General features: G+C 34.7%; 6 protein-coding genes and 2 long non-coding RNA genes across 13 annotated transcripts in view; all 8 read left to right on the top strand.

Moving 5' to 3' along the window:
* LOC18048681 (cysteine synthase) overlaps positions 1-5,619 on the top strand; it is a 7,035-nt gene extending 1,416 nt beyond the window's left edge. Inside the window, exons 4-10 of the mRNA XM_006442101.2 lie at positions 300-563; positions 1,259-1,396; positions 1,650-1,701; positions 1,826-1,905; positions 2,737-2,796; positions 4,105-4,185; positions 5,207-5,619. Of these exons, the coding sequence (XP_006442164.1) occupies positions 300-563; positions 1,259-1,396; positions 1,650-1,701; positions 1,826-1,905; positions 2,737-2,796; positions 4,105-4,185; positions 5,207-5,299 (768 nt within the window). The 3' untranslated portion in view covers positions 5,300-5,619. The remainder of the gene's footprint in view (positions 1-299; positions 564-1,258; positions 1,397-1,649; positions 1,702-1,825; positions 1,906-2,736; positions 2,797-4,104; positions 4,186-5,206) is intronic.
* Positions 5,620-11,877: 6,258 nt separating this feature from the next.
* LOC18048680 ((+)-neomenthol dehydrogenase) lies at positions 11,878-16,454 on the top strand. Its single transcript, XM_006442098.2, has 4 exons — positions 11,878-11,989; positions 12,255-12,513; positions 14,538-14,720; positions 15,969-16,454. The coding sequence occupies exons 1-4, from the start codon at positions 11,916-11,918 to the stop codon at positions 16,359-16,361; spliced, it is 909 nt and encodes a 302-aa protein (XP_006442161.1). The 5' UTR covers positions 11,878-11,915; the 3' UTR covers positions 16,362-16,454.
* Positions 16,455-19,534: 3,080 nt separating this feature from the next.
* Positions 19,535-21,147, top strand: LOC18048679. Its single transcript, XM_006442097.2, has 2 exons — positions 19,535-19,673; positions 20,790-21,147. Exon 2 carries the CDS (start codon positions 20,834-20,836, stop codon positions 21,014-21,016), a length of 183 nt encoding a protein of 60 aa, XP_006442160.1. The 5' UTR covers positions 19,535-19,673; positions 20,790-20,833; the 3' UTR covers positions 21,017-21,147.
* Positions 21,148-27,420: 6,273 nt separating this feature from the next.
* LOC18048677 (disease resistance-like protein DSC1) lies at positions 27,421-47,192 on the top strand. 6 transcript variants are annotated; one of them, XM_024188321.1, is made up of 10 exons: positions 27,421-28,347; positions 28,433-29,522; positions 30,038-30,056; positions 30,204-30,349; positions 30,484-31,254; positions 31,329-31,991; positions 32,171-32,816; positions 32,981-33,204; positions 33,321-33,456; positions 47,044-47,192. In XM_024188321.1, exons 1-6 carry the CDS (start codon positions 27,869-27,871, stop codon positions 31,953-31,955), a joined length of 3,132 nt encoding a protein of 1,043 aa, XP_024044089.1. In that variant the 5' UTR covers positions 27,421-27,868; the 3' UTR covers positions 31,956-31,991; positions 32,171-32,816; positions 32,981-33,204; positions 33,321-33,456; positions 47,044-47,192. The 6 variants fall into 6 exon arrangements, with proteins under 6 accessions (XP_024044089.1, XP_024044087.1, XP_024044086.1 ...); XM_024188319.1 differs by having other exon boundaries at positions 30,038-30,349; positions 32,987-33,204; XM_024188318.1 differs by having other exon boundaries at positions 30,038-30,349.
* LOC18048675 (mitogen-activated protein kinase kinase 9) lies at positions 44,255-58,039 on the top strand. The gene is made up of 3 exons (XM_024187292.1): positions 44,255-44,667; positions 55,763-55,822; positions 56,730-58,039. The coding sequence occupies exons 1-3, from the start codon at positions 44,255-44,257 to the stop codon at positions 57,715-57,717; spliced, it is 1,461 nt and encodes a 486-aa protein (XP_024043060.1). The 3' UTR covers positions 57,718-58,039.
* LOC112100119 lies at positions 47,923-49,718 on the top strand. The gene is made up of 2 exons (XR_002906435.1): positions 47,923-48,955; positions 49,057-49,718. It is a non-coding gene; the product is annotated as an uncharacterized LOC112100119 (long non-coding RNA).
* On the top strand, positions 51,415-51,842 carry LOC112100118. Its single transcript, XR_002906434.1, has 2 exons — positions 51,415-51,448; positions 51,555-51,842. It is a non-coding gene; the product is annotated as an uncharacterized LOC112100118 (long non-coding RNA).
* Positions 58,040-63,236: 5,197 nt separating the features above from the next.
* LOC18048674 (disease resistance-like protein DSC1) lies at positions 63,237-68,928 on the top strand. Its single transcript, XM_024187291.1, has 7 exons — positions 63,237-63,721; positions 63,858-64,395; positions 64,864-64,888; positions 65,833-66,401; positions 66,559-66,870; positions 66,989-68,218; positions 68,296-68,928. The coding sequence occupies exons 1-7, from the start codon at positions 63,237-63,239 to the stop codon at positions 68,926-68,928; spliced, it is 3,792 nt and encodes a 1,263-aa protein (XP_024043059.1).
* The last annotated feature ends 2,008 nt before the right edge of the window (positions 68,929-70,936 follow it).

The raw sequence follows: 70,936 nt of genomic DNA, 5'->3' as shown, positions 1-70,936 counted from the left end.
TAAGCCTTCTGCTTTTTGACATTTATTTATTTTGGATAAATTAGGGCCTCTTCCTGTTTGTTCGCTGCACTAAAATTCGACTCAGAGGCATTCGAAGTAGTTACTAACTGGATATTTGAACTAGTAAAATGGTAATTAGAAGTGTTTTTTTCCCCCTTAAGCATGAGATAAAACAGGCAATCACTGTTTCAGTTATAATCCCATCTGGAAAAAGCATATGTTTACCGTTGCTTTTGTATAGTTTTGGCTCCCTCTCTCTCTCTCCTTACTTTTTATTTTTTATTTTTTGTCTGTTCTAGAGTATTCTTGTAGAGCCCACTAGTGGAAACACTGGAATTGGCCTTGCTTTCATAGCTGCTTCGAAAGGATATAAGCTCATTTTGACTATGCCAGCCTCAATGAGCTTGGAAAGGAGAGTTCTTCTGAAAGCATTTGGAGCTGAGCTTGTATTAACTGATTCAGCAAAAGGCATGAAGGGGGCTGTCCAGAAAGCTGAAGAAATTTTGAATAGCACACCTAATGCATATATGCTTCAGCAATTTGACAATCCTGCTAACCCTAAGGTCTGCGGTTACGCTTCCTACTTATATCTAGTTTCAGCATAGACTTGTCTTAGGAGGTAAAGAATGAAAAAAGTTGTCTTGAAAAGGATAGGCCATGATGGTCCACATAGATGGTAAAACAGTGGCTCGCATCTTCTTTCATGAAAACTGTAGTCCCATTAGATAGTGCAGTATGTGACTTTTTTATACCATGATATTGTACATCATTGCAAGTAAAATAGAAAAAAGAAAGCAATAACACGGCTTGCATATTGAAAAAAGTGTATATAAGGGCAACCAGCTTATGAGATATGCCCAGAATGCTGTTGGAAATGGAACATATACATTCCCTGAATGACCTAATGATTCCTTTTATGCTTATTATTCGCCTTGTTATATTATTTTTGGACATGGGATGCATCAATTTAACAAATTAGCACGATGGTACCTGCTATCAGGCAAGAAACCTCATCTCTTAATTTGATGCTACTCGGTTACTGATTGAATACAATAAAAATTGCTTGGACCACGGGTAAGGATCACTTTCGATAGTTTCCAGCTTTCCATTTATCAATTTAGTATATCACAACATATCATTCATCTTCTGGAATAAGTCTTTGTTCAAGAGATCCTATTTTAGGTTAAGAAATTGTATCATCAAATAAACTGGAAACTATGAGTATATCTGGAGCTGAAATAAGTATTTCCATTTGCAGATACACTATGAGACAACTGGTCCAGAAATCTGGGAGGATACTAGAGGCAAGGTTGATATATTTATTGGAGGAATTGGAACTGGTGGAACTATATCGGGAGCTGGTCGATATCTTAAAGAGAAAAACCCTAATATTAAGGTAATCATCTTTGTATTATTTATTTCCAAACGTTATCTGGCATATGTCCCATATCCGCCACCAAGTCTTTGTCTAACCTGCCAATCTGAAAGTGTCTTAAAATTGGTAGCATGGACAGAAAAGTGAATTTCAAAGTGTGCTACCATTTGACTGTTCTACCTGACGCTAAGTGCTTTTGATTTCTTAAAAAGCTGTTTGTCTCTTTCCTAGTTTTACTGTTTTAGAGTTCTCTTTTAACTTAAATGATTATCAGGTTATTGGCGTAGAGCCTTCAGAAAGCAATATACTTTCAGGTGGAAAGCCTGGTAAGATGAGAAATTAGTTTCTAGTCTTAAGGTTGTTTCAGTATAACTTATTCATCTAAAAAGAAAAATTTTGTTTTGATATGTAATAACTTGTGTTTTAAATGCTTTTACCATAAAAACTCAGGTCCGCACAAGATTCAAGGGATTGGAGCAGGTTTTGTACCCAGGAATTTGGATGAGGGTGTGCTTGATGAAGTCATTGAGGTTAATTCTTATTTGCTCTTTTGCTTGTTTCACTGTTTACTTCTTTGCAAGTTTTTAAATCTTCTTATTTCACAGAGCTTCTTAATTGGAGAGAGTAGTCAAACCCTTTTTCTCTTTGTTTGGCAGTTGCCTGTGTCTTGATTTTGGTAACTTGGAATTTGTTATTTAGGCATCTGTGTGCAATTATAACCATGAATCATTGTACAGTACTTTTTGCAATTATCATATGGGATTGCTTGTCAGCTCAAAAGGTTGATTGGAATTCATTTAGCCTCGAGAACTGACTTAAACATGGATGGACATATGGGATGCATGGTCGACATGGATAATTTCTAATGCTACCCAACCTACAGAAGTTATCAAAACTAGAACTTATTATATTTCAGTGCACCTCAATTGACCTGTTTCTTTTCCTAGTCTCTCCCCATCTTTGTGTTCATTAGCTTTGGCTGATTGTTTCTGCATTGAACACCAGTGTCTTTTGGACTATTTCCAGCTGACCTACATGTGTTCTTGCACCTCTAGTTCCTTGATGCACTAGGAAACTGCTTAAATATGAATGTAAATAATTTTTCTTACACAAAGATGTGCTCTTAAACAAATTTGCTTCAAATGACTTTTGGCCTTATATTTGGTGTAAAGCTCTATATGTGCATTTTGTGGGCCAAATGCATGTACCAGCTGTGCAAGGCAGTGGCCATCCCTCTTTATGCCTTCATATTAATTCATCTCGTGCTATGCTTTTTGTTTTCAAATTATTTGTTTAGATTCCATATGAGATGCTAGTAGAGTCTGACACATCTCACGTGTTCCTGTTTGTGAATTTGGCAGGTATCTAGTGATGAAGCTGTTGAAATTGCAAAGCAGTTAGCACTCCAGGAAGGCTTGCTGGTTAGTGCTTCTTATTAGCCTTGGATTTTAACTTTTGAAGTGAAAGGAGAAACTGAATCTGGGTACTGACCAACTTCTACATGCACATGATCTAGCACAGCATAGCTGGAAATAAGTTTGTGCTTAAGTAGAGACAGAGAGCTAAATCCCCCAATGGCTTGGGTTGAATAGTAAACAATCGTTGGATTCAACCAACAGTCCAGGGTCTCAAACTCCCTGGGAGCCAGCCACCTGGTGACCTGGATACTAAATGTCTCATGTGTTTTGTGACTGCATCAAGGTTGTAGAGTTTAGCAGTAGTCAGTTTAGTACTTGGTGAACATAGAAAGGTTTGCGGAATTTTATGGGTATCAGGAAAAAAAAGTGATGCACATTTGGCAATCAGATTGGTTAATCTAATCCATCTATAGGATTTGCATGTGCCCCTTCGCTTGTTTTGAGGACTGCACTTTGATTGTAATGTGAAATCATGTGGATGTGTTAGATCTGTTAAATTGTCATGTGTATCAAATCATTTTCATTCACTTTAATGAATGCTAAATAATTCATGATGAAGAAATTAATCGATTACTAAAGTTGAGTGTTATTGAACTAAAAGTAAAGAGGTGTAAATGAAAACTCATGTCTTAATTGTAAATTAACTATTGAGTTGTGTCCCACATTTGCTAGTAAAGGGAAGATACTCGAGTTTATAAGTAGGATAGATTACTCCACTCAATACGCTAGTTTTTTGTGTTGAATACCTAGAAATCTTAGGTCAAGGTCTCCCCAACAATTAGTATCAGAACTTGACCCTATTAGCCAGAATGTGGTTGTGATACCACTCAAGTGTGTCGAACGAAAGGACCGGAGTCCAGCGGCGGTTTCGTCTGAGGTGGAGATTGTTGAGTTGTGTCCCACATCAGCTAGTAAAAGGAAGATACTTGAGTTTATAAGTAGGACAGTCACTTCACTCAATACTCAATAGACTAGTCTTTTGGTTGATACCTAGAAATCCTAGGCCAAGCAGGCCCGCCCCCCCCCCCCCCACACATTAACATTGAATCACTAGCTGCATAAAGAGAGAAGAAAAATAAAAGTTTTCTTAGTTGAGGAAGTGGTGGTTCTTCCAATGAAGTTAGGAACCATTTACACTTTTTCCCCTTTCCTTCCCTTTTTAATCTTTGAGATTCAATCCGTGATTTGAGTGGCTGGACCTGCAGATAGCTGCAGCATGGTTTAAATACTCTTCCTCATCCATCTCTATCTCAATCTTTCCTTTTAGCATCATTTTTCTATCTAATGATTCGAAAAGTGATTTCATATCAGGTTGGCATATCTTCTGGGGCGGCAGCTGCTGCAGCAATGGAGGTTGGGAAGAGACCTGAGAATGCTGGAAAGCTTATTGCAGTAAGTCATGTTGCTTTCATAGAATCTCATGTCGAGTTGATCAATTTTGGAATGAGCTGCAATCTGGTACCAAAAAGTTTCAAAATGAAAAAACAAATTTTCAATACTTTAAAATTAGATTAAAACTAAACCATGTGAGATTTGATAAGCAATGTTGCATGCCACTAAAGGGAATGAATGTTTGTAGGTGGGCTTATACTTGTGTTATCATCTGGGATAAATTTTAGTTCTATATACAGAAAATTCCTAAATTCAAACATGATTATATTTTGGGGACCATCTTTTTTGTCGTCGTTTCTTTGAAGAGAAACATGGGATTAAGTTTCGTAAATCTGGTAAAGCATCAAGTTGAATTGCATTCAGTGAACTTGAATGCTCCTATTATTAGTTCAATTGAAAAGTGAGTTGTTAACTTGAGGGTGCCGTATGACCATTTTGCCCAATTTACTCCATTTTATTTCTGACCCAGCAAAGCCTTCTTGTCTTTCAAGTGCATGCCTGCGTGGCAAAGGCAGGACTAAATTGCACAATTAACCAATTTGCTTTATCAAGTAATTAAACAAATCCATTCAAGTTACAGATTTCATGTTTTCATAAGATTGGTCTAAAGGAGAACAAGTCTCTGGCTGCTACCCATATGGTCAGCATTATTTATTAGTATGGTTAGGTGATGTTGCAATGCAGCTGTCAGCTTATGGTCAGTGTCTATGAGAACTAGCTTTCTAGGGAGAGAGAAATATTTTATAGATTAGGACCACTTGACCAAACTACATTGTTGGGTGAGTTCCGGAGGCCTTTTTCCCCATCATGAATGCTTTCTTCAACCTTTTAGCTTCTGGAACCTGAAAAGCTCTGTAGTCTGGTCAGAATTCTCTACGCTTTTCTTATAATTGTATTATAGTTTTAAATATGTCTTGCTTCCTTCGACTCTATATTTATCTCTGTGTGAACTGAGTAATGTACTATAAAATAATAATCTAACGGTTGTTTCTCATTTTAATGACAATTTGAATGGCTGTAGGTTGTGTTTCCGAGCTTTGGAGAACGATACCTCTCATCCGTTCTTTTCCAGTCAATCCGAGAAGAATGTGAGAACATGCAGCCTGTGCCGTGAAATTCAACTCTTCGAGATTTATTGAAAATGCAAAGCTTATTTTTCTGTCTTCCATAGACATTGGCATACATTTTGCTTTTGTTTTAGTCAGTATCTTCTGTTTTTGTGTACATCCACTTGTAGGATCCTAATTATAGTTATGTCCATTCATGACTGTTAAGTCCTTTTTTAAGAATGAAAATCCTGTTATTTGTGGAATTCATCTTAGGGGTGGAATTTGTGATTATATTTCTCTTCTGTAATTGATGTGCTTTAGCTTAATTTTAAAATGTAGGACATGGGAAGTGATTAGTAAACACCGACTTTTATTTGGCAGTTAATGTTTGGCTTATTTACTCTAATTTGGCAATTAATGCATTGCCTTGTTGCGCTGCATGATCATAAAAATAGTTCACAACTAATGTAGGCCTCAATTTTCATTAAAATAATTGACCTTATTTTTAATTCGTCCTTGACAAATAATAACCTCAAGCCGAAAGGAAAGCTAATTGAGGGGAGAAAAAAAGTAGGCAATGGGGCTTTGTCCTCTTTATAGGTATCACATCCGCCGCACTCTTCCCACTAGAAAAATTATATGAGGGAACAAAAAATTGAAAATGATATTAAAGGGACAATTATGATAGAAAAAACAAATTTGAAATCATATTAAAGGTAACTATTGTGCCACGCTTTGAGCTTAATTTGCGGAGTTAGGCTATTGAACAATTTTAAGAAGTTAATTTATTTATAATACATTTATTTTATTGTAACAAAATTTTCAATCTTTTAATATTACAAAGTGAAACTTTTTTAGTACTAGTTAAGTGTTCTATTCATGTCGTAGTTATGCGTTCGCTGGATATTGTTCGGTTCTTTATTAACAAAAGAATTTTCTTTTAATGTGAAATTAAAGTTCATTTATTTTTTATTTTTTAAATTATCATCTGGTAGTAATCATGCAAGGGCTTATGAATGACTTCTTTTTATAAAAAAATATTATACCTCTATATATTTAAACTTTAAAGAAAATTCAAATTTCAAACTTATGAAAAAATGGGTTGTTAAACATTTTTATTTTTTTAACTTATATTATCTAAAATATTTTTTATTTTAAAAATTTATCTTCGTAATATTTGTCATAATAAAATCTTTAACAAAATTTATTGAGAAAATCATACAGTTTTCATTAAAAGTTGTGACCCACGTGAATCAAACATTACATTGTTTTTTTTTCTTTTTTTTAGTTTAATGCTTTACTTATCAAAACTTTGTTAATGTAAGATTGGTCCCCTGATCTATCCTACAATCTTAAGCTAGCTTTTAAGAAAAAAAAAGTGGAGAAGAACAAAGCATAATAAGTGCTTAGCTTTTGAATAAAATGAACTAGTTAAAGTCAAAAGGTTTGTTAGTTCGTGCCCACAGCCTAATTATGATTGCAGTCGATGCTGGCTTTTAAAGCATGACAAAAGCTCTTCATTGTACGTGGATTCCAAGCATGCAAACTGCAAAGCATAAACAGTGTGCCGCCTTAATAGGATGAAGTTAGTGTGCCATGCTGTTTACCATATATATATATATATATATATACATATATACATAGTGGTTTTCTAGTAAGTGATTTTAAAGTTCGGGAAAATCCGGAAAAGCTTTAAAACCACACGACTTTAAAGACTTACAGTTTTAAGTCTTTAAAACCATACAGTTTTAAAGATTTTCCGCACTTTTCTGCATTTTAAAATTCTTGACTGAAACATTTATATATATATATATATATATATATATATATATATATAGACAGGTGAGATCAGCAGTCTTTAAAAATGCCCTTAATTTTATATTTATTAATATTTATTGAATGAAAATAAATGAATGAATGGTTGAGATTTATTAAAATTAGATATTTAAGAAATTTTATTTGCTTTCTCTTCATATGGATCCTACCTAAATATCTCTTTCTTATATTTTCTTTCTTTATTAGCACATGTTCTCTCTCTTTTTTAAAAAAAATTTTTTATGTCAAAATTTTATTTTAAATAATGTATCATTCATTAAGTTGTTGATAATTATTTACAAAATTCGAATGGATTAATTATATTATCTCACCAACCAATTGATGAATGTCACATCATTTAAGATAATTTTTCAAAATAATCATTTTTTTTTTTAACAACAACCTATAATATACAATCGATACAAATCTCTTTATTCTCTCCGAATTCGTCTCACAAAATGTGAGTATGTGTGAAAGCATAGAAGATTTGGTGTATTGTCATGCTTTTTATAATTATTCTGTGAATATCATTCTATGCAAATTGGAATCTTCTACTAAGCCAACTGGTTGCTTCAATCTTCCTCGTCAATGACCTTGGTGCCCAATCGCTTTGACAAACATACTCCCGTAACAGGAAAGCAAATCTAGTAGTAGATTAAATTCCATACTCGTATAGCAGGAAGCAAACCGAAACAATGAAGAAAAATAAATAGCATTAATGGTACAAAAACATGAAAACATACTAAATCTTTTAATGCTTTTCAGACATATCTGTGAGAACAAATAAATTAAAATATTTCTTTGCTTCTTGTGAGAAATCCACCGAATAAACTTTTGAGGAAGAATTAACTACTTGTTTAATCTTCCTGTTGCGGATTTCTTGCTAGTTAGTGAATAGGCTTTGGATAGAATTTCTATAGGTTGGAGTTAATTACTTTGGACGAATTTGGAGGAAGAGATTGACAAACAAAAAGTAGTGATTGAAAAATCGAGGAGAGAGGGAGGGAGAGCACGTGAAAAGCTAAAGGAAAAATGGAAGGACATTGCTTGTGGTAGGTTCAACACGGAGTTAGAAAAAAAATTATTTTAGGAGACTGCTGATCCACCCTATAGATATGTGTGTGTGTATGCGTGTCTGTATAAATGTTTCAAACATGAATATAAATGTTCATGTTTCAAACATGAATTTTAAAGTGTGAGAAAAGTCTGAAAAAATTTAAAAAACGTGGGATTTAAGAAGCTTAAAACATGGGGTTAAAGGAAAAATGAAAAGATAATGCTTGTGGTAGGTTCCACATGGAGCGAAAATTTTTTGTTTAATATTTAATTTTGATAAATATGATCTTTTCATTTATCTTCAATCTAATAAATGATAATGAGTGTAAAATTAAATATATTTTAGGAGATTGCTGATCCATCCTATATGTGTGTGTGTATAAATGTTCCAATTTAGACTTTTAAAGTGTAGGGAAAGTTCAGAAAAATTTTAAAATCGCAAGGCTTAAGAGGCTTAAAACTATATATCTTTCTTTAGGTGCAAGCACCTTCATTTTATTTCATGCGAACACATTATTAAGTCATATGATTTAATAAAATCAATATTTAGTTCACTATTAAACTATGTCATTTAATAAAGTCATTGTCTAATTAACTACAAAGTCATATGGCTAAATAACGCGGCCGTACAAAAAAAGCAAGAGGGCACCCTCACCTGAGTGTGTGTAATAATAATTCTCTAGTTAGAGCATCCCTATTTTAACAAAATGAGGATATCATTAACAAAAAAAAATAAATTTTTTAATACACTAATGAATAAAAAAATATAGTCTCTAATGTATTGGAATTTGTATTTTTTTGTATTCTACTGTGCATCCTCACTTTTTCACTAGAGAAAGATTCTATATACTCTCTCTGTCTTTATATATATATATAATTATTCCCCAATGAGAGCATCTTGGACTTTGTTAAAGTTTGGGAAAACTATTAAGTTATATAGTTTAATAGTATAAGGACATTATGTTATTAAATTATACAACTTAATAGATGTTTTGGACTTTAATAAAGTCCAGGATCCTAGACCAATACATATATATGAATTTGGGGTTTTACAATGTTAAAAGCTATTGAAAAATTATTTTGCAATATTGTAAAAGTTTTTTATAATGATACAAAACATTGAATCTACATTTTAAAACATGTAAAAATATGCGCTAGATAAAAAGATCTCTTATTTTATAAAAACACATATTTCAGTATGCTATATGATAAAATAATTTACATAAGAATTTATATTTTTCTTATCTCTTAGTTTATCCCTTCCTAAATATATATATATATATATATATATATAGACACACACACTTATGAGGTGAGGATGTCTGCAAGAAACTTTGTGCAAACGGGAACTTTTATGGTCTTTTAAAATTACATATTCGTATGAAAATTTGTGCAAACATTTGTACATGAGAATTATATAATATTTTATAAGTAAATTAGCGAGAAACTGTTATGTGTCAATATTATTTAACTAAAACATATACATGTAAAGAAGCCAAAAGTAGAATTCATGAAATTTGGCTCGTAAAAATAAAAAAAGAAGAAATTTAAACAAGAAAGAACACTCTACTTGCAATATAGCGCTCATATTTTAGCCATTATCGTCCATGGAGACACCATGTCCATGGCGGTAGAAACAATGTCTATAAATTCTATAATACATCAGAGATAATATATCAATATATAAATGATGTTATGACATATATATATTTATTTTGAAAAGTCATCTCGTAAATGGTGGTTACATTAAATTTAATTAAACATGTCATACATGCATCAATTAATTATATTAACTCTTATGTATTGTAGAAATTTTCCCCTTAAATACAAGAAATTTACTTGCTACTTTAAAAGACAATAGAAACGACACCATGGAGCACCGTTTTTGTCGCCATAGTGTCTTAATGGGGGCCGTTATTTGTTTTTTCTGTAATATAATATGTTATTCTTATTTTGGTGGAGATTTTTTTTTTTAAATGTTTAGCATCGTATGCTGATATTAAAGTCAATCCATACCAGTAAGGTTCAAACTCCAAAACTTTTATTTCAACTCAAGATATTTTACTAATTGAATTAATATATTTGACACTCGTTATTTTACAGGGGATATTTACAAGGATCAAGTTACGGTACAACTGTGGTACCGTGCTATAGTTGCATTCAGCCATTGGATGCACTTGGTTTGATAGGGTTCACTGGCATTCAACCACTGGATGCAACTGTGGCACGATACCACAGTTGCATCACGGGTTTCCCCTATTTACAAATACAAATTCCAAATGGGCGATATTTTTAATGAACTTGCCATACACGCTTTTTTGTGGAAATGTTTTATTTTATATAGCCTTTAGAGAAGATATAAACTATTATACGTCTATATATATATATATATATATATATATATATATATATATATATATATATACACACACAACTTATTAATAATAAGTAAAACCTATCTCCACACTTCTAATTATATTTATGTGGGAGTCCGTTAGTTTTTAGCTATTGAAATTAATATATATTATTTTTGGTAATTTTACACTTTTGGCAGCATAATTTTATAGTATTATTCTTATTTTCAAATACACTTTTATTTATATTTATTATAGATTAAATAAATCATATTAATAAAAATAAAAATTAAAAAATTAAAAACTAAAAGAAGAAAATATATATTTAAGTGTGAATAAAAAATTAATAATAAAATATTCTTCATATATTTTTTGTTATTTTTTAAATATCTTTCTTATAATAAATATATATTTTTTATCTCGAGATAAATTATTAAATAAATGACTCAATTATCTTTATTTTTCTTTAAATATTTTGTACCAGAAATTTTTTAGATATTATAAAAAAAATAAAAAAATAAATAGTATATATTTATTTGAGGCGAATAAAAAAATAGGCAATCTCCGTTTCCAGTCAGACCTACTGAAAAAAGAATCTTTGCGCCGGGCCTGCACACTGGCTGCTCCAAAATTAAGGCTTACGACATTAAAATAAAATAATCGTGGGGTAGGCTTCTCCTCCGCACAGCCCACGCCAACGGCTTAAATTATTTGGTTACGAACTGCGGGTTCCCTTATTTAATGTCACACACTGTTCAGTGTTCACACCTGCTTCACTCTTTCTGCGTACAATAATTATCAAATGTGCTCATAACATGAAAATCCCTAATCTTTTGCATTTTCTCAAATAATAGCATAGACTCTCCATTTGCATAACGTAGGTATCAACCCAGTAACCCCAGAGAGGGTAGAGATTAAGATTTGCTTCTAATCTGAATTTTTCCTAAATAAAAATTCACGCGTTAATTAATAGTTAATAAATTTAAAATATAAAAAAATTAAATTTTATTCATATATTATTATTAAATGAAACATAATATAAAATTATTAAAAGTTCAGAAGTGCTTAAATTAAGCGAGGATCTTAATGCAATGGGTAGACCTTGCTAAAAAATAACTAAAGCACCTTTTAGAGTTAATTTGCACAATCATCAACAAAATCTCATCCTATTGGGTAAATTTAATATTTTAAATAAGAATTTAGTTTTTTTTTTCAATTCAAATAAACAAATTATGTCCTCATTTAAGAAATATGAAAACTTAGAGATCTTACTACAATTGTGATATAGAAACCTTGCAAGTCGTCGCAGACTTTCAATTAGCACTCATTGTCGTATGTCCCACGTATGAAAATTTATTTAATGTCATACTCTTACCTATCTCGATATAAATAAAATCTCTCACTTCTCATTTGCCCAGAGTTGCACCTTCATCCTCTTCTTCTTCGTTCAGCAACAATGAAATCACAAGAACCAGATCCCAATTATTTCTCCTCTTCCTCTTCCTCTTCTTCCCTCGTGTCCTCAACAAAGTACTTTATTTCAATCATATAAAAGCACTTTCATATCTACTCATAGTGTTTGATTGAAATAAATAAAAACAATTTCTAAATTCAAAAACTAATTAAGAAGTTTTGTGTTTTTCTTTAAAACCCATCTTGGAATAATATATATATATATATATAAGCATCATATACAAAAATATCTTATAAGTTCTATATGGGGGGGGGGTGTTTTTTCTTGTGTTCTTTTATTTAATTTGTCAACTTTTTTTTTTTTTTTGATGTTTGAATGCAGATGGTGGTCTAAAGAAACGATAGCAATAGTGACAGGAGCAAACAAGGGGATTGGATTTGCTTTGGTGAAGAGACTTGCAGAACTGGGGCTGACTGTTATTTTAACAGCTAGGGATGTGGAAAGAGGACAAAGAGCTGTGGAATCACTTTCTGAGAAAGGACTTCCTGTTAACTTCTTTCAGTTGGATGTGTCTGATCCTTCTTCAATCGAAGCCTTTGTTTCATGGTTCAAAAGCAATTTTGCAGCGTTGGATATTCTTGTAAGTAGTAGAATATTTAATTCCTTCTTTTTTTCTTTCTTGGCACTATCTATGATAATTATTGTTGTTTGATATTAAGAATATTTGTGATAATAATTATTTTTTATGTTATCATATAGCATCTCTATTTTTTCCTCACACACTCACATATATATAATCACATATTTTAATACATTAGAAGCTGTATTTTTTTTTATCTAATAGTGTATTGAAATTTATTTTTTTTTGTCTAATAGTAATATCCTCACTTTGTTAAAATGAGAATATCCTTATTAAAAAATTATTCTATAGAGTCCTTCTCTAATAAAAACTTCTCGCCTTAATAAAATGAGGATGACACTAAAATACAAAAAGTAAAAATTCGATATGTTAAAGACCGTGTTTTTTTGTATATTAACATATTGAAATTTGTATTATTTTATCTATTAATGACATCCTCACTTTGTTAAATAAAAAATCCTCATTAAAGAATTATTCTAGGATAATTAATTAAAATTAAGAACTGCCCCAGGGACCAAGTGCAGGTCAATTGACTTTTAACCTCTTTGTTATTAACCTGCCATTTGAATTTGAATTTTAAAAAAATATAAGAATAAAAATTTTATTTGGTTCCATCCTCTACCTCTTAAAATGAAAATTAAAACCTCAAAATTTGAATGGTAAATGAACAAATCAATTGTAATTGTGTTAATGGAATGCAAATAAAATTTAGTGGAAATTTTCGAATGGCTAAACTTGAATTCAGTGGCCTTTATTATTGTTAATATAAAATGAAGCCACGGATGTAGGATTTTACTGTTAAAAATTCTTTTGAAAGATTGAAAGAATCTCTCACATTTTATTCAAATCTTCGGGATCTTAGTCAAATACGATCTAGGGAAAGTTTATCTGTGAAATAATTTTGTTTAGGATCTAATTAGACTTATCAATGTAAAAAATAAATAATAAAATAATAAAAATTAAATGGATTAATATAAAAATTTCATTTAATTATAAATTACATTAAATATAATTTAGGGATAATTTGTATTTATTTATTCCAAAACCAAAACTTAAGTGATTTGCTGCTCATTCAACAACACTTTATTCGAGGAGGAAGGAAAATTAAATAATGCGTCGTCTTTTTGTGAACTAATAAGTGGTGTCTTTGAGTTTGGGGTAATGCGGGGACCAACATTTAAGTCTTATTTTATTTTGCTTACTTGTGTTTGATTGTAACGTATATGGTGGGGACTAGTTAGTTATGATAGACTTTGTTACACTATTACAAATTCTGACTTTGAACGCCCGAATTTTGAATATATTCATTTATTAAATATCAAATATTAATTTTTTTCTCTAATAATATGCTTTTTTTTATTGGAATATGGGTGTCCAAAATTATTGTAATGGTGCATGTAGCCCCACCGTTTAATTTATCTATTCTTTATTTTTTGAAATTTTTATCTAATTCTTAATGTATGTTATCTAGATGACTATTTCTACGCTTATAAAATAATGATAAAAATATTTTATATTTCATTATGATACTGAGTGACGATAATTAAAACATGTAATTATTTAACACATTTAATTTATAAATGTCACGTTATTTGAAATACATCCTCTATATGATTGTATCATAACTTCGTAAGTAGAGTATCGTAATACCTAAATAGTTTTATGTTTACAAATTTTGGATATAAAATTTATATCTCAGACTATTATTTTATTCATTCATATTGGTGCTACATAATTATCGCATAAATCACGGTATAAAATTCGACTATTGCCTACCCAGCTAGAGTCGTTATTAATGCCTAATCATTTAAAATATAATATTTGTATCTCAATTTGGCACACCCAAAATTATTATTATGATAATTATGGATTGAAATTAGTGATATTATCATATTTTGAACAAAACTAACATTATTTTTTCTCTGCTGGCGCTTATATATTCTTCATTTTTTTTGGGTGGGTATTATTATACTAATTAATTGATTTTATGTTGCTTACCAATTTGTTTTACACTTGAATTGTAGGTGAATAATGCGGGAGTATCATTCAATGACATATACAAAAACACAGTGGAGCATGCAGAGACTGTGATCAGAACAAATTTTTACGGAGCCAAGTTGCTGACCGAATCCCTTCTGCCATTGTTTCGTCGCTCGCCATCTAAAAGCCGAATACTTAACATTAGCTCCAGACTTGGCACATTAAGTGTAAGTAATTTATTTTATATACAGTGATGAACTTCCAATTAAGGATTCTTATGATACTAAATTTAGGATAAAGTAAAAGTTTAAAAAAAATTATTTTAAAATATTATAGGATAAAATATATTGCAATAGAGTTTTTTTTTTTTTTTTTGGTCTTTTAGCTCTATATATATAATTGTCTTAATTGAGAATTCTAGAGTTTGTTAAAATTCAGGAAAGTTATTAAGTTGTATGATTTAATAATGCAATAATCAGAAAATTTATTAAGCCATTTGGTTTAATATTGTAATGGCATTATAAAATTAAATCATATGATTTAATAACTTTTCTGAATTTTATTAAAGTTCAGGATTCTAAATCAGAATATTTAGCCATTTTAATTATAAAATGTAATAATAAGTATATATCTTTAGAAAAAAAAAAGATAGTGACACTCCATAATTTTGTGAAATAATCACAGAACTGCTTTGTTCTTAGAAATAGTCGCACCGATCACTTTTGGGATATAATTAGCTTTTAATATTTTTTAGAAATCCTGGAGCATACGTGATTATTTTTTACCACAAAAGGGAGCACTATGCATTTCAAAAAGAAGTATGTGTAACCATTTCTAAAAATAAAAAGGTCTTCATCACTATTTTACCAAGCTATGAATTGTTACTATCTATGTATAAGATTATAAATAGATTAAAAGGGATCTTGAATTTCATGTTTTCAATATCTATGAATATAATGAAAAATACACTTGTTTTCAACACTTTTTTTTTTCTTTTAAGAATTTGTTAACCAAAAATCTTGAAAAATAATTAAAATATTTTTTATGTTGTTTTAATTAATGTTTTCAATTCCATATCTCAAATAACCACGAGTTGCTAGAACCATCCTCTTATAATCGGGAGGGTAGTGGCTAGAGCCCCCACAAAGCATTGTTGAGGCTTATTAATTCTTTCCTCAATTATGGAAAATAATTGAATGAAAGCAGTGTCATCCCTTTCGAAATTGAGTAAAAACATTTTTATGAGTTGTAATTTGAGTACTAGTTTCATGTAATTCAAAAAAAAATCCGTACTTCAAATACATAATTTAATCTTTTTTCTTTGATTTTTAAAATCTTAAAATAAATAAAATCAATGCTTGATGAAAATGTTGTCAAAGTGACAAATACACGTTTCTAAAAAAACTATCAAAATGATGGAAATTTCAAAATCTCATCATCATAACATGAATGTACCTTTGTATACATGCCTGCAGAAGGTGAGAAACCCTAATATAAAATCAATCCTAGAAGACGAAGAACTGTCTGAAGAACAAATCGAACGTTTCGTCGGATTATTTCTCCAAAGTGTGAAAAATGGTACGTGGAAGAGCCAAGGCTGGCCAGAAATTTGGACAGACTATGCAGTATCAAAGCTTGCACTGAATGCATACACTATGGTTTTAGCCAAAAGATATGAAGGAGAAGGAATCAGTGTCAACAGTTACTGCCCCGGCTTCACTCAGACGTCGATGACTCAAGGGCAAGGCTCTCACACGGCTGATGAAGCTGCCGATGTTGGTGCCAGGCTCCTCTTGCTTCATCCTCAACAGCTGCCCACTGCTAAATTTTATATAGGGCTGGATCCTTTTGTTAAGTCTAATTTGTAGGAAAAGTAACGCGAGAGTTCATTTTTAGAAAGGGATCCTCGATTGCTTTTCTTTAATTTCATCAAATCGATCCAGAAAGAGATTTTATTTTTATCTACTATTGTGGAAGAATAGAATACCTATCATGAACTAATACGCCTAAATTCTGATTACGGATAGCTTCGCCCACCTCTATCCTCAATTAGTACAATTATTTTCTTTTTCCTACTACAAGGGTGCCAAGCTGCTTGTAAATTTTTCACTCTCATTTTGTTGTTAAAAGGTAAATGTGATATTATAATATTGATTAGTTTTTAAGTTGTACTGGCGTTCGATTTTTATGAGGTATCAATTTTGTGCACGAACAGAATAGGTTAAGTTTACACTTTTAATTAAGGTCAAGAATAAAGTGAGGCATTAAAATTTTATAAGAGGCCGAGGTGACAAAAAAAGTTTTTGAGAATGACAAAGATGTTTCATCTCCTCCTTTTGAATATGTTAATAAAAGTAATTACAACCCATACATCACTTAAGCAGTTGGATATTCATTTTTTAAATGAGTATTTTTAATGATTTAAAATTAATGCTGAACCAACAGAAATATTTATAATATAGTATTGTATTATTGATTGATTATTTAAACCACCTCATAAAGTCATGATATGTGTCCATTGATTATTTAATAACGAGTGCGTGAAATAGGGAGTCATGAATTTCCAATTCGTCTCATTGTTATATTTTATCTTTTCATTATAAGAAGTTATCTCGTAATGATATTAAATTGACTTTAACTGGTACCTACGCATATACATGCAAACGTGTAGACTCCAAAAAATATTCAATTGCTTGATGATAGCCATGGCCAAAAGCAAAAATGATTAAAGCCAAAAATGTGATGAGGTGAGCTCAACTTTCCTTTCTTTTTTTTTTTTTTTTTTTGGTTTTTTCAAAAAGCAAAACAAAAAATATGCATATATTTTTATTACATGGAAAGTGAAAAGAGACAAGAGAGTAGAGATGGGCAAACATTATTGGCTCGGCATATATTCCAAGCAAAGGAGGCGGCCTAATTTTGTTTTATAAAGTATTTGGAAGAACATCATTCAATGTATTCATATTTCATAGTCCATTGTGCTTCCCATGAATTGTGAAAAAAGCGAAAAATTCCTATGCACTGCAGTGGAGGCACTCAGAAAAAAGAAGAAGAAGAAGAATAAGAAGCTAAGAGACTAATTTTGCGTTATAATCTGTAGACTCTTTTGGCACATGTCTTTTTGGAACATGGGAGTGTTTGATTTCTTTTAAAAATTTTTAATTAGCAGATCAAATGAGATTATTATCTTGGGCAATTGAATTTCAACTAGTTAATGTATCTAGAAGTTATTTGAAAGAACATCATTCAATGTATTCATATTTCATCGTCCCTCGTGCTTCCCCATGAATTGTGAAAAAGTGAAAAATTCCCGTGCACTACAGGGGAGGCACTCAGAAAAAAGGAGACTACAGCGGAGGCACTCAGTAAAAAGGAGAAGAATAAGAAACTAAGGTTACGTTTGGAAGTTAGGATTAAGTATGAGATTAGATTAAGTATGAGATTAATTATTTTATCTTATATTTGGTTACTTTGCTTGGATTGGATTAGGGAGGACTAAATTTTAATTTAGTTATTAAATCATGAGATTAACAATCTTAATTTATAAGTGGGTTTAGATGGGATTAGAATAAGAGAAAAAAATTTATTCATATTTCTTTCATATATAACACTATTTTTTTATTTGTAACCTAAATTTAATTTATTTATTCATTATTTCCTTGAATTTTTTTATAGTCTAATTAAATTGGTATTTTTATTGCAATAAAATTAACTATTTAATAATTTGTTACAATAATTGATTGTATTAAATTTAATAATCACTAATGTAATATTAAAAATAATCATGGAAATTAACAATACAAGTAAATAATTAATTTTATATATACATTATTTGCTAACTTTTTGATAAAATAAAATATACCTAAAATATCAAATAAAAGTTAATTAAATAGTAAATATTGTTATTAATTTACATTTGTTTAATATAATTATGACTACCCAATAACTAATTTAATACATATTCAATGCTCTTGTTAATTACCTTGAAATTAATTTTAATTATTACTCTTAAGTATTCATATTTTTTTTTTGTATTTAAATATGATTTAACATTGTCCTATCCGATATTATACCAAACATAGTACAATATATAATATAATCCAGCTTAATCCAATCCAACTTAATCCAGTCCAGTCCTAATAATTAGTCCAATCTAATCTTGCGTGCTAAACGTAACCTAAGAGGCTAATTTTGCCTAATAATATGTCGGCTCTTTTGGCACATGTCTTTTTGGAACATGTGAGTATTTGATTTTTTTATTTAATTTTATTTTCTAAATATGTTTAATCTTTATAAACTGACCAATTATGTTAGTTTTGCATTGGCAGATCAAATGAGAGTACATCTTGGACAATTGAATTTCAACTGGTTAATGTATCTAGAAGTTATTTTCTAATACCTTGCGTGGCTTGCAATGGTAACCAATTTAGCCGCACGCTGTTTTGAATATTTCTTCCTTGTTTATGCATTGTATATGAGGCTGCTGGCAAATGCATTATGAGATCAAATTCTACCGCGATTTATTAGTTTAATGAATAACGATTGCTTCAATCTTCATAAAACACTAATTGATTAAAATTACGAAAAAAGGAAAAATAATATAATAGAGTTAATCAAATTTTAAACTTTTTTTTATAATTAAAAATTTTTCATTAGGTAATTTATTTTTTTTCATTGTCTAAAAATTGTTTTGAACTTGTTAGAAAATAATTATACCATAAATTAAGATGTGAAGATGGGGGTTCATAATTGGATGTAAAGATTTTAATTCAGTTAAATTAATAATTGTCCTTTAATGGTGATTTTCAGTAATAATAGAACTATCGTCACAAAAAATGGGGTTGATAAAGATTTTAAAGGGGTGTCGAAAGCATTACTCTTTTTCGAATTCCTTTTTGATGGCTATCGAGAGCATGCTCATATTGGACATGGACAGTTTAAAACGCACATTGTAATGGGCTTAAACAAACACTAAAATGGGCCTAAGGGAATCTGAAGAAAGGATGACCCGACAAGTTCTGTTAATGTGTCCACGCTCGTCACCAAACGCTTGAAACCCCAAGCAACCTGGCAAATTTGCGAACATTATTGATAGCTTCTCTTTCTTCAGAGGTGCTTGGGGTTTTAAGGGTTTTGACTTTCGAGGAATCACTCTGTTCAATTTCACATCTTAGTTGAAGGTTTGTTTCTATTATCTTTTCTTTAATATATACACCCTTCGATTGGGTTTTTATTTGATTTTTGTGCTATGCTCTGTTGTTCAGCTTTGAGTTGATTAATTTTTCAATACCCGAATATTTGCTTTTACTTGTGTTCTTCATTTTCTTATGGGTGTTTTCCAATACCCTGTTGGATTTGTTTCATTTTGATGGAGATATCAAGTGGGCTGCCTTTTAGTGTTTTAGTTCATCTGTTTTCTTGAATTATTTCTCTTCTTATCAGTGTAATCGGTACCCTTGTCAGGTAATCCTAGATTTAATTACATACTGATTGTCTATTTGATTCTGTTATTCTTTTAGTATGGTGAAAGTATAATGGTGGAGATAGGCATGATGAAAGAACAATATTGAAGAATAATTTATGTCAAATATGAGATTTTTGTGCCACTTGTTTCTGAAATCAGTTTCCGTGAATACCCCTGTTATTCCATCCAAAGATTTCAATTTTGACATTTGGTCCTTTATTAGCATTCTTACACTGCTGTTGATCTTGGCCAAATATTCTTTTGTTATCAACTTCGTGCGGTGTATTCCTAATTTTTGTAAGAGTGATGCTTTTGCTGTTTTTCTTAGCCAGATCTAATGCCCCGTTATACTCTGTCAGGGCATATATGACTCTTATTCATATTGTGATTTGTTCCTTGCCCCTGAGACTTGCATGTATTAGTTTTTTTTTAATCTCTTATTAGTATTAGTGATTAAACTGTTATCACGTCATCCCTTTATCCTTTGGCATGGTATGCGTTATTTGAAGGAATAGTTTTTTTCCTTCCCAATTCTTACTTTAGAATTTATAGTCTGCGCATAGAGTTATTGTAACCGTAACTCTAATACCAATTCTGATGCATATTTGTTCATTGGAGTTCTGAGCTCATATAATATTATGTTCTTAGAGATTGGCACCCTGCATGTTTGTCTATGGGCAGTTCTTCACTCGGAACTTTTCTAAACGGAATTATATGCAGAGCAAAAGTTTTAGGTGGCAAAATGTATCTGACTTGCTCCCTGGTATCTTTTGCTATTTATATCTTTTAGAAGTTAGACTAACTCGATGACCGTCTTATATTCATTGTGCAGCTTTGAACGTATAACTACACAGGCAGAGGTTTATTGCTTGCGAGATGGCTGGGCTTGCAGGATTTAATACCCTTGCTCCAAGGACCAAGAATCTGGTTGTTGCTGGGGGCTTGACAGCATTTGTCTTTGGAGTTTATTACTACACTATGAGAGCCGTTGGAGGCACGGATGAACTGCAGGCAGCTATAGATAAGTTTGAAGAGCAGAAAAACAAGCAAGATTCTTGAAGCAAGCAAGCTATTGGATGCTTTTTCTTATGTTTATGAGCGTGAAATTATAATAAAAGAAGTTGAAGGTTTAAGTTTATGTAAGTTATTGCCGTGTTCTTCAATCTAATTTGGCCTGGCTCTTCTAAGTATCTCGGTATGCATTTGTTGTGCATCTTCATCAGTATGAGAACCGAAAAAATAACTACATAATTTCCTCACCAAATTTGTTATGTTAGTGAAATTGTTGCCACTTTATCGGCTGATTCATAGGATTCTTTGAAGTTAGAACCCATTAATTTGATACCCAAAAAATCTGAAAAATAAATCTTTTCTAAGGATCATTTGGATACAATTAATTACCATTTTAGTCTTAGCAAGTAAGATTGCATGTTTGCCCGGGCTTATTTAATTGTCAACGGGACTTTTTAATCCTACAAGTTCTTTCACAATTTTTAACATTACGTGGATGTGTTTTGAGTTGAGTTTTTAAGGATTAAATAAATTATTTTATTTTTAGTAGTAAAAGTTTAAATTTTGGGTTTTGGAGAGCAGAGGTTTGAAAATTTTCAAAAATGTTAATTTTTTATAATATCTTTAACTTATTTCACAATCTTATTTAGTTCTTTTAATAACATAATTTTAAAAAACTTACCTGATCAAATAATTTTATAAATTCTTATAAAAATTTTTATTAACAATCAAACAACAAGTATATATTTTTTAATAAAACTCCTACTTTAAAAACACTATTTGAATAAACTTTATTTGGAAAATTATGCCAAACAGAATCTTGATTTAAAAACTGTCCTAAAATTACACAATCATGTTTGATGAATATAATTGCTACTTAAAAAAAAAACTTAATTTGTCAACCTTGAAAGGTTTAGTACCAAAGAGAAAGACCAAGGAAACTAATCCATGGGAAAAGGAAATGGTGGATTAAGTTCAGAGTGACTCTCATAAGTAAAATATTTAGGACATGTTTGGTACACCAGATGGGATTAGATAGGATGAGATTATTGTGAGTATGCTAGGGTATTTCAAAATAACATATCTCACACAGTTGAATTTAAACCAAATTACAGGAGTTCAAATTTAAACTTTAGGGAGGAAGTTATGGTAGACTGGTAGTTATGAAACTAACGTAAAAAGGAATTAAAAGTACTTAAAAGAGAATTAAATTAAATGGTGGCCATTTGAAGAGTTATTTGGAATAGACACCATTAATCTATAAATATAAGTCCACAGATTTTTCTCTAGTTCTTCCTTATCCCAAATATTACCACACAAATTATCATATTTTATATTTAATTATCTGCTATTGCAAATTTTTGTATTGAATGTGCACTCCTACAACAACTATAGTCATTATATATAGGGGATTATTTGTAATTAACCTATTTGCACCAAAATATTAATTTGAGGGGCAGAAATAGTCTTAAGAATAGTGCGTAGCATGCCTTGACTTTTACTTATTTTATTCATAGCCATATTCTATATTCTACAACATATTATTTATTATCTTAATTTTACAACAATCTTAAGACTATTCCTTATGGATACTATAACTGATGCCACACTGAAGGCTGCCGCTAAAGCCTTACTTAACAAATCAAAAATTGAACCTTTTGGTGGGAATTTTTTCAAGCGATGGCATGATTGAATCTATAACACGTTGGATGTAATGAATCTTGCTGAATTTCTCACGAAGCTTCTACCAGATTCTGATTCTGAAAATTATGAGGTATTACTTCAAAATTAGATTAAAGAAAATAAGGTTTGGTAAAGTACCATTCTTAACACTCTTTCAAATGGATTATATGATGTTTATTCACAACACAAGTTTGCATATGAAATTTGGGCTCAATTGAAGAAAAAATATATCATAGAAGATGGTGGAGCTCAGAAGTATGTAACTGCTAATTTTTTAGGTTTTAAGATGACGGAAGATAAGGAAGTGACTTCTCAAATTCATGGCTTCCACATGCTTATTAATGATTTGAAAAATGAAAATATTAATCTTCTCCCGAATCTTTTGTGGTTGGTTGCTTAATTGAAAAATTGCCTAACTCATGGAAATATTATAAGAAAAATAATTAAGCACCAAAGAAAGGGGTAAAAGCTCGTTTAGTCCCTATATTTTGAAGTTAGTGCCCGTTTAGTCCATATATTTTTAAAAATACCTCAAACCATCCCTACCATTAAATTATTGACACTTTTGCCATTATCTTTTGTTCCTTTTAACTTATTTTTATAATATTGCCCTATTATAATAATTTTTTAGACATTATTAAAAAGAAAAAAATAACCCTATTATAATAATTTTTTTAGACATTATTAAAAAGAAAAAAATAAATTACCAGTTTAACACCAAAAAATAAAATAAAATATATTAATTTTTGTGGAACACACTCTTGAGTTAAAATATTAATTTTTCTAAAAAAATTGATAATGTAATTTTTTACGATATTAATTTTTTAGACATACGTGAGCTTTCACAAAAATTAATATATACCTTTTTTGTTTTTATTTTATTTTTGAGTTTAATTTGATAATTTAATTTTTTATTAATATCCACAAAAGAAACATTATTGTAAAAATGTAATATTGTAAAAGCAAGTTAAAAAAAAAAAATGGCATAAGTGTCAATATTTAGTAGCAGGGACGTTTTGAGGTGTTTTTAAAAATACAGGGACTAAATGAACACTAACCTCATAATATAGGGACTAAACAAGCTTTTACCCCCAAAGAAAGCATAAGAATTTGGGGCATGCTATTGTTCATGTCCGAAATGAAGAAAAACGTACCCAAATGGATTAATTGGAGAAAGACAAGGAAATTACTTCTAAGGCTAATTTGATCAAGAATAAGGCTCATCCAAGCAAGAGCTAAAAGCCTAACAGAAAGTTTTTCAAAATTAAAAAGACCACATTCAAGAAAAAAGGCAATTGTTATGTTTGTGGCATATCAGGACATTTTGCTAATGCAGGTACAGAAACGGAGATCACAAGCCTCCTAAGGCCAATTTGGTCAATGGAGAAGAAATTATTACTGCCGTGGTGGTCTCTCTACCAAACACGGTTGCCGCTGAGAGAAAGGAAGAGTGGGTGATAGATTCTGGCGCTACCAAACATATTTGGAGTGACAGAAATTTTTCTATGAGTATGTTCAAGTGAGTGATGGAGAAGAACAAATGTATCATGGTGACTTATACTCTATTCCAATAATGGGAAAAGGGAAAATCCTTCTCAAATTAACTTTTGGAAAAATCCTCACTGAACAATGTCCTTCATTTTCCTAATATTAGATATAATTTAATTTCTGTATTTGTATTTGAGAAGGCTGGTGTAAAAGTCTCCTTTAAAGGAGATAAAATTGTAGTGACTAAAAATGGGGTCTTTGTCGGGAAAGGACATTGCTCTAGTGATTTGTTCATAATTAATGTACTTGACACAATTATTAATAATAAAGTCTCTACTTCTACTTGTATAGTTAACTCTGACGATCTATGGCACGGTACTAGGACACATCAATTTTTCTTAAAGAAAATGAAAGATATTGGCTTACTATCTAATATTAATGTATCAAACATTGAAAAATGTGATATACATGTGGAGTCTAAGTACACAAAAAAGGACATGTAAACCAACTCTTAAGAGATTAACTAAATTACTCTGTTTAAACAAACCATGACTAGAGGAGGTAAAAGATTTTATGTAACGTTTATTGATGATTTCTCAAGATATACTGAGATATATCTACAGAGAAATAACGATAAGATGGGTGAAAAGTTCTTAGATTATGAAAATAAAGTTGAAAATCAACTTAGAATGAAAAAAAAAAAAAAAATTTAAGAACTGATGAGGGAGGGGAGTATAAATCTAGTATGTTTAATGCCTTTTGTGAGGATCATGGTATTATTTATGAAGTAACACCTCCTTATTCACCTAAATCAAATGGGCTTACTAAGAGGAAAAATAGAATTCTAAAAGAAATGATGAATGCAATGCTTATAAGTTTTGGGGCTCCAATGAATTTGTGTGGGGGGAGTTATTCTTACAGCTTGTCGCCTACAAAATAAAATTCCATGCAAGAAAAATGACAAGACCCCATATAAGTTATGGGACATGCCTCAATTAAGGTTTTTAGGGTTTTAGGCCTCTACCTCTAGGATGACTATAACATCCATTAACATGAGAACCTTTCCTAGAGTTACCTCTTAAGTGTGAGTAATTAGCATTTTTCATGCTGTAGTTAGCATGTAACATAGCCTGAAAGTTATGATTTTATTCCAATCTAGCTTTATGTGTCAACAACCGGCATATGCATCATCATAGTCCATTTTATTTGTTGTGATAATTGAGGCTAGATTCAAATAAGCATATCTTTGTCCATTTAGAATCTTCATCAACAAATCTTTCTCAGTTATTTTATCACCATCGCAAATGAGTTTATTAAAAAGCATTTTCATTTTTGTGCAATACTCCTCAATAAACAATGACTCTTTTCTTAATGTATCTATTTTGTATTGAAATTGCATTATTTTGGCTTTAGATTGAACTCCAAATTGCTTTTCAATAGATCTCGCACATCAAAGGAAGTATCATAGTTAAGAAAACAACTTAAAATACCTTCACTGATGGTGGATAACAACTAACCAAGGCTAGTTTGTTCTTGTGCTCGCCAATTGACTTAAGCTAGATTCTCAACTCTCTTAATAGATCCATCATCTCTTGAGTTAGAAAGATATCGATCTGAAATAATTTAAGCTTATGAGATGAATTCTTCAAGTCGATTCCCTCTAATCGAAGTTAAAACTTGTTTGTGCCAGAGTAGAAAGTTAGACCAATTAAGTTTAATCGTTGCTGCAAAGTTGAATAAAGTTTGTGAAGACTGATTTGAATTATTGATTTGCTTATTTTTTAAAGTGTAATACTTGAGCTAACTATAGATGGCTCTAATACCATGAAAGACGTTGAAAACAAATGTGATTTGCTTGAGAGAAAATTTCTGGAGAAAGTAATTTTGTTGTTTCTAGAATTTTCTTATTCGTTACTTAACTGAATCAATACAGCAACGTTCATATACAGTCTTGTAATTGTAATAAGCACCAAGCCAACGCTGACATGTCTCAAAATATGTTTGGAAGTAGTGAAGATCATGATTACATTGGCAGAGAGCTTGCTTCGATGGGACTTTCTGTGGATGACGAGTTTATTGCCTTAAATTTGATGGTTGAGAAGCCTGCACATGTAAGGGCTTTCAAAGTATTACGAAATGATCGTGATCGTAAGTTGGCTTATATTAAGATGCTTTTGCGTGAGCATGAGAGGAGAGGTGGAATTTGATTAGAGAGTATGGATTTCTAACTAAACAATGATATTTTGCATTAGTAGTTTGGCTTGTAGATGTGTGTACTTAAATTATTTGACGCAAACAACTATTGTATTACTTTACTAATTTGTGATGCTTTTGAAGTATATATTAATTTTGAATGAATCTTGTGATAGTTTGTTTTATTTATGCTGTGATAGTTTTTAAATGCTATTTGATTGGATTATTTGTTTCAATCTTTATTTCATAAGTTATATATTTAGGAATTATTGAAAAAATAAATCTTATATCATTGTAAATCTTAGAATTTGCTTGTTTTACACGTTTGACATATTTAAACCAAAAACATTAATGTAAAAATTCTTAAATTTAAGGCTTCTATATTTAGTATTTTTCTAAGTACTAGTAGATATTATTTTCTAAATATATAATTAAAATCAATCACCAAAAAAATTAATACAATACAGTGCAGCACCAAACATAGTATAACTAAAAATTAATACAGTATAATGTAGCACCAAATATTGTACTGTATTATTATAATACAGTGCTAATGCTATACAGTATAATACAATATACCTGTATTAAAATAATGTAATACAGTATAATACAATATAGTGTACCAAACACACCCTATATGTCTAATTAATTTCTGAAAAAACTATATGATCTTATCAAAAATTGATTTAAAATAGGATGCAAATTAACATACATTTTCTAAAATTTTCACTTTGTAAAAGCATAAAATTGAAGCTAGTTTTCCTTCATATATGCGTCCCATCATTAGTTTATCGGTTTTTGAAAAGAATTAATTTGAAATTATGTTAGTAAATTGACTATCATAAATCACTTTATTATTTTTAAAATTTTGAATTTAAATCTATTTTTAATAAGATAAAAAAATTACATCAATTGATTCTCATTTTCTGTTATCGTTTGAATAAGAATTTCAAAAACAAAAAGAATGATTTAAAAATAATCTATTCATTAAAAAAAATCCAAAATTTATCTTTTATGAAAAAAAAAATCCATAAAATTTTTTAAGGAACATCAAATTTCTCTAAAGTGAACCAAACCAAACCCAACGATAAAGAAAAGTTCATTTTAGTGAACTGTCGGTGCGATTTTATCATAAAATCAATACCGAACCCGGTCTGGCTGTTAGCTCATAAATAATGCGCAGAATGTCTTGCAGGTCAACGCTCTAATGTCCCCTCATCTTCTCATGATGTCAAAGCATTACTCTGCAAAACGCTCTGGGGCAGATAGCATGGAAAAAACATGAAAAAATGACGGAAGTTTATATGTATGAGGAACCAGAGCTGCTTCGGCAAACTTGTCGACCAACCGTTCGAGAAAATGACTCGTTTGTCTTTAATTGTTAATCGATAGTAGGCTGATGAAAAGAAAGCTCCAAGCACTTAATTGCATATTTACTTCATAATTATTATTCTTTCATCAACTCGCAATCAATTCACAACTTGATTTTAAAGTTATATTCTCTACTTCTCTTTTCAAATTTACAGAATTTGCTCCATGGCTTCAACATCTTCTTCTTCATCTTGCAAATACAATGTTTTCCTCAGTTTCAGAGGAGAGGATACTAGGGATAACTTTACAAGCCATCTATATGCTGCTTTGTGTCGAAAGAAAATCAAAACCTTCATTGATGATGAAGAGCTTAGGCGAGGAGATGAGATTTCACCTGCTCTTTTGAACGCAATCGAAGGTTCAAAAATTTCGGTGGTCATTTTCTCAAAGGACTACGCTTCTTCAAAATGGTGCCTGAATGAACTTGTCAAGATTCTCGAATGCAAGAACATGAATGGCCAAATGGTTGTACCTGTCTTCTACCACGCAGATCCGTCCGATGTGCGGAAGCAAAATGGAACTTTTGGGGATGCGTTTGTTAAGCATGAGAAACAGTTCAGGGATGTGCCTGAAAAGGTTCAGAAATGGAGGGCTGCATTGACCGAAGCATCAAACCTATCTGGATGGGATTCCATGAATATCAGGTATAATTGATTATATCTATTAATTGATTATATCATAACACTTGACTCGTTATTATTAATTTGCTTTTGTTTTCACAACTGGTAGGCCTGAGGCAAAACTTGTAGATGAAATTATCAATGATATTTTGAAGAAATTAAAAGCTAGATCATTCTCTAGTGATTTTAATGGCTTTGTTGGATTAAATTCACGAATTGAGGAAATCAAATCATTGCTATGTATCGGATTACCAGATTTTCGAATTGTTGGAATTTGGGGCATGGGTGGTACAGGGAAGACAACCCTTGCCGGAGCTATTTTCAACCTAATTTCTTGGGAATTTGAAGGCAAGTGCTTCATGGCAAATGTTAGGGAAGAATCAGAAAAAGGAGGTGGATTGGTTCATCTACGGGAACAAGTTCTTTCTGAAGTATTAGATGAAAATATAAAAATAAGAACTCCTGATCTTCCTAAATATATGAGGGAAAGGCTCCAACAGATGAAGATATTTATAGTCCTTGATGATGTGAATAAAGTTAGGCAATTAGAATATTTAACTGGTGGGCTTGATCAATTTGGTCCAGGGAGTAGACTCATTATAACCACTAGAGATAAGCAGGTTCTTGATAATTTTGGAGTACTTAATACTAACATATATGAGGTTAATGGATTGAAATATCATGAAGCTCTTGAGCTCTTCTGCAACTTTGCCTTTAAACATGACTATTGCCCTGATGACCTATTGGTGCTCTTAGAGCGTGTGGTTAAATATGCTAATGGCAATCCATTAGCGCTTAGAGTGTTGGGTTCTTTCCTTCACCAGAAGAGCAAACTTGAATGGGAAAATGCATTGGAGAACTTAAAAATGATTTCAGACCCCGATATCTATGATGTGCTGAAGATAAGTTATAATGAACTAAAGTTGGAAGAGAAGAATATATTTCTAGACATTGCCTGCTTCTTTGCAGGAGAAGATAAAGATTTTGTGCTAAGAATACTAGAGGTCTCTAATTGTGTGTTGAATGTGCTTGTTCATAAGTCACTCATAACATTATCATATTCCAACAAGTTGCAAATGCATGACTTATTGCAAGAAATGGGTCGAGAAATTGTTCGCCAAGAATTTGTCAAAGAGCCAGGCAAACGTAGCAGATTATGGTATCATGAGGATGTCTATCATGTACTGAAGAAAAATAAGGTAAGAATTTATCTATTTATTTATTTATTTTCTTGAGGTGGGGCTTGAACAGCTATAATTTTCCTATCTGAAACCACGTGTTTTCACTTTTGCTCTTGTAAGTTGTATTTTATGATAGCACCATTGCAATCAGTGAATGGGTAATAACTGTGTTTTATTAAACTTTCTCTTCTCATCTTTTAGATTAAAGTCTTAGAGGGGAAAAAATTTGTAGAAGATGATTAGAAGGAGATGAGGGTAACTAGTGTGTGTCAAGAGAACAAGTTTACAGTACAATTTACAATTTTGCAACATTGAAGGGTTTTTTAGAATGTAATATATTGTTCGAACTTAGTAAAGTTTTGGGAAGATATTGGCTGTAATAAAGAACTAAAAGGTTGCAAATAGCTCAGTGATTCTTGTTGATGTTTGAAAAAATAATATTGAATGACTGCAGATTGTCTTAAATTAAGGAGCTCTTTATCAAATTATTGTGAATTTTATGCTAATTCATACTTTGCTTTTGTGTTTATAAGGGGACTGATGCAATTGAAGGTATATTCCTCAATTTGTCCAAAATAAGAGACATACATCTAAGTTCTCGAGTCTTTGCAAATATGTCGAAACTTAGATTGCTGAAATTATATATGCCTGAGCATGACGATGCTCCAATTATGAGTTCTAAAGTACATCTTAATCAAGGTCTGGAATATCTTCCCGAGGAATTGAGATATCTCCACTGGCATGAATATCCTTTGAAAACATTGCCATCTAATTTTGAACCAGAGAACCTTATTGAGCTCAACTTGCCTTATAGTAAAGTTGAGCAAATTTGGGAAGGAGAAAAGGTATAATGTAATACTATTACCAAGTTATTCATTTTTATTTCTTCGTGTGTGTATATGTGTGTGTATATATATTATCAACAGTGAAATTTATTGGTACTAATTTAATACAGTAATTATCTATCATTTTGTGACAGGAAGCTCTCAAGTTAAAATCTGCTGACCTCCACCACTCCGACAATCTCACCAGGATGCTAGAACCGTCAGAAATCCCAAATCTTGAGAGAATTAATCTTTCAAATTGCAAAAGCTTGTCTTACTTTCCCTTGTTTTTTCAGAATGTCAACAATATGTTATCACGTGTGGTACGGCTAGATTTAAGTTACTGTGCCATAATGGAAATTCCGCAAGATATTGGTTGTCTATCCTCATTAAAAGAGTTAAATCTACGTGGAAATAACTTTCGGAGTTTACCTGCAAGTATTGGCTCTCTATCCTCTTTGACAAGAATCAATCTAGTTGAAAATAAGTTGGAGAGTTTACCTGCAAGTATTGGCTGTCTATCCTCATTGGAATTCTTACATCTAACTCGAAATAACCTGGTGAGTTTACCTATAAGTATCAAGCAACTTTCACGGCTGAGAACTCTTGATTTGAGAAATTGCAATATGCTTCAGTCGTTACCAGAGCTCCCAGTTCTTCTAAGTCATATTGAAGCAAGGAATTGCAAGCAGCTCCAATCTTTGCCAGAGCTTCCATCATGTCCAGAAGAACTAGATACATCCATACTGGAATCACTATCCAAACACTTCCGACCAACTGCATCAAGGAAGTTAACATACTTCATGTTTACGAATTGCCTGAAACTGAATAAAAGTGGGAACAATATTTTGGCAGATTCACAACAAAGAATTCAGCATAGGGTAGTTGCATTACTGAGACAATTTCAACAAAAAATTCAGCATAAGGTATATATGTCCTAATTTTTTCCTCTCTTTATCTCGTTGTTACATCTGATGAAATCATGAATTTCATGTAACAGGATTTTAATGATCCATTACTATTCAACTTTTGTTTACCTGGAAGTGAAATTCCCGACTGGTTTAGCTATCAAAGTTCTGGCTCATCAATAGCTATTCAACTGCCACCGCATTGTTGTAACAAAAACTTTATCGGATTTGCTCTTTGTGTTGTTATTCAACTTGAGGAAGGTTTTGATGCTGATGCTGATGAATGTTTTGTCAAATGTAACTATAATTTTGAAATAAAGACTCCCTCTGAGACCAAACATGCTGATGACTATTGCTTCTTATTTGCTGACGAGTTCATTGAGTCAGATCATGTCTTACTTGGATTTTCTCCCTGTTGGAATGTTGGGCTGCCTGATCCTGATGTTGGCCACCATACAACAGTCTCATTTCAGTTCTCCCTTTACTATCCATACTTAGCAAGCCCAAGACTTCATAAGCTGAAATGTTGTGGTGTGTGTCCAGCAGTTTTAAATCCCAGTAAGACAAAGCCCACAACTCTTACTTTAAAATTTTCTGCTAGCAGTGAAGCTCAATGCTCTGAAAGGGCTAGAACTTCCAAAAGTTTAGACAGATCTGATGAAGAGGAAGTTGAACCAAGTCCCAAGAGAATTTGCAGATACCAACCTGACACTCCTTAACAAATGAGTTTCTTGGTTCATATTCTGGTTTCTTGTGTAAGTCCATGGCTCCAGTTAATTACTATTTCCTCATCTTTGTATCTAGTCCATTACAAATAAAGTAACATCTGGTATCTCCTGCTTATTTTATGTTATAATGTCAAATATTTTGTGATGGTTGTGCTTTGGAGATACGAGATTAAATTTCAATAGCTGAATCTTGCTTTTGGTTACAGTTTTCGCTTTCATACTGCTAGCAGGACAGTCATCGCTTCAACTGACAGGCATATAGAAGTGGCATTTTTGAGCTATTTGATCTACTGTACTTGCTTTCAGGGAGAAAATTGTTGATATTGGTCTGGCTTCAGAAGCATACAAGGCAAGAACATTACATTCATATAGAAACAGTTTTGATGTTATAATGTAAATGCAGTTCTTTCCACAAGCAGAACTTCCTGTCCTTCTTTGAGGAATCCCTCTGATCTTGTCTTTTCCTTGGTCCATAAATTCCAATCTCCAGCTCTTATAATTCTGGAGTTTTGTATCATCTCTCAATGTTTTGTGCGGACTTTGTTCCCATATGGTTTTTGCATTTATGAATAAATGTTGGTATTTATGAATTGCTGCCACCAAAGAAATTATTAAGTAAAACTCTTTTGTGATTCAACAGTATATATAGAATAGAGTGACGTGTATACAACAGACACTAAGTTTGTTTTGGGGTGTTTTTATACATTGCAAGAGCTGTGGAACGTGTGGATAAACATCCAGCTTCTACAGAAAAGTTTGAAGAGCAGAAAAACAAGAAGAGTCTTGAGGCAAATAATTCATTGAAGGCTTTGTCTTATATTGCTTTAATGTCAAAATGTTAAAAGAACAAGGGTAAGGTTTATTTTATTTTATTTTTTCCTGAAAGACATCATTTCACTTTTTTGCTCGTCCTACAAATAATTTATCTACGGTCAATTTTATCTTAGCTTGTCAGCATGTTGTATTGATTTTCATTAGTTTGAGATGGAGAGAAATTAATATATTTTTTTCCCCAGTTTCAGGATTTTCTTAATCTCCAGAAGTTATTATATGTATGTAGCTGACAATTGGAGTAAACAAGTGAATACTTCTATGAATGGGAATCATTCTGTTTCTTTATATGTTCCAATTACATATTTCATAGTTATAAGTGGAAGTAGCAGAGGCAAAGATCCCTCTTTCTCACTTTTTTCACAAAAGATTTGAGTACCATTTCATCAGTGCAGTAGAAGACAGGAAGGTTAGCTTTGTATTTATAACTTAATATATATTTACTGATGATTAAATTCAGTTTTTGCATTTTTGATGTTAATTTCTGGTGCCTGCTCACATATGGACTGCCGTCATTCTCTCTAGAGATTCGAGGACTATTATAGCTTGCTTTTGGGGACAAGCTCTTAAATTTTGTTGGCGGCATATGAAGCAAGAACGTTTAGTGCGCAAGCAGAATTTTCCTTGCTGCTATGTGGAATCCCTCTGATTATTTTTTCAGGTGCTTCGGTTGTGACATTGTAGGCATCATGTTTATGTTTTTTCTTTTTCCCTCACTGTTCCTTAGTAATTTAGTGTATATTCATTAAATATATTTGGTTAATGCCATGATTTTTATGTAACTCAACTAAAAGAAAACATCAAAGTCAACTTTAATTCTTCTGAATTCAGATGTAAAAAGCCTACCTCTTCTAACTGATTTTGAAGACGATGGTAGTGAAGGCACCAGCTGCGCATTCAGATGACTTCAACGAATCCCAGGCATAGGCGATATATATATATATATATATTAGATGATGCTTTGTCTTAATAATATTTTTTCTAATATATTCTTCTAGATTTTGGCAACATTTTTTTTCAGGTTATCTGATTGATGGTTCCCACAAAAATATTCTATGAAGGGGGGTTTTTATGGTTTGATCGTGACTTATTTTTCAAAAGAAGGATCCAAAGTTAACTAATTCTACAAGGGGGTTAAAACTTATTATATCTTCTACTAAAAATGCGGAGTCTGTTTGAGCTGCAGCCGCTACACCCCACCACTATACTATTGAGAGTTATGAGATGGGGTGGACAGCGCAGGGTATGTCTCTGCCTTTTCTGCCTTGGCAAACCCTTTTGATCATATTTTTCAGGCATTGCAATCCCAGAACTCTAGCTGTTAAAATCCCTGTGTTTTGAGTGTACGTTGCTCCTATAGGATATTTTGCAAGCGCGAGTGAAATTTTGGTACATGTGAATTTTTACCTCACATGATTTTTCCTTTGTTGCTACATATAATCCTTCAGATTCCTTGTAATATTGAGAGCAGCTTATACAATTTTCTGTTTGAACTTTGAAATACAACCTCCCATCTATTGCTCCTGTGGATGTAACTATCATGACCAAGGACAAGGGAAAATATTGAACAATTAGCTAACTCAGACACCATATGTCCTGTAGTCACATTACAAATGTTCTTTTCGTATTTCATAATATGTAGAGAAGTGAGATGCCGTTGCAAATTCACCAGAAGTGTCGTATCAACGACAATTTCATCCCTGTCCTTAATCCAATTTCAACCAGCACTCTTGAGAATTTTGATTCCTGATAAGTTTAGTAACTGTTGAAAATAAACCATAGCTCCTTCACTTTTTGGATTGTCGTATCCACCGAATCGAATCATCCAAGTCTTATTAGTGGTTGACATTACATGCGTGAGACTGACCTCCACAAACGCAAAGCATAATGATCCTTTTGCACACCGCTTGTTGTTTTCTTTATTCACACTGATTGATAGCGGGTGGAGATTTTGCTATAAATAGCCATAGTGCTTGCAAGTGATGTGTGCGATTATGATACAAAAACAGATTCTTACATTTTTTCTCTTTGGCTTTATCATAATAGCTCTTGTCTTTACATTATCTATATTACTTATAAAATGCTTCCTGCTCACATTCTTCATAAATATAACATGGTAAAGAAATAGTTAGCAATGATGTTAATTTGTGTTTATTTATTCAATTATTTATTTAATAATATAATTTTAAAAATAATATACCATTTTTAGTAATTTTAACTTCATTAAATTAAATTTAGTACAGTCCTATACAAATAAAAAATATTATTGTGTGATAAATTTTAATCAATTTAATCTAATCCTGAAAATTAATCCAATTCAATCCGAGCTTCCAAATGTAGCCTAAAGCTTTTGTTGAAAATTAAGCTAATGGAAGGGGGCAGATAGTGGGAATCACTTTGAAAGGATGTAAATATAGTTGGCAACGAGAGGGGACAAGTTAGGATTCGCCAATTCTAATCCAGTCTCGAACATTAAATCAAGGCAAAAGAGTATCTTGATCCCATCCTAATTGGGATCCCGAGTTGTCCTAGATGGCATGAGTTTCTATTATACGATATAGATCATACATATATATTAGTAATTATACTAATTACAACGACTTACATTCATATTGACCGACATTTCATATTTATGTGATTTATTATATGACTTCTCTTATATTTCTAGAAACCTAGATTTTGGGACCTTTGGGATCCCATTCAAGATTTTCAAATGTGCTGAATTCCGACTCGAACAGTAAATCAGAAATTTTTTTGTCTCAAATCCTGTCCCGAATTCGCTGGGATCCTGAATCTTGATCGGGTTTCGATAAATTTTGCCAACCATAAATGTGAGTGATGGGGTTACAAGGGGTGGTTTTCTTTAAACTACAAGTATATCATGAACATTTCAATTAAAATTATTGAACAATTACATAATCATTTTTCCCTTTTATGCAAATTTTTCGTATCTCTCCTGTTTCTCCTTTGCCATTAATTACATGATTTGAGCAAATGATTGTTCCCTAAAGCTTTTATATAAGGGTTCCTACAATTTGCATACTATTTAACATTGTTATCGATCAATCAATATCCATTCTGATGCATAATTATAGAATAGTAATAGCCATTATTTTGTTAGGCGCGCGCATATCTTTTTACAAATTGACTATAAATCTTTCTACAGTGTTGATGTTACATTGCTCTGACATATGCTTTGCTGGACTCCAGGCATATAGAAAATACACTAATTTGAAGATACAAACCACATAAGGATTCATTTATGGGTTCCCTCCTAAGAATAACAATTTGTGGAAGAGATGCATTTATGCACTAGGAGATCTGTTGGTAGCATTGATGAGTTTCGGAACGAAAAGGAACCTTGTATATTTTGCAGATTGTTGAAAGGTGCTGAATAACATGAATCCTCTATTTCGGTCTTTTTGTGTCTCTTTGATTCTGATTTCCTGTTATCTTATATTGGTTACTGGTACAATTGTCAATAGTTTGTTATTCATTAAGTCCAAATTCTTATCGTAAATTCCAATCTCTCTGTTTCTTTGAATGACTGCAGGAGAGGCTAGCTGCATTCAAGGATTCATGACCTGCCAAAGTCAGTTATTGTGTGCTAGTATATATTCACTGCCTCATTTTCTACTCATAGACGACGTGTCAGTTGGCATTATAAGCCTTGCGTATGGTATATACAGCTAACTTACGTGCTATTTCTTAAACTTAAAGCCTTAAAACGACAATAAACTGCCGGCCATATAAATAAGGTATTTTTGGAGAACATCGTCTAACTTGTATACGGTCATCTGATTGTTCGAAGAAAATGATATTGTTGATGCGAGATTCTGGTTCTCCTCGTTCTACGACCAAGGTCTCTGCTCGATCAACTTCACCACGACCAGGATCTCTCCTCGTAAAGCTTCTTCTCCAGAGGTTCCTGCGCACACAGACAGGTCAGAGTACGCCGGTTGTTTTCCCGGCGCAAACCCTCCGACGCTCAAGTCAGATATGAAGGTTCGGGGAACGCTTGCCACAAATCTTATGGCTGTTAGATTGTTTTCTCTCTTTTCTTAGTTCAAATAGCAAAAAGTCTAACCCTTTTACCTTCGTTGGCTACCTTTTTATAGGCTTCCTCTGAGTCCCGGTCTTCCGCAGTTTACGCCCGTTGTTCTCCCCACGCTCGGATGTGGATGTCCCATTATCTTCATGATGGGCGAATGGAGATGAACCTCGTGCCTTGATTCTCGGATAAGAAGGCACGTCTCGCCAACTGCCGTTGACCGGGTCTCCTCGCCTCGAACCCTAGCGGGAGTGACCGTATGCCTCTAGCAAGGGTTCCACCTCGCGAATGGCATATTCGTGGACGAGTAGAATATTCCTGCTCCTTTTCCCTTGCTACCTGGCTCTTACAGGAGACACCTGCTCGCAGAATTCTGCCACCAAACATCTGCTCATCACGTCTAGTCTTACCGAAGTATTTCCCTCAAACACCGGTCCCCCAGTTTCTGGTGTTGGGTAATGTAATGGACCAGCAGTAGAAACTTAGCGGTTATTGGTCGCGCGGGACTGGAAAAGGCCTCGAGGAGGAGCTGACCAAGGTCAATGAGGATCTTCAAAGGCAGAAGGCTATGTACGAGGCTCAGCTCGAATCCCTCCGCGACTCCCATCGGGTTCAGGTCGAGAACTTGGAGAAGGAGGCTGACGACCAGTACGACCAGGGACTTCGGCATTCCTATCGCTGCATCATGGCCGTCCTCGGGAAGCAGCATCCTGATCTAAAGATGGACGACCTTGTAGCCGGTGTCGCCGAACATATGGACGAGGAGGCTGCAAAGGAGGATGCCGAAGGGTTGGAGCCTATCATAGTTGAGGAAAACTCCCCTCCTCGTGCCACTCATGTTGATGTGGGTGAGGTGAGCATCCCCCCGGACGCGACTGGTGATACTCCCCCAGCGCCTGAGGTGGACCAACCGACTGAGGCTGCTCGGCTTACGGACCCACCGTCCTCTTAGTCTATTTCTTGTATTGTAATGAACAACGTTTGGAAATTATCTGCTTTGTTAATTACTAACAAATTAATACAAATGTTTTTTATTCACTTTCCTGCGTTGTAATCATGAGTTACTTTTCCTTTCGATAATCTGCTCGTCTGCGTCTGGTCGAGCAGGTTCTGGCTTGGCATATGGTTTTGCCACATGCCTTAGAAAAGTCTTTAGTGCTTGGGATTCTGCTCGCTTTCTCGCAGTCGAGCAAACCCTGGCACGCTTGGCTTCTAGTCTCGCCATAAACAGGCTTTGAGACTTGGCAAGCCTTCGCATGCCTTACAAAATATTCCGATGCTTGGGGATTCTGCTCGCCTTCGCCGGGTCGAGCAGATCCTGGCACGCGTGGCTTCTGTCTCGCCATAAATCAGGCTTTGAGACTTGGTGAACCTTTGCATGCCTTAGAAATTTATCTCGAATGCTTTCCAGTCTGCTGGCCTTCGCGTGGTCGAGCAGATCCTGGCACGCTTGGCTTCTGTCTCGCCATAACACAGGCTTTGAGACTTGGTGAGCCTTTGCATGCCTTGGAGGATATCTCGAATGATTGGAGTCTGCTCGCCCTCGCGTGGTCGAGCAGATCCTGGCACGCTAGGCTTCTGTCTCGCCATAACACAGGCTTTGAGACTCGGTGAGCCTTTGCATGCCTTAGAAATTTATCTCGAATGCTTTCGAGTCTGCTGGCCTTCGCGTGGTCGAGCAGATCCTGGCACGCTTGGCTTCTGTCTCGCCATAACACAGGCTTTGAGACTCGGTGAGCCTTTGCATGCCTTAGATGATATCTCGAATGCTTTGGAGTCTGCTCGCCCTCGCGTGGTCGAGCAGATCCTGGCACGCTTGCTTTCTGTCTCGCCATAACACAGGCTTTGAGACTCGGTGAGCCTTTGCATGCCTTAGATGACTTCTTCAAAGCTTGGGATTCTGCTAGCCTTCTCGTGGCCGAGCAGATCCTGGCATGCTTGGCTTCTGTCTCGCCATAAACAGGCTTTGAGACTTGTCGAGCCTTTACATGCCTTAGATGATTTCTTCAAAGCTTGGGGATTCTGCTCGCCTTCACGTGGCCGAGCAGATCCTGGCATGCTTGGCTTCTGTCTCGCCATAAACAGGCTTTGAGACTTGACGAGCCTTTGCATGCCTTTGATGATTTCTTCAAAGCTTGGGATTCTGCTAGCCTTCTCATGGCCGAGCAGATCCTGGCATGCTTGGCTTCTGTCTCGCCATAAACAGGCTTTGAGACTTGTCGAGTATTTGCATGCCTTAGATGATTTCTTCAAAGCTTGGGATTCTGCTAGCCTTCTCGTGGCCGAGCAGATCCTGGCATGCTTGGCTTCTGTCTCGCCATAAATAGGCTTTGAGACTTGGCGAGCCTTTGCATGCCTTAGTGACTTCTTCGATGCTTGGGGATTCTGCTCGCCTTCACGTGGCCAAGCAGATCCTGGCATGCTTGGCTTCTGTCTCGCCATAAACAGGCTTTGAGACTTGTCGAGCCTTTGCATGCCTTAGTGACTTCTTCGATGCTTGGGGATTCTGCTCGCCTTCACGTGGCCGAGCAGATCCTGGCATGCTTGGCTTCTGTCTCGCCATAAACAGGCTTTGAGACTTGGTGAGCCTTTGCATGCCTTAGGTAATTTTTTCGGTTCCCAGTGACTGAATTTCCTCGACATTCTATCAAATGCAGGATTCAACTTACATGGAATTGTTTTTTCATAAAATATAAAAATAAAAGATAATGAGCACGAGCAGAAATTTCTTTAAAATGTGAACAAGTCTTACTGGAAGTATTTTCGGAGGTGTGCTGCGTTCCATGGGCGTTTCACCTCGTGGCCGTCCATGCGAACCAGCTTGTACGCTCCTGGTCCAACTAGTTGCTTGACTCTATATGGTCCCTCCCAATTCGGACCGAGCACTCCTTGAGTCGAGTCTTTGGTGTTCTGATTTACTCTCCTTAACACCCAATCTCCGACCTTGAACTGCTGTACAGTCACCTTCTGGTTATAATATCGGGCAACCCTTTGCTGGTAAATGACTGATCGCTCGGCTGCTTGCTCCCTTTTTTTCGTCAGCAAGTCCAAATTCAAACACATCTGCTCGTCGTTTTCTTGCTCGTTGAAATGATCTGTTCGGTGTGTGGTCGTTCCTATCTCAGCTGGTATGACCGCTTCATGTCCGAAAGCCAAGGCGAATGGTGTCTCTCCCGTTGCTGTCTTATGGGTTGTCCTGTATGCCCATAGTACGCCTGATAGCTCATCAACCCAAGCACCTTTCTTTACTCCAAGCCTGGTTTTCAAAAGCCTTTTGATGGTTTTGTTGGCTGCTTCTACTTGTCCATTCAATTGGGGGTGAGCAGGCGAGCAATACTTCAGCTCTATCCCGAGGTTCTGGCAGAAATCCCTGAAGCTGTGATTTTCGAACTGCCTGCCATTATCCGTTACCAAGGCATAAGGGATCCCGTACCGACAGACCAGGTTTCTCCACACGAAGTCTGTCGTTTTCTTCTCTGTAATCCTGCTAAGGGCTTCGACCTCTATCCACTTCGTGAAGTAATCTATAGCAACTATTGCATGCGTTGCTGCTCCTCGTCCCTTTGGCAGCGGGCCGATCAGATCAATCCCCCATTGAGCAAATGGCCAAGGGGAGGCCATGGAGGTGAGTTTCTCTGGGGGTTGGTTGGAGAAACTTACAAAATTCTGGCAGCTTACACAGCTCCTGGTCTTCTCCTGTGCATCCTGGTGCATTGTTGGCCAGAAATATCCCTGCCTTAGAACCTTGTGGGCCAGTGACCTCCCACCAGAATGATTCCCGCAAATTCCTTCATGTACTTCTCTCAGTACGTAATCCGCGTCGTCCTCATCCAAACATCGAAGGAAAGGTAGTGTATACCCTCTCCGATACAGTACCCCATCAATCATCGTGTATCTCGAGGCCTGGGCTCTAACCTTCCGAGCTCGCAGCTTATCTGGTGGTAATACCCCGTCTCTGAGGTATGAAATTATCGGGTCCATCCATGAGCATTTTTGCTCTATCTGCAGCACCCCCAAATTCTGCTCGATGCTAGGGCTGGACTTCACCTCCAAAGGGACTGACTTTGGTATTTTTGGGTCGGCTACTGCTGCCATCCTGGCCAAAATGTCTGCTCGACTATTCTGCTCCCTGGGGATTTGTATCACCCCCACTGCTTCAAATTTCCCCATCATCTGCCTGACTATCTTCAGGTACCGTTCCATCTTCTCCTCTCTTGGTTGAAATCTTTCACTGACATAGTTCGCAACCAGCTGGGAATCAGTCTTAATCTTAACTCTGTCTGCTTTCACGGCCTTAGCCAATTCCAAACCTGCGATCAAGGCTTCATACTCTGCCTGGTTATTTGTGGCTGCAAATTCCAACTTTACAGCATAAGAGATCTCCTCTCCCTCAGGGCCTTCCAATACAATCCCTGCTCCTGAACCCTGCTCCCCTGACGACCCATCCACAGACATCTGCCATACTTGAGCTTCGCCACTGTCTGTAACTACATCTTGCTGGTCTAAACATACTTCGGGCTCTGTAAATTCTGCTACGAAGTTGGCCATTGCCTGAGCCTTTACCGCTGCTCAGGGTTTGTAGTCTATGTCGAACTCGCTCAGCTCTATAGCCCACTTGACGAGCCGACCAGAAGCATCTGGCTTGTGCAGAGTTTGACGCAATGGCTGGTTTGTTATTACCGAGACTGGGAATGCTTGAAAATATGGCCTCAACTTTCGAGTCGCAACTACAAGGGCAAGTGCCCATTTCTCCAACGGTGGGTATCTGGTCTCAGCGTCGAGCAGGGCCTTGCTGGTGTAGTATATCAGATGCTGAACTCCTTCTTCCTCTCTCACCAGAACAGAACTGGCGGCTCGATCCGATACCGCCAAATACAGATATAACTTGTCCCCATCCCTCGGTGTGGACAGCAGTGGAGCTTGCTGCAAGTACTGCTTCAGGTTCTGGAAGGCTTTCTTGCATTCTAGTGTCCATTCGGTTTTCTTCCCCCTCCTTATCACTTGAAAGAATGGCTGGCACTTATCTGTAGCCTTGGATATGAATCTGCTCAACGCCGCCAACCTCCCCGTGAGGCTCTGCATTTCCTTCAGGTTACGAGGAGACCTCATCTGCACAATCGCCTGGATTTTCTCGGGATTTGCCTCAATCCCTCTATGGCTCACCATGAATCCAAGGAATTTCCCTGGCTCGACCCCAAAAGCGCACTTCTCCGGGTTAAGATTCATCTTATACTTCCTCAAAAGCCCGAAGGTCTCCTCGAGGTGTCTGACATGTTCCTCCGGGATTTTGGATTTGGTGATCATGTCATCCACGTACACCTCCATGGTTTTCCCGATCAACGGCTTAAAGACTTTGTTCACCAGCCTCTGATAGGTGGCCCTAGCATTTTTGAGACCAAATGGCATTACCCTGTAACAGAACAAACCCTGGTTAGTGATGAAAGCCGCGCTCTCCTCATCCTGCTCGTACATGGGGATCTGGTTGTATCCCGAGAACGCGTCCATGAAACTAAGCAGACCGTGTTCAGCCGTTGAATCTACTAGCTGATCGATCTTTGGTAAAGGGAAGCTGTCTTTTGGGCACGCCTTATTCAGGTCTGTGAAATCCACACACATCCTCCACTTGCCATTTGTTTTCTTTACCAACACCACATTCGATATCCATTCAGGGTAATTGACTTCCCGAATGAACCCTGCTCTCAAGAGCTTCTCCACCTCGCCATTTATGGCCTCATACCTCTCCTGGTTGAAGCACCTCCTCTTCTGCCTTACTGCCCGAGCGCCTTTCTTTATTGCCAACTTATGACATGCTACCTCAGGGTCAATCCCAGGCATGTCTTCGTGTGTCCAAGCAAACACATCTGCATGAGCCTGTAAGCATTTCACCAACTCCTGCTTTTGCTCTCCCTTAAGTCTCGACCCGATTCTGATCGTCTTTCCCGGATTCTCTGGTCCCAGGCTCACTGTTTCCAGATCCTCTACAGGTTCTTGTCTGCTGTTCTTGTTTTCCACTCGGGTATCGAGGGATGTTATCTGCATTGCTTCCCTTGCTACCGAGGAGTAGCAGCTTCTTGCGATACTCTGGTCTCCTCGTACCACTCCAACTACCCCATTCACCCGGTACTTCAGAGCCAGATAGTGGTTAGACAACACTGTTTCCTTTGCATTCGCCACCCCGTCGTCCTCGTAAAAAATCTGCCTTGCCGGGGACTGCTCTTCCTCTCTATGGAATTCTCCCCGCAGGGGTATGTTACCTCTCTCACCACCAAGTCTCCTGGTGGTTTGACTTCTCCTCGTACTACCGGGATCTGGTGCCACTCCACCTCCTCTCACCCTTTCTTCCTGGGTTACCCTTCGTTCGCTCCGCCGCTCATGCAGAATGGTTGTCAAGGACTCCATCTGCTTTTCCATCCGTTCCATCCGGTCGAACATGGCTTTTTCCCGTGCCTCATTGGCTATCTCCCTCAGTGTCACGGAATCGTTAAGCCTCATATCACCCCCTTGTGCACTACTTCCTCCTGCCTCCATTGCTTTTCAGTTACTTCCCCTCACTTCTTGCTATCAACAGAAGCTTTTTGCCCAACTCCCCACAGACGGCGCCAAAATGTTGATGCGAGATTTTGGTTCTCCTCGTTCTACGACCAGGGTCTCTGCTCGATCAACTTCACCACGACCAGGATCTCTCCTCGTAAAGCTTCTTCTCCAGAGGTTCCTGCGCACACAGACAGGTCAGAGTACGCCGGTTGTTTTCCCGGCGCAAACCCTCCGACGCTCAAGTCAGATATGAAGGTTCGGGGAACGCTTGCCACAAATCTTATGGCTGTTAGATTGTTTTCTCTCTTTTCTTAGTTCAAATAGCAAAAAGTCTAACCCTTTTACCTTCGTTGGCTACCTTTTTATAGGCTTCCTCTGAGTCCCGGTCTTCCGCAGTTTACGCCCGTTGTTCTCCCCACGCTCGGATGTGGATGTCCCATTATCTTCATGATGGGCGAATGGAGATGAACCTCGTGCCTTGATTCTCGGATAGGAAGGCACGTCTCGCCAACTGCCGTTGACCGGGTCTCCTCGCCTCGAACCCTAGCGGGAGTGACCGTATGCCTCTAGCAAGGGTTCCGCCTCGCGAATGGCATATTCGTGGACGAGCAGAATATTCCTGCTCCTTTTCCCTTGCTACCTAGCTCTTACAGGAGACACCTGCTCGCAGAATTCTGCCACCAAACATCTGCTCATCACGTCTGGTCTCACCGAAGTATTTCCCTCAAACAGATATTATTTATGGTTTGTTGTAAGTTCATCTACGGAAAACTGAAGAAAAGGAAACTCAATAAAAGAAAGAAATCCTCGAGCACCTAATCTATTTATTCTTGTATTGATTACATTCTCTGCACCTTTTTCTGAATTTTGCTTTATGGCTTCGACCTCGTCTTCTTCTTCTAGCAAATACGATGTCTTCCTCAGTTTCAGAGGGGAGGATACTCGTGATAATTTTACTAGCCATCTCTACGCAGCTTTATATCGAAAGAAAATCAAAACCTTCATTGATAGTGATGAAATTAGGCAAGGAGATGATATTTCACCTGCCCTCTTTACCGCAATTCAGGGTTCAAAGATTTCCGTGATCGTTTTATCTAAGCACTACGCTTCTTCAAAATGGTGCTTGCATGAACTAGTCAAGATTCTTGAATGCAAGAGCACGAATGGCCAAATTGTTGTACCTGTTTTCTACCACGAAGATCCGTCTGATGTGCGGAAGCAAACCGGAAGTTTCAGGGATGCATTTGTTAAGCATAAAAAACAGATGGCAGAAAAGGTTCAGAAATGGAAGGATGCATTGACGGAAGCATCTAATCTATCTGGATGGGATTCCATGACAATCAGGTATCTCTTAACCTTTTTGAGTAGATAAGATTAGCAGGAGAACAAAAAAATCCTGAAGGAACCATTTGTACATTCTGCATTAAGAAAGGGAAAGTATATGTCTAACTGTTCTGTTTCTCTCCTGGTAAGATCTGACTATTTTCCTTTTTTCTTTGCATTTGCTAGGTTTGAGGCAGAGCTTGTAGATGTAATTGTCAAAGATATTTTGAAGAAATTAGAAAATACAACAGTGTCAACCAACTTCGATGGCCTCGTTGGATTGAATTCCCGAATTGAGAAAATTAAGTCATTGCTATGCATTGGTCGGCCAGATTTCCGAATTGTAGGAATCTGGGGAATGGGTGGTACAGGCAAAACAACACTTGCCGGAGCTATTTTCAACCTGATTTATAAGGAATTTGAAGGCAACTGCTTCCTGGGGAATGTGAGGGAAGAATCAGAGAAAGGAGGTGGATTGATATATCTATGAAAGCGAGTTCTTTTTCAAATTTTAGAAGAAAATATTAAAATAGAAACTCCCTGTCTTCCTGAAAATATTAGAGAGAGGCTCCAGCGAACGAAGGTGTTAATAGTTCTCGATGATGTGAATAAAATTGGGCAATTACAATATTTAACTTGCGGGCTTGATCGATTTGGTCCAGGAAGTAGAATCATTATAACCACTAGAGATAAACGGATTCTTGATAAATTTGGTGCACATGACACTAACATATATGAGGTTAACGGATTGAGATATCATGAAGCTCTTGAGCTCTTTTGTAATTGCGCCTTTAAAGAAAACCATTGCCCTTCTGGTTTCCTGGCGTCCTCAAAACGTGTATTGAAGTATGCAAATGGCAACCCATTGGCACTTAGAGTGTTGGGCTCTTTCTTTCATCGGAAGAGCAAACTGGACTGGGAAAAAGCATTGGAGAATATAAGTCGAATTTCTGACCCTGACATCTATGATGTGTTGAAAATTAGTTATAATGACCTAAGTCTAGAAGAGAAGAGTATATTTCTAGACATTGCATGCTTCTTTGCAGGAGAGGAAAAAGATTATGTGACAAGGATGCTAGATGATCCTAATTTTCCACATAATGGATTGAACATCCTCATTGCAAAGTCATTGGTAACAGTATCAAATGACAATAAGATACAAATGCATGATTTATTGCAGGAAATGGGAAGGGAAGTTGTTCGTCAAGAATGCATCAAAGAGCCAGGCAAGCGTAGTAGATTATGGTATCATGAGGATGTCTATCATGTATGAAAAATAAGGTAAAAATCTATCTATCTAATTGTGCATCCAAATTTCCATAACCATACCCATCTTTTCAGTAAATTTATTATTGCAAAAATTCTTTTTTTAAATAGAAAACAACTTTAAAATATGAAAACCAAAATTATTTATTTACACCCATTCGTCATAGTATCATTTCATAGAAAAACTTTTGTATCAAATAGCTTAAGTGCATTGAATCTTTTTGTAAAAAAAAAAAAAAAAAATTTATGATTGACTATTATTCCAAAAGGGATCTGTATAACTATTTCTGAAAATATGAGGCCCCTATAACTATTTCACCAAATCACAAAAGTACTGGCATCCTTTCCCATATAATAAATTTTACTAATTTTTTTTTTTTGATATTCTACTAATTTATTCTTTACTTTTGTTTATAAGGGACCGATGCAATAGAAGGGATATCCCTCAATTTATCCAAAACAAGAGACATGCAACTAAATTCTTGTGCCTTTGCAAAAATGTCAAATCTTAGAATGCTTAAATTCTATATGCCGGAGCATAATTGTGTTCCAATTATGAGCTCTAAAGTGCATCTTAGCGAGGGTTTGGATTGCCTTCCAGAGGGATTGAGATATCTTCATTGGCATGAATATCCTTTGAAAACATTGCCATCAGATTTTGATTTGGAGAACATTATTGAACTTAACTTGCCTCACAGTAAAGTTGAGCAAATTTGGGAAGGGAAAAAGGTAAAGTATATGATTGATTGTGAATTTCATTGGTGCTAGTTTAATATAGTTATTATCTATTTTTTGTCATAGGAAGCATTCAAGTTAAAATATATCGACCTCCACCACTCCCATAATCTCCACAGGATCCCGGAACCATCAGAAGTCCCACACCTTGAGAGAATTAGTCTTTCCAATTGCGCAAGCTTGCCTTACAATCTTCCGTACCTCCAGAATTTCAGCAACCTTGGTTTCTTGTCTTTGAGCAACTGCGAAAGCCTCAGTTGCTTTCGGCGCAACATTCATTTTAAATCTCCCATAAAGATTGATTGTTCATGGTGCGTTAATCTGAAAGAATTTCCACAGATTTCCGGAAATGTAGTGGAGCTCAAATTATGGTCTACCCCAATTGAAGAAGTTCCCTCATCCATAGTGGCTAACTAATCTTAAAACCTTAGATTTGAAGTTTTGCAGAAGGCTGAAGAAGGTTTCAACTAGCATTTGTAAACTGAAATCCCTTAGCTTCCTTGATCTCTTTTGCTGCGCAAACCTTGAGAGTTTCCCTGAAATCTTGGAGAAAATGGAACTCTTACAAGAAATTGATTTATTTCGGTCGGGAATTAAAGAGTTGCCATCTTCAATTGAGCATATAGAAGGACTCAAGTGCTTGCGGCTGACGGGTTGCACCAAACTTGGTTTTTTGCCGGAGAGCTTGTGCAATTTGAAAAAACTTCAAAAACTTTGCTCGTGCCAATGCAGGTGTTTGGTACTCTCAGGTTTATCCAGTCTATCCTCATTGAAATGCTTAGATCTAAGCGGACATAATTTTGAGAGTTTACCTACAAGTATCAGCCAGCTTCCACGGTTGAAATGCCTTCACTTGATAAATTGCAATATGATTCGATCATTACCAGAGCTTCCGTTGTGTCTGAATTTCTTAAACGCAAGTGATTGCAAGCGGCTACAATCTTTGCCAAAGATTTCATCATGTCTAGAAACACCATCGAATCAGACCCTTGGAAATCGCTACTTGCCGGTGATGTTTAAATTTGTTAATTGTGTGAAACTCCATAAAGGAACCGACAGAAACTTCTTTGCAAATTTTCAGCGAAGAGTTCATAATGCTTTGCCGGGGATATTACATCGAAAGGTAGGCACCGGATTCTCTGCCTCTCTCCTCTTTTTTCTTTCCTCAATAACATTTTGAAATCATAATTTTAAATATTGTTACAGGGAAGACAGGAAACTGATAGACGGCGTGGAATCAGCATTTGTTTACGTGGAAGTGGGATTCCACACTGCTGGTTCAGGACTCAATCTTTAGGATCTTCAATAACTATTCAACTGCCACGGCGTTGCTGTAACAAAAACTTCATCGGATTTGCTCTTTGTGCCGTTATTGAATTTGTGGTAGATAAAAACAGGTTCTTCCGGTTCAGTGTCTGCTGTAAATACGGTTCTGATCACTCTTTCTTATTGGTTGACTCCATGTCCATTTACTCGGATCATGTCATACTTGGATTTGACCCCTGTTGGAATATTGAGCTGCCAGAGGGAGACCCCCATACAACTGTTTCATTTGAGTTCTTCATTAGAGATGTGATATCTCCATCTGACTCCCGTATTCACCACAAGGTGAAATCTTGTGGGGTGAGTCCAGTGTATGCCATTCCCAACCAGGACACAATACCCAACAGCTTTACTCTCAAATTTGCTGCCAGCAATGAAGAAGAATGCACGCAACATGGGATTGTTCACAGCTCTGACGAGGATGAGGTAGAATCAATTTGCAGAGAGCAAATCAACGGTCCTCAACGGCAAAGTTCTTTGTTTTCTAAAATTTTTCAAAAGGAAGGTGTCTTATTTCCTTTTCTTATGTAAGTCCAACTCTCTGATTAAGATCCGTTTCTTTATCTTTTTGATGTGTTTATTTCTAATCTAGTATCATTTTTTGACGGCTGGTGCAAACTGTGTTATACAGAATTGTGATTCTTTTGTTCATTTTGAGTGCTATATCACGTTGGAAACGGCCATTGGATAAATGAAGAAGGAAACGAAGTTCGGCTTTGTATCAAACAATTTATATCTAAAGCATATGGGGTAAGACATTTTCTATTTGTTTAATATACAGGATTTGCCTAGATTTACTCTAAATCTGTTATGTCTATTGACTCGGATCATGTATATTTGAATCCCGATGAGGCCATTAATGTAGTTTTGATATTTATTTTGTTTATAAAGTTCTTTGTACAAGCAAGTTGTCCAGCTCTGCTTTGAGGTAACTCTTCGTGGCTTATATATGGCATATCAATTATTTGTACAAGCAAGTTTTCCAGCATTTAGAAGGTAGGCTAACTTGAACCATAATTATTTGGCCAGTACGCAGCTTTGAAGGAGTAACTACATAGAATAGACATTGAGTTATCACTAGAGATTATAAGTTTGAAGAGCAGAACAAGAAGCAAGAGTCCTGAGGAAGGCAAACGACTACAGGTTTCCAGAGTTAAGTCATTACTGCAAAAATGAAGAACAAATATTCTTTCTGTTATAACATTAATTTTTATGATTTTGAATCTGTCTTTTATACGTGAGGGCAATGGCAATCCGATGTTATCTAGTGTTTAGTATTTATGTACATGTGTAGTTATTAAGATTTATATGATTTTCTATTTCTTCTCTTTTTTATAATTTCTTGACTTCATATCGATGATTGCCCTGTTTTAACTACAATTAGTTAAGATGGAACTGATCATGAGTTGTTGCTTTATCATTTTGTTGAAAGCCCCCAGGTGTTTGACCACGTAGTTTTCAAGACAAAGCCATTGTCGTGATGATCCCTTCAGCTCTTTTGTAATTGCACCTTTAAAGAAAGTGATCTCTTGACTCTCACTGCGCGTCTCCTGAAGTATGATTAAAGCCATTTCATTTGTCTTACAGGTAATGTCATCAATCTTACATCACAGTTTTCAGTGTGCAGAGTGCAGACTCCAACCAATACATACATTTAAAAACTTCTTGCGGAAACCGTTGAAATTGGACAACTATGCACTAATTCTTCCATTTTCATGCTGACAAAGGCTTTGATGCTAATAGAGATGCAATGTCTAATTGTCTATATTTGGCTGCCCTGTCACCAACGTTTTAAAATAGACACTCTCTCTCAAACGAAAGTTGTAATCACCCAATTACGTTCTCCCTTGTCCATCATTTGTGCAATATCATGAGTATAAATTTTGAAACTGCAGGTATTATGTTTTGCTTTTATTTTAATTTGTCCCTAACATTTCTCACATACTTAGGTTATAATAAGGAAAAAAAAAAACTTATTGATTTTGGACAGACTTTTAACCAAACTATTCCCGCTTCTAATCTCGAAAATGATTGATGTTGCTCGGGACACCTACTTCGTACCTCACAAAAACACTACATGAAACTCTCTGCTAGATTCTCATACAAGAGGAACCTCAAAAAAATGATGAGGTTTGTTATGCTCTATTAGTTTTACTCCTATGAGTTTCTTTATGTTTTTTGAGTTAATTAAGGATATTTTGTTCGGATATTGTGTTCTAAGCACAAAGTTTGTTATGATTTGTGTTAGCTTTTAAAGGCAGTTAGTTAGGTATTTCTAGACTGTGCGCATTAGCACTAACTAATGTAATTATTATAGTTTTGTATTCACTCGAAATCAATAGAAGTTCTAAGATGCTCTGTTTCAGTTTCCTCTGTTTTCCTTCATTTTCTTGGTTGCCTAGCAGCCTCAATTTATCAAATCTAAGTTTCTAACGTTTGCTATGTTGTGGCTAGATAGCTACATTCGTTTTGGAGAGTTAAGACTCAATTTCAATCTTCTCTGTTCTATGGTTCAAACTAAAACCAAAAATTAGTGCTCAACAACAGGCAAAAAGCTAAAGCTACTGCTGAAAAATAAGCTAACTAAACTTAAATTTAGGGAAAGCCTATTGCATCACTAAACTAATATTATGCACCCGTAGTTGCCACTATGTTGCAATATTAATGAGTAATGACATGGACAAAGGAAGTGAAATGACTTTTAATCGCATGTGATCGACTTATTTCGTAAAGATAGTAGTTTATGATTAACTGACGGCAGCTCAACCATGACTATGATTTATAGTCTGCTTTAAGCACATTGTAAAAAAAAAAATAGGCTAACTAAACTTAAATTTCGGGAAAGCCTATTGCATCACTAAAGTAAGTATAAATATTATGCACTCGTAGTTGCCACTATGTTGTAACATTAGTAAGTAATGACATGGACAAGAGAAGTGAAATGACTTTTAATCGTATGTGATTGACTTACTTCGTAAAGATAGTAGTTATATATTGATTAACTGAAAGAGATACTAATTTAAATAACTATTTGTTGTTTTTATTATTAACTGTGAATTAACGAAATGCTTCCAATTGCAGCTTTTTGTAGCCTGTAAATGGCGACAATTTTTTGTAATGGTGGGAAGACCATCAAATCTTCGATCTGATCATCAAGTTAAATGAAAAGTTTTTGTGGTGTTTGATCAAATGAACTTTCTTTCAGGGGGAAAATGTTTATTTGGTCTGGCATTGGAAACATATAAATCAATATCTTCCTTTTTTTTAATTTGACATAAAATATTTTGATGAAATCCAGTTTTTAATATTGTTATGTGAATGTTCTTAGCGGAACCAGGAGTTTCAGCCCTGCTTTGAGGAACCCGATCTGATCATTTTCGTAGGTGGATCTTCCAAAACTGCAGCCATGTCATGAATATATGTATGTTTCATGTTTCAATTTAATATTTTTTGAACGATTACATAATCAGCAAATTTATCTTGTCTCCTCCTTCTCCTTTTGGATCTGATTAATATCTGATCTTTAGGAACTTCAATAAGTATACAACTGCCACAGCATTGTTGTAACAAAAACTTCATTGGATTTGCTCTTTTCTGGCATTGAGTTATCACTAGTGATATGCCTCAGCATTTAGGATATAGTTAGCAGTCTTGCTCCTAAGACCAAGAATCTCGTGGCTGCTAGCTGGTGGCAGGACATCATTTCATTTTATCGTGCATTTCTACACCGCGAGAGCTGCTGGAGGCATGGGTTAACAACGGACTTCAATAGATAAGTTTGAAGAGCCAAATAAGAAGCTAGAGTCTTGATGGAAGCAAGTTACCACAGGTTTCCTTTGTTTAACTCAGTACTGCAAAAATGAAGAACAAATTGTCTCCCCGTTACAACATTAATTTTTATTATTTTACCATACGTGAGGGCAATACAAATCTGATGTTATCTAGTGTTTAGTCTTTATGTACATGCGGCGTTTTTTAAGATTTATGTCATTTTCTGTCTCTTGTCGTTTCTGTAATTTCTTGATTTCATGTCAATGATTGTTCTGTTTTAACTACGAGCAAGATGGAACTGATCATGAGTTGTTGCTCTATCCTGTTTTAGAACGCCCCCAGGAGCTCGACAGATCGCAGGTATAGAAACTTTAGCAAGAGTAAAATAGATTGGAGTTGCTATGTCTTAATGAAATTCTTGTAGATTTAGGCGACCATTTTCTTATGTTACTCGATTGATAGCTCCAACAAGATATTCTGATGGTTGGTTTAAAGGTTATTTCTCTGCTGTTGAATTGATGATAGATTTTCTGGTCTGATCATGGCTCTTATTTTTCAAAATAATGTTCCAAAATTAGCTAATTCTATTAAGGGGGCTTCTGCCAACAATATGGACACTGTTAACTCTGTTGCAGCTACACCCCACAGTACCGTGGCGGCAAACGCCATGTTCAAAGCATAAGCGAATTAGCGTTATCGTAAGTTTTCTTGGTGATCTTTTCCAGCTTCTCGATCCAACTAACGTTAGGCATCTGACAGCGGAATCTCTGTTTTGTGCAGCAACCATCAAGTAAAAGAATGAAGACGAAGAATATCTAAATATAATGATTTAAATTTGTGATCTTTATTTAATCCGAATTGTTTAGCTGCTCTGTTTTGTTTTTTGTTAATTGTTATTTATTTTAGTAGAGATTGCTCACTAATAAAAATAACATCAACATCTGTAGCTAATAAAAATTCGACTTTTAAGAATTTTTCACATGCTCAAATTTTATCTTTATTACGCTGGTTTGTTGCATTGTTTGTAACACAGCCAAAAACACCTTTGACAAGATCAGTCAATGCAGACAGAAATTTTTTGCTTTTCTTATTTAGTTTCTGTTTCAAAATCATAGTTGATGTATTTTTCTAATCACAGTTAATGGAGTTTCAGTTATGAAAAAAAAAAACAAGCCTCTTCTATTTAAATAATTCTTTAGCGTGACTGATTTTTTTTTTTTTTTCCTTCTTGCTTCAGTCTGGAAAAAAAAACACCGTACTGCTAACTTTGTATAAGGCATGGAACCTAAGGCTTGATTATGAATTTAAATTCTTGCTCTGGTTGTTTCACAGCATAAATTTAACTAGTTTGCATATAACTATTCAATAAATGAAGTATCCTTGTAAGCCCGAAATAAGGAAGGCAGCAAATAATTCAATCAAATAACTTCTAAATAATGTTACATCATAAATATATAATTCAAACAAAAGGAATGGGGTGAAATCCAGTTACTCTTCATAAAATAAGAAAAAAGATGTATGTACGTATGTATGTATATTGTACAATATGTCAAATACACTCTTAGTGTACAGCTGACAGTTAGTCACTAAGGTTATGTTTGGTAGTGTAATTGGACAGTTATAATTTAAAAGTTATAGCACATTTTTAATAAACACCTATTCTATATTGTGGTTTGGAAGATAGGTTGGTTTGATCTAATACTTGTATGATTAAAAACTGATTATATTTTTACTAATTTTATCAACATTTTAATTTAAAAGTCATATATACAATAGTTATAACTTTAAAGCAACAACATTTTAATATCAAACAGGACCTAAGCTACATCCACTCGATCAAAGTATGTACTAATATATTACAAATAAATAAATCTTGTTATTCAAATCTTAAACTCATATAATTAATTAATTGTTAATTAAGATGGATGAGCATTCATCCAAGAGCAAGCGAATAGTATTTACAACTTCTACATCATATCAAAATCAAATTGGACAAAAAATATTGTTAAAATTAAATTAAACAAACTACTTATGAAAACACAGGGGACAAGACATTAGATAACTGGGTATGCATTTTACAAGGATAACGCTAGGTTAGTCAAAACTCAAAACTTGGGGACAACGTGTTAGCGATTGGTACGATTAGAAGTAGGAACTAGGGATAGGTAAAAAAACCCATTACACCGTATCGGTTCGATTATAAATCCTGAAAAAAAAAACGAATGGTAGTAATAATATATATAAAAATTTGAAAATTCGGTTCGATTATCGGTTAATGGTTTGAACCAATAATGAACAGGAAAATTGATAATTTTATAATTTTATTTATAATTAACTCGTGGCATAATTTGATTAGTTGTGTCAAAACCTACTAAACATTTAAACGCTCATAATTACTTTGTATAAACTCTTATCTTCTCACAAATGAGAATCCTAAAATCACAAATCAAATTCACTCCTCACCTCACCTAAACAACTGAAACTCCAAGCCGAAACCCACTGCCAAACAAAGCTGCTGCTGCCGTTGTCTGTGATTGACCACAGTGTTGTTTCAAATTTTTAATTAATTTCCTTTTAAACTACACGATTTTAATAGTTAAGTTCTATTTAAAGACAAATTCTATGAATTAAGTTATTTGTTTTAATTCGTTAGCAAGTAAGTCATATATTTTTGCAGTAAATGTAGGACTGAATTTTTTTAGTTAGTTATTTGTTCTTTTTAAAATAAAAAGTTGTGTGATTTAATTTATTTTAATATTTAGTTGTTGATTGAACCTTGATGGAATAATTTTATTGAGGAATAATTGTTGTATTTTTGTAGAATGGAAGAGAAGACAATCTTGATCTTGAAGTACGGCTGTACAAGAAGTCAGTGATGCAGAACAAGAGAGGTTGCTGGGGAAAGAAATAAAAAAGTTGCTTTGAGATCATTTATTTGGCACCATTATTTGTTAAGTTTTGTTTTTATGATGTATTTGTGATGAAAAATTTACTCGGGTGATGACAAGTTTAAATTTAGGGGGAAAAAAGGAATTAAATGAGATCGAAATGGCTACAAAATTGGAAAAGCTCAACCGGCCCAAAATTGGAAAAAATCAACCCGTATCGAACCCAATACGTTCAACTCAGTTCGGTACTTTCTATTATTCGGCTCACACTGTCGGAATTTTAAAAAAATAAACCAATTTATTTGGTTCTATTCAACTTGAGATCGAATCGATCAGCTAAACCGATACCCATCCTACCACTGAACTAGAAATAGGCCTAAGTACAGGACCCAACAAAATCCAAATAATACGGTAACTGCAAACAAGTATTGATTCTGCCACTTTTCAACTATAGAGCACAAGAGCAGTGGTACAGCGGAGGAAAAAAAAAATGGTATTTAGATTTTGGACCAGGCTAGCAGACCGAATTTGCTGACTAAGTAACAAACCGGTAACTTTTTTAGCTTGCACTCTTATAAATTATAAATTAAAAAAATGGGGCCGTTTTGCTAATCTGTTGTTAAATTCAGTCTGCTGGCTTGGTCAAGCAATCAGAGTGGACTGAGTTGTGGAGAGCAGGTTGGCATAAATACCAGCAAGAAAGTCATATTTTATTGGTTTTTTTATTATTTTTTTGACTGGGTAATGAGTTTACTGCGAAATAAAGAGAAGAAAAAGCTTAAATCCATCTCCAAACACTAAGTAAAATAGGATCTGTCGATATACTCTCAAGAATCTCTGCAGTTGATCTGTTACAAAATCTTAAAAATTTCCTTTATCGCTTCATCTTCGTTAATTATGGCTTCATCTTCTTTAAGACCTCAAAGCAACTATGATGTGTACCTCAATTTCAGAGGGGTCGATACTCGTAACAATATTACTAGTCATCTATACGCTGGTTTGCGCCGAAAGAGTATGAAAACCTTCATTGATGATCAAGAGATTGGACGAGGAGAAGAGATTTGGCCTAACCATTTGAGGGAAGCGTTGACTGATGCATCCCGTCTGCCTGGATTTCGATTCACGATAACCAGCAGGTAACTCTTATCCCCATCTCATGTATTTAAAATTATTAGGAATAAATGAAGCAATCTTTTTATATTTTCTTGGCAATTCAAAATATATGTTTAGTTTTTCATTTTTTTTTGTCTGAACCACGAGGTGGTTCTGAGTGAGTCCCAACTGTGGGAGGTATTTTTAAGTTTGTACCACAATTCAGACTAATTTTTGCTCGCACCGGGTCGGCTCGTAAAGGGTAAAATGCTGGCCAAAGTAGTGCCTCCATACGAGAACGCGGCTTAAACCCCTGACCTCTTTTAAGGAGTGACCAACCAACTTTGGTTATGTTTGGTTTTTCTTTCATTTAAAATAAAGAGCCATTATATTGGGTCATCCACATCCCTGCTGCCGTTTTTGTCGCATTCCTATCTTTCATCTGGCCCAAAATCAAATTTCTATAAATGTTTCGTACATATTTCAATGAAATTAAGTTAAAATTTTTATATAACTCAACCCTGAATGGATCACATAAATTTTAACTCTACAAAAGTAACCTTATTATACAGTTAATTTATTGCCTATAATTTTAAAACCTATTTAATTTTTTCAATTCCTAAAGTTATTTTTTAAGAAATTGCTTCATATGAATGAATTTACACAGGAAACTGATAAAAAGGAGCCGGCTCCCAAAAAAATGAAGTGATATAGGAAATTTGTTGGGAAGAAAGTTGCAGGCACTTAATAGTTTTACTCTTCATATCTTTTTTATACTTACATAAAACTCTCTCAACTCTCAAATTAGCCATCTTATATTATAAAGAACTTGTTTTATACACACACACACACTAACATCCTATGTCTAATACATAATCCATAAACTAACATTAAATTAAAAAATGATATTACAACACATGCTCTTAAGTCTAACACTGTGCAAATTAACAGGGAAGCTGATATTTTGCTTGATCAGGATGCAATTCAAGGAAAGATTCCTGGATTGTCACAACCTGCTTCCATCGCTTCATCAGTTAGAAAGCCCCGCCATTTGGTCACCCAACTCAATATTCCGAAACCGGTATCCTGCCCCAGTCTTGTTCATACCGAAGCCGCCAGTTACGGCCAAGAAATTGACGGACTATCCCAACTCGAGAAGCTCCAAGTTCTTGGTCAGGGCAATGGCGGCACTGTCTTCAAAGTACGTCATAAGCAAACTCTAGCTCTTTATGCTTTGAAGGTCATGCAGTGTGATCGTGGCACCCCTCCTAATCCTCAAGAACTCAATATCTTGCGCCAGACTAACTCTCCTTACATTGTGAAGTGTCATCAAATCTTCACGAAGCCTTCTGGAGAAGTATCTATTCTCATGGAGTACATGGATGCTGGCTCGCTGGAAATTTATGTAAAATCTCGCGGTCGCCTTTCTGAAGATATAATCTGCACTATTTCCCGCCAGGTTCTCAAGGGTCTTTTTTACATGCATTCCAGGAACATTGTTCACCGTGACATAAAGCCGGCGAATGTTTTGATCAATGAAAAGATGGAGGTCAAGATTGCTGATTTTGGAATAAGTAAGATCATACAACAATGCTTGGAGCGCTGCAGCACCCCTGTGGGTACTCGTGCTTATATGAGTCCGGAGAGGCTCGACACCGAAAAGCATGGAGGCTACAATGGATTCGCTGCGGATATATGGAGCTTTGGGGTGACAATGATGGAGTTGTATATGGGATATTATCCATTTTTGGAGCCGGGACAGGAGCCTGATTTTCTGAGCCTAATGTTGGCCATATGCTTTAGGGAGCCGCCGAGCTTGCCGGAATGTTCGTCGGAGAAGTTCAGAGATTTTATCAGGTGTTGCTTGCAGAAGGACGACCCTAGCAAGAGATGGACTGCTTCACAGCTGCTGTCACACCCCTTTCTTGCGGATGCATGACTAGTTTTTGCATTAATTAGCTATAAGAACTTGTTAAATTGGAGCTGCAGAACCTGAGTCTGATCGGATACCTGGCCTGCTTATTTGCCCATTTGGTTCTAGGTAGCTATAGATAAGTTTAATTAAAGAGCAAAGAGCCAGAAATTAAGCAAGCAAGATCCTTGAAGCAAGAGAGCTGTTGGAGGCTTTTTCTTGTTTTTCAGAGTATGAGAATGTAATTAGATCTTCTGGCTTTTTGCTCTGTTCTACAAACTAATTTGTCCTGGCAGTGCTATCCAAGTCGGTGCGGTTTACATTGTTGTGCATTTTCTTTGGTATGAGAACTGGGGAAAAAAAAAACTACATAATTTCCCCACCAAATTAGCTTTTACTTATTAATAATTTTTTTTTTTTTTTAAATATATGACTTATAGGAAGGAAAAATTTAGAGATTATGAGAAGTGAAACTTATGCTCTGACCGTCAACTTTATAATTTAAGTGGTTATTAGTTTTGCCATTAACTCACAGCACTTGTATTTCCACAAATTTATCCAGCCTTAATTATAATGCAGAAACTGCATGGTATCGGCCTTTTTTTACCTGTAAAAGTTATTGAAGATCATAAGGCTTTAGGATCTTCAATAACTATCAACTGCCTCAGCGTAGTTGTGACAAAAGCTGGATTTGTTCTTTGTGCAATTATTGAAACTGTGGGGGTTAGTCTTATACCAGCGTCATCTGTGAATACAGTTTTGATCACTCTTTCTTGTTGGTTGGCTACTGACCATCAATCAGAACATGTCATACTTGGATTTGATTCCTGTTGCTGTATCGGGCCACCGGATGGCGGCACAACCATACTGCTGTTTCATTTGACTTCTTCATTGACCTGAAAGGTCATAGGTGTAATGCTGTGGGTGAGTCCAGTGAAATGCAAATCTCAACCGGGCCAAACCCAGAAATGAAGAAAAATGCACTCAACATTGGAAATTTCATAATGACTTTATTGATATGGCAGGCATGAGCAGTGGAACTTCTGCAAGTGCTGCAAGATCTGATGAAGAGGTATTGGAACCCAGTCCCAAGAGAATTTGCAGAAAACACATCAACACTCCTTAACTACTAAGTGCTTGCAGCTCTGACGAGGATGAGGAGGAGTCAATTTGCAGAGTGCAATTCAACACTCCTCAGCAACAAATTTCTCTGTTCACTCCATTTTTCCGTAAGAGAGGTAGCTTCTTTGCCTTTCTTATGTAAGCCCAATGCTATAATCAATTTATGTTTGCTTACTTTTGATCAAATATCTCTTTTTATTTATTTATTTTTTAAATACACTTGCTGCAGACTGCGTTCTACAGATTTGAATTTCTTGTGTTTATTTTGATTCCAATAGGTTGGTGGAAATGGGCATTGGATCAGTGAAGTAGAAAAAGGAAGTTCAGCGTTGTATCACACAATTTATTTCCAAAGCAAATGGGGCATGATATGAAGATTTACTCTTTGTTTAACAGACAAAATTTATTTAGTAGAATGAAGTTTTCATGTTGTTTGGTGAATGCAGTTCTGCACTTTTATTGGCCCTGCTTTAAGGAATCACTCTGAATATTTAATGTAAGAAAGCCTTAAATGTAAGAAATACTTATGGATTGAGTAGGAAGCATTGAATGTAGAAAAGGCTGGTGCATATATGACTATTCATCCGTGTGTTCATCCTGATATTTCCTTGTCTTTGCACGTTCAACAGTTTTTGCCATGATCCAGTACCTTGTCTGGTGCATATATTAATCTTTTATGGATGTGTAAGTGGCAAGCCTAGTCTCACCCAATTATTACAGCATCCATAGATTATTCTTCATACAGTAAAGGGAATTTTAGCTTCATACTATAGATGTGACGTATATGTGCATATATACTCATCCCAGCAGCCAAACCCAACCCGAAACTGATATTATAAAATTTGCTCATCCAGGATTTTCCTGCCTCTGCTTTGAAAATATCTGTTTAATTTTTTTTAGACTGTACGGATTAGTATTGATACATGTAATTTTATAGTTTTGTATTCACAAAAGTATCAATTAAAATGATTAGATCCTCTGTTTCGATTTCCTCTGTTTACATTCATTTTCTTGGGTGCATCTTTATATACTCGATTTTGATCATTTGATGACTTTGCTGGGCCACAAAGTCCAAGCGCTTCGGCTTTTTTAATTTATAATTTATATAATTATAATCAGGTAATTTTTATAATTTAATTGTAAGCTTTTTAATTTTTTTTAATTATTTTATCTTCATTATAAAAATAATTAAAATCTAGTAATTAATTTCATCACTAGAAATATACCATTATATTTGAACAATTAAGATAAATTAATATTTTTTTTTTCTTTTCATTAAGATCTCTAATATTGTTAAAGGAGTACTATTATAAAAGCGAAGGAAAAGTAAGGATATAGATATAATTAGGATGGCAAAATGAATAAACGAATTGTATTTAAATCGAATTATGAACGAATTAGATCAAAACTTTACTGATTCAGATTTGATTCATTTATTAAATGAACATTCGGTTCGATTCATTTAATTTTTTTTAGTAGAATTAATAAACGAATCAAATTGAATTTGGATTCGTTTATCCTATAACGAATCCATAATGAATCGAATTGAATATGAATTCGTTTACAAAAATATAATTAATAAACAAAAATTAAGCAAAATAAAATATTAAAAAACCACAAGTTTAACATCCTACAAATATACAAACTTATTATCATTTATAATTACTATATTAGCCTTGAAACTTTAAAAAAAATTTCGTACATATTAAAAGATAAATAAATAATTTAATTAAATAAGTAATAAACTAATTTTAAACGAATGGATCGTATTCGATTATTTCTTGATCCATTTATTAAACAAATCATAAACGAATAAACAATTCAATGTCCTCAAACTTGAATTCGATTCATTTAATTAGGAATTGCATTGAATTCATCTATTTATTTGAATAAACTTTTTTAAATCCAAACCCACTTAATTTGCATCGAATCCAATTGAATAAATGAATCCCGACCTAAATTGCCAGCCCTAAATGTAACATAATTAATTTAAAATATAAGAACCAAACAGATACTTAACCCACTCTCTTGTAGTCGAGGATCTTCATAAGTTCATGATGCATAGCCTTCAGAGAAAGTGATAACTGAAATGGCTGATGCTTCAATTGCATTCACAAGTGACTTTGAAACTCCATCTCCTGTGCTAAGTTGGTCATTAATGAGGGTATGGATATTTTGGACAGAGCAGAATAAAGATGGCTAGTAAAGTTGCCATGGGTGTTATCTCCTCTAGAACTAAGAAAAACATCATAATTATAGTAGTTATGGGGATTAGAGGAAGAAGAAGAAGGCATAACAGAAACAGTTCAATAGATCAGGAGAGATATTGATGAAATGAAAACAATTACAAAGCCAAAATGAGGATGAGTCTGCCATAAATTTCCTAATAATTTCCTTTCCATTTTCCAAGGTTTGTGGAAATAATTCATGGAAGATTATGACTCTACTTGTCCAAATTGACTGTATTTTTTTAGAGATAATTAAATTATGATTATATATTTTTAGAAAGATAATTGTATCTAGTTTTTGAAGAATTTTACGAAATCAAATTTGGATTTCTCTTCTGAAGGATATTCAAGATTTACCTAGTAAAGGTCATAGCTGTCAAGAATTCTGCACAAGGCCGAAAATTCTCAATTTATTGGCACCAATGCATCAAGATTTAGTTAACAAGCTTCATATCACTGAAAGCTCTGTGAGTCAGGAGCTTAATGAATTTTACAATGTTCGATTTGAAGTTTATTATATTAAAATATGAGTAAACGAGTGTTAACTGCTCAGATCTTATTGAAATATCCACCCAATTTGTTGACTTACAGATTTTTTTTCAGCTGAAACTAAAGACACAACGTTATGAGTTAAGACTATTGGCACCCTTCCGTTAATTTCATAAAACTCCAACTATATGATAATTAACATATATTGACAAAAATACAAGTAAAATTCTTTCTTTCATTTTTCAATCCATTTATTTGCCCAAGTACGAATTTTTTTTTTCTCTCTCTCTCTTCAATCTATACAATTGGTTGGCACATATTTAATAATTTAATTTTTCCTTTTTCTTTATTTTTTTACATTGAATTTTTAGGAGGTTTGTGTCTTTTAATTTTGTAGAGAGAGAAAGTTTGAAGGAAAAACAAAGGAGATAAGAAAACTGCAAAAAAGATTCCATGAGGGAGAAAATTTTAAAAAATTAAAAGATTTACTAAAGAAAATAGTGTTTATTTAAAGAAAATGATATTTTTAAAATTAAGTGGAGCGTAATTAAAAGGATTTTAAGTGGATTTTGGAGGGTTTGATGATATTTAGATTGGCACACCGTTTTGTTAATTAGCAAAGTGATGATTATAATTAGATCACACCATCTTAAATATGTAGCACTTCCATTTTTGTAATTATATATTCAGATTGGCCTCATATTTTACATCAATTTGATTTACAATGTACTGATCTCAAGTTCAATTTCAATTTAATATTATGATTTTAGCCATAATAGCTTGATTCGTTGGAATTCTTTTCTTTCGTAATTTTTTTAATGAGGAGCTTAGCAAATTACGAGTCAATTCCGTTTATATTTTTAAATTCTTGAAATCTAATTAAAAATAAATTCTTATTTATTCTTATTTCATCTTCTTCGGTAACCTTTCAATTAAATATATACATATTATATTTTTCAAAAAATAATTTCAATATGCCAAGCTCATGCTGGGTGACCTTTTGACGCTCTTTAGTCTTTATGGCTCAAGTGACAAAGGAACAAGACTTTGGAGCTCAGGAGCCATGTTTATCTACAATGACTGAACCGAGTATGCGTTGCTATGAAAATAAGAGAGATTATTATAAAAAAGAAAAACTTCGGTTAGTTCCATAAATTTCATTCAAGTAATTCTGCCAAGAAATCGTTGCTTTCATCAGCTTACAAACTGGAGTTTCCTGTGCTGCTCGTAAACTTCTCGACAGCAAGCGTGATTTCAAGAAGACAGTAAACTTTTTTTGGGTAACCTTCAAACTTCCAGTTTTATCTATATAATTAAATTTCTCTTCTGAAAATCTGCAACTACCGTACTTTGAAGGGTTGATTGTAAAATTGAATATTCTCCTTGCTTGATAGACGATGTTACATAAATGGTCTGTGTTGCTGAAATTAAATTCAAAAGATTGTCATCTAAGTGCTCGAGAAAATGGCTGACTGTATAGCAAAGCTGGTGTCTTGTGGATTGCACTTGAATTTGACCTTCTGTTACCCATTTTATTCATTTATTTAGTTAGGATGACATAGTTGCAAGAAAGTCAACAGGAAACCGCGTGGGAAGAAGGCAACAAAGTCATGGGAAAACTAGTGGGCATGAAAGTCATATTTACTTGGCATAGTTTAGTCTTCCATCCACTAAGAATCTCTGTTTCTGTAAAGAAATATCTGTAAGATGGATTCATTTTCTTCTTCTTGCCTTAATCCTCAATGCAAATATGATGTCTTCCTCAGCTTCAGAGGGGAGGATACTTGTGATAACTTTACTAGCCATCTCTTTGCGGCTTTGTCGAGGAAAAAAGTAAAAACTTTCATTGATGATGAATTGAAGAGAGGTCATGAGATTTCGCCTGCTCTTTTGGCAGCAATCGAAGGGGCTAATATTTCAGTAGTCATTTTCTCAAAAGATTATGCATCTTCGAAGTGGTGCTTGGATGAGCTTGTCAAAATTCTTGAATGCCATAAAATGAATGGGCAAAAGGTTTTACCAGTTTTCTACCATGTTGATCCATCCGATGTTCGGAAGCAGACTGGAAGAGTTGGAGATGCTTTTGTTGTGCATGAAAAACAGTTCAGGGAGATGCCGGAAAAGGTCCAGAAATGGAGGGCTGTATTGACAGAAGCATCCAATCTATCAGGATGGGATTCTAAGAAAATAAGGTAACTCTTTTAAAATCCTTCTCTTGAAGAATTACAAGATATAGTTTACACTTAACCGGTCTTTTCTCAAATATCTGCCTTCTGAGCAATCTTTCATTTTGGACTCAAAATTTTTCATCTTCTTAACACTCGCCAGGCCTGAGGCAAAGCTTGTGGACGAAATTGTGAAAGATATTTTGAAGAAATTGAATTATTTTTCAGTTTCAAGTGATTTTGAAGGTTTAATTGGACTAGATGCGCGAATTGAGCGAATTAAATCATTGTTATGCATTGGATTGCCGAATATTCAAATAATGGGAATTTGGGGAATGGGTGGTATTGGTAAAACAACTATTGCTGGAGTTCTTTTCAACCAAATTTCTAGAAAGTTTGAAAGCAAGTGCTTCATGGCAAATGTTAGAGAAGAGTCAGAAAAAGGGGGCGGTTTAGTTCATCTACGAGACCGACTACTTTCTCAAATATTAGATGAAAACATCAGAATAGAAACTCCTTATATACCTCATTATATTAGAGAGAGGCTTCAATGCATGAAGGTTTTTATCGTCCTTGATGATGTGAATAAATTCAGGCAGTTAGAATACTTAGCTGGAGGACTTGATCGATTTGGTCTAGGAAGTAGAATCATTGTGACTAGTAGAGATAAGCAAGTGCTTGAAAAATATGGAGTGGATCATGTTAACATATATGTTTCCATAATATTGATTTTGATGATAACAAACAAAGTTAAGAATGATTAATCTTTTAAGCTCAAATTATTTAATATTCTTTTAAATAAATCATTATTTTCACATTATAAATGTTTTGTATTTAATGGAAAAATGATTTTATGAAATTGATTGTTTTTATTCTTTTTAAATAATAAATCATTATTTTCACATTATAAATGTTTCATATTTAATGGAAAAATGATTTTATGAAATTGGTTGTTTTTCAAAGTTTATGGTTTAATTGAAAGCATTTTGAAAACTTTGAAACAAACAAGTATTGCTTGAAATTTTGGTGAAGGACTTATTTGAAAAGTGTCATAGCATTTTGGGCTATAACATAATTTCAGAAAGTTTTGGGATTAACAAAGCATTACTTAGAAATTATGAAATTGGACCTATTTGCAAAGTTTCATGACGTGTTGGGCTATGGTACAGTTTTGTAAAGTTTTGGGGTCAAACTGTAATTTTAGAAAATAGTGCACTGTACAGGTTACTGTAGCAATCACTGTAGCAAACGGCTAACCGTTTATTTAAAAAGGCTAACCGATAATTTCCAGAAAGCATGTTCTTTAAAGTATTGTTAATATGATGATTCTGGAAACTAACGGTGAACCGTTTATTGAAAACGGTTAACCGATTATTTCCAGTTTGCTAACCTTGAACCGTTTAGTAAGAACGGTTAAACCAAATTTGTTTTGCAGGTCTCTGGAAATTAACGGCGAAAGGGTAAGCTTAAACGGCTAACCGTTTATTTGAAAATTAGCCCAACGGTAACTTTGACCGACCGAAACGGTTAACCGTTTAGGGTTAACGGCGAACCGTTTTCTGTCCGACAGTCTATAACGGCTAGTTTTTCAGCTCCAACTATAAATAAGCTCAATCCAATTCAAACAAGGAGAATTCCAACGATCATCATTGAGCAAAATATTGAGAATACAACTTTCATTGAGCTTTAAATCTTTGTATTCATCTCATTCATTCACACATTGAGCTTTCACTTGAGATCAAACACATTGTGTGAGAGGGATTCATTTGTAATCTTTTTTGTAAAATCAAGTTAAAAGATTGTAAGTGTTGGGATACACTTGGGTTAAGAGATTGGGATAATCTCTTGTTGTAAAGGTCCATTGACACCTTGGAAGTTAATTGTAAGCGTTTGAAGCCTTGGGAGGCTAGCTTAGTGAAATCCTCAAGCCCGGTGTGCTTGGAGGCGTGGACGTAGGCGGGGATAGCCGAACCACGTAAAAATCCTTGTGTTCGTTTTCTCTTCCCTTACTCTTTTAATATTGTGCATGATTGAATTTATTGTTTTCAATTTGATTAAGGCAATAGATTAAATTGTTGTGTGGTTTGCTTAGCTTAAATTTTAAAATCCCAATTCACCCCCCCTCTTGGGTTGCCTAGTTAGTATTTCAGATCACATATATGAGGTTGAAGAACTCAACAACATTGAAGCACTTGAACTCTTTTGTAAGTATGCCTTTAGACAAAATCATCATCCTCAAGATCTTATGGTGATCTCAGGGAGGGTAGTAGATTATGCTAGAGGTAACCCGTTAGCTATTAAGGTGTTGGCCTCTTTCTTTCATCGAAAGAGCAAACTCGATTGGGAAATTGCATTACAGAATTTAAAACAAATCTCTGGGCCTGAGATTCTTGCTGTGTTGAAAATCAGTTATGATGAACTAAATTGGGAAGCGAAGAACCTATTTCTAGACATTGCATGTTTCTTCACAGGAGAGGACATAAATTTTGTGACACTGATACTAGATAATCATTATTCAGTGCATTATGGACTGAGTGTCCTTGTCGATAAGTCACTTGTAAGAATATCAAGAAACAAGTTAGAAATGCATGATTTATTGCAAGATATGGGTCGGGAAATTGTTAGCCAAGAATCTGAAAAAGAGCCAGGAAAACGTAGCAGGTTGTGGTATCATGAAGATATCTACCATGTGTTGAAGAAAAATAAGGTAAGTGTCTAATTCGTTTGATTACCTTTATAAATAGATCTTGAGTAAAGAATAAATGCCGTGTAAATTTCCTCTTTTCTTTAAAGGGGTCTTTAAAATTTTAGGGAGTTTTCATGCATTAATTTGCTAACTCATTGTTTGCTTTTATTTTTTGAAGGGGACTGATACAATTGAAGGCATATTCCTTGATTTGTCAAAAATAAGAGACATAAATTTAAATCCTCAAGCCTTTGCAAATATGCCTAATCTTAGATTTCTTAAATTCTATATGCCGAAACTTTTTGGTATATCAGATATGGTCTGTAAATTGCATCTACCGCAAGGTCTACAATATCTTTCTGATGAATTAAGATATCTCCACTGGCATGGATATCCTTTAAAAATGTTGCCATCAAATTTTACTCCAGAAAACCTTATTGAACTTAACTTGCTCTACAGTAGAATTGAACAACTTTGGAAAGGGAAAAAGGTATGTAAAGTAGTACCTACACACGCGCGCGCGGGCGAGCACACACTCGCGTGCATACACACACCCACATTTTTTTTTGTGAAATTATTTTATTCAACTAATTAATGTTTTGTTACAGGAAGCTTTCAAGTTAAAATCAATAAATCTCTACCACTCCCAATATCTCACTAGGATCCCAGACCCCTTTGAGGCTCCAAATCTTGAGAGAATAAACCTTTCGAATTGCACTACCTTACCTTGCATTCCCCAAAGCGTCCTGAATTTCAGCAATCTTAGTATCTTGTGTCTGAAGGGCTGCAAAAGTCTTAGGTGCTTTCCAAATAACATTCATTTTAGGTCACCTATATCTCTTAATTTCTCTTACTGTGTTAATTTCAAAGAATTTCCACAGATTTCTGGGAATGTAAGAGAGCTATATTTGCGTGGAACCCCAATAGAATATGTGCCCTCATCAATTGATTGCCTAGCTAAGCTTGAATATTTAGATTTAGGGCATTGTACAATTCTTGAGAGTATTTCAACTAGCATTTGTAAGTTGAAATCTCTTTTGAAGCTTTGTCTTGATAACTGCTCAAAACTTGAGAGTTTCCCAGAAATTTTGGAGAAAATGGGGTGCTTAGAAGATATTGATTTGGAAGGGACAGCAATTACAGAGCTGCCATCTTCAATTGAATATCTAGGAGGGCTAACTACTTTGAATTTGACTGGTTGCTCAAAACTTGATAATTTGCCAGAGAACCTGGGGAACTTAAAATCTTTGAAGATGCTCTGTGCAAATGAATCAGCCATTAGTCAACTACCATCCTCCATCACAAATTTAAATGAACTTCAAGTAGTTTGGTGTTCTGGATGCAGAGGTTTGATATTGCCCCCATCATTTTCAGGTTTATCTTATTTAACTGAGCTAGATTTAAGTTGCTGTAATTTAATTGAAATCCCGCAAGATATTGGCTGTTTATCCTTACTGCGATCTTTAGATCTAAGGAAAAACAATTTTGAGTATCTACCTGCGAGTATGAAGCACCTTTCCAAGCTGAAATCCCTTGACTTGAGCTGTTGCAATATGCTTCAATCATTACCGGAGCTTCCACTACAGCTAAAATTTTTACAAGCCAAGGACTGCAAGCAGCTCCAGTCTTTGCCAGAGATTCCATCATGTTTAGAAATGGTAGATGTATGCAAACTGGAAACTCTATACGAACTCCCTCAGTCGTTTTTGGAGTTTGGAACAGAGTTCATGTTTACTAATTGCCTGAACCTGAATAAAAGTGCATGCAACAAATTAACAGACTCACAGCTAAGAGTACAACAAATGGCAACTGCATCACTGAGACTATGTTATGAAAAGGTGATTCTCCTTCTCTTCCTCTCTACAACTCTCATCCCCCCATTATTACATCAGTAATCATGATTTTCATGCTACAGAAATTTCGCACACCACATGGAATCAGTATTTGTTTACCTGGAAGTGAAACTCCAGACTGGTTCAGCTATCAAAGTTCAGGATCTTTGTTAACTATTCAACTGCTACAACATTCATGTAACAGAAGGTTCATCGGCTTTGCTTATTGTGCTGTTATTGGATCTGAGGAAGTTAATGATGGTGCTGGCTATCATTTTGGAGTCAAATGTAGCTATGATTTTGAAACCAGGACTTCCTGTGAAACCAAATCTGATGATAGAATCTGCTATTTGAGTGCTGCAACTGACAATATGGATGAGCTCATTGAGTTAGATCATATATTACTTGGATTTGTTCCCTGTTTGGATGTTAGCCTACCCAATGGTGACCACCAAACAGCCGCCTCATTTAAGTTCAGTCTTTACAATGCTAGTACAAATAATCCAATTGGTCACAAAGTGAAATGTTGTGGGGTGTGTCCTTTATATACAAATCCCAATAAGACCCAGTCCCACATTTATACAGAAAATGCCGTTACCCTCAATGCAGAATTCTACAATGACTATGAATACCATGATAAGGCCAGCACGAGTGAAAGTGGCAGGTCTGACAATAAGGAAATGGAACCAAATCCGAAGAGAATTTGCAGAGAGTAGATAAACACTGGGCAGCGAAGTTCACTAGTTTCTCACTTTTTTCATAAGAGATCCTAGATCAGTGCTGTAGAAAACAGGAAGGTTAGCATTGCATTTATACCCTATTATATACTTACTGTTATATACTTACTGTTGATTAATTTCTGTTTTTCCTATTTCATTTAGAAATTCAAGTGGGTAAATAGTTTTTGTATTTTCACTGTTAATTTTTGTTGTGTACTTGTTACTACATATAGACTGCCAGCATTCTCTCTAGAGATTCACGAATTGTCAGAGCTTGCTTCTGGGGGAAAGCGGTTTAATTTTACAGGCTTAGGCAGCAGATTGAAGCAAGAACATTCAGTACACAGGCAGAATTTTCATGCCCTGCTTTGAGGAATCCCTTCGACTATATTTTCAGGTGCATCAATTGTGAAACTGCAGAGATCTTTTTTTTTCCCCTCCCTCACTGCTTCTTGCTTAGTATTTCAGTGTACAATTATTAAAAAATTTAGGGTTAATGTCCAGATTTTGAATTGAACTCAACTGCAAGAAAGCATTATAGTGATTGTGGAAACGATGATGGTGAAGTCACCAAGTATGCCTTTGAATAACTTCAACAAATCTCAGGTATAGACTCATTAGCCAGGAGCCTCTGTAACACGATTGAATTTGCTACGTCTTTACAATATTTTCTTGTAGATTTTGGCAACATTTCTTTTATGTTCCTTGATTGATGGTTCAAACAAAAATGTTCTAATGGTGAAGGTTTCAATGTTATTTCAATGATAATGGACTGATGGCTTTTATGGTCCAATCATGACTTTTATTTAGGAGTTACAAGAGATGAGTTGGATGGCACAGGGTTGAATTAATAACCCTGCCTTGGCAAATCCTTTTGATCATATTTCTCGGGCATAGCAATTCGAAAACTCTAGGTATTGTAATTTTAGAGTTTCGTGGGATCTCTATGTTTTGATTGTACGTTAGCTTCCATGTGATCTTTTGCAAACGTGAATGAAATTTCGGTATGTATGAACTGTTACCTCCCACATGATTTTTCCTCCGTTGGTACACATAATTTGCCTGAATTCTCTGAGAGATAGTACGTCTTCTATTTTATCTCTTTCGCTTGACTTGACTATACTTTTCTCCTCAAATAATTGCCCCTCGCAATTTTTACATCAAAAGGTACCTGGTCTTTGCATGTGTATGGCGTATTATCCCGTGGTCCAGCACCTTGTGCGATGCAGATTTGTACATAGGAGTCATTTGAACACGAGACTTAGTCCGTCCTTTTTGTGCTTCCAACATTTTTGTTAAACAAAAGTATAACTACCAAGAATCTGATGGTTGCTGGTGGCTTTACAGTATTTGTCACTTGGGTGTGTTTGTTGTGGCACGGATGGGAGCTTGGGAAGCTATTGATAAGTTCAAAGAGGAGAGTACCAAGCCAAACTCTTGATGCAAGCAATCCGTTGAAGGCTTTTTGTTATGATATGTTGAGTAAAAATGAAGAAACCAAGTCGCTAGTTCACCAGAGTTGGGTATATAACTTTTTAAATAAAACTTATTTAGTTTTAATTTTTGTTAGCGGAGCTTTTTATAAATAAAGTTTTCTTTAAAAAAATTTAGTTATTTGGTTATCAATTGAGAAGTTTTATTAAAAACTTCAAAATTATTTTATTATGTAAGTTTTTTAAAGTTAGAAAAAGAATAAATAAAGTTATCAAATAAGTAAAGAATATTTTAAACATTTTAATATTTTGGAAAAGATTTTCAACCTCTACTTCTAAATGTCTAAATTTGAGTTTTTATCAATAGAAACAAAATAGTTTATTTAATTTTCAGAAGTTGTATTCAGAAAACATTAAAACTATAAAAAGAGCTTATAGAATTAAATAAACACTTATAGTTATTAAATAATGTCAAACGGGTACTTGGTTATGTAAGCACTGTTTTATTGCTTTGTCTAAGTTGGTGACCAATGGTGGTAAAGCGGCGATTTTCACCAAGATTTACTTGAAAA

This window comes from Citrus clementina, unplaced genomic scaffold (assembly GCF_000493195.1).
Source record: "Citrus clementina cultivar Clemenules unplaced genomic scaffold, Citrus_clementina_v1.0 scaffold_3, whole genome shotgun sequence".
In the NCBI taxonomy this organism is placed as follows: Eukaryota; Viridiplantae; Streptophyta; class Magnoliopsida; order Sapindales; family Rutaceae; genus Citrus; species Citrus x clementina.
This window is presented reverse-complemented; position numbering and strand designations above follow the sequence as displayed.

Coding starts and splice junctions, on each gene's coding strand:
- LOC18048679 (XM_006442097.2), top strand. CDS start 20,834: ATGGCTGGGCTTGCAGGATTTAATACCCTTGCTCCAAGGACCAAGAAT.
- LOC18048675 (XM_024187292.1), top strand. CDS start 44,255: ATGGCTTCGACCTCGTCTTCTTCTTCTAGCAAATACGATGTCTTCCTC. Junction 44,668..55,762: donor GCAGAAAAGGTTCAGAAATG/GAAGGATGCATT, acceptor GCCTAACCATTT/GAGGGAAGCGTTGACTGATG. Junction 55,823..56,729: donor CGATTCACGATAACCAGCAG/GTAACTCTTATC, acceptor GCAAATTAACAG/GGAAGCTGATATTTTGCTTG.
- LOC18048680 (XM_006442098.2), top strand. CDS start 11,916: ATGAAATCACAAGAACCAGATCCCAATTATTTCTCCTCTTCCTCTTCC. Junction 11,990..12,254: donor TCCCTCGTGTCCTCAACAAA/GTACTTTATTTC, acceptor GTTTGAATGCAG/ATGGTGGTCTAAAGAAACGA. Junction 14,721..15,968: donor CCAGACTTGGCACATTAAGT/GTAAGTAATTTA, acceptor ACATGCCTGCAG/AAGGTGAGAAACCCTAATAT.
- LOC18048674 (XM_024187291.1), top strand. CDS start 63,237: ATGGATTCATTTTCTTCTTCTTGCCTTAATCCTCAATGCAAATATGAT. Junction 66,402..66,558: donor ATGTGTTGAAGAAAAATAAG/GTAAGTGTCTAA, acceptor TATTTTTTGAAG/GGGACTGATACAATTGAAGG. Junction 68,219..68,295: donor TGAGACTATGTTATGAAAAG/GTGATTCTCCTT, acceptor TTCATGCTACAG/AAATTTCGCACACCACATGG.
- LOC18048677 (XM_024188319.1), top strand. CDS start 27,869: ATGGCTTCAACATCTTCTTCTTCATCTTGCAAATACAATGTTTTCCTC. Junction 29,523..30,037: donor ATGTACTGAAGAAAAATAAG/GTAAGAATTTAT, acceptor TGTGTTTATAAG/GGGACTGATGCAATTGAAGG. Junction 30,350..30,483: donor AAATTTGGGAAGGAGAAAAG/GTATAATGTAAT, acceptor ATTTTGTGACAG/GAAGCTCTCAAGTTAAAATC.